We start from the raw sequence: 72089 nt of genomic DNA, 5'->3' as shown, positions 1-72089 counted from the left end.
GACCATTGAGGTGATGAATTGGGTGTGAGAGGATCCACCAAACTAGCAAACCAACTTACAGTGTGATCGCCTCTCATACCTTCACAGTTTGCAAGCCAAACCAAAGACCTCAAAATTACAATGGTTTAGGACTCCTGTTAGCACCTTCAACTTGAAGGCTGCATGGTTGGCATTGGCAGCACCTTGTGCCCATGACCAACCAAGACCAAGGCATGATGGAGGCATGCCAAGACAGCAAGGTGAAGTGTTGTCCAAGTGCTGAGGCAGCAGCACAACCCTTGGCCAAAGTATGTGCAGCCGTTGCACAGATGCAAGGCATTAACATGACCCGAATGTGGGCTGCAGCATACTTAGGGGTTAAAAACAATCAGTAGGAAAAACTTGGTCTGAAGGCTAAGACAACCAAATTCGTGGCTGACTTGATGAGGCAAACAACATGGCAGTTCCTAGCAGTTATGCATGTCAGTTAGCAGCAGTTATCCATGATGGGCAAAGACAAGGCAAGTCAGGACATCTGGAACCGAGGCTGAAATATAGCAGCAGTTAAGAGCAGTTATGCTCCAGAAATGTTCCTAAGTCCCTAGGCAGTTGGGGGTGTCAACTGCCATGCCACTTGGCATGCTTTCCTTGTAATGCTGGTTGTAAGTTGAAACTGATTGTAAGCCTATTTAGGCATCAGCCATGGAACTCGAAAATTAACTAAGTGTTTTGTAAGAGTTCCATAGGCTTCCTTTGTATTGTTGGTGCAATAAATAAAGGTTGGGATTTTTCCTGTAATTACTTGCTGCCTATTCTTACTTGTTATAACACTGTGTGTGTGTGTGTATTCATACTTGGCTGAGACTAAGTGTCCAACTTAGTGCCATTACAGGCTGGTATTTTGAAACGAAAATTGACCCTGTAACAATTGGTATCAGAGCACGGTTTTGCTCTAATGGTTTCTGGCATGGATGCCTTAAAAGACAGGGTGACTCGGTTGGAAAATCTTGTTGGTGACCCTGCTGATGAGAATATCTCGCTGTCGGATCGATTGGATGCTGTGGCCTCAAGGCTTCTTGCCCTTGAGACCTCGACAGCAGATCGGTTCAAAGACGTGCTGTCTGATGTCCTGGCCATTTCGAATTCTTGGAAAGACAAAATTCAAGAAATTGTGGATGAACAGTCCCTTCTGAAGAAGGCCATCTGTGGGCATACGAATTCTGAAAAGGCTCCTTCGAAAATCAAAGTTCCAGACCCTAAAGCTTTTGGCGGAAATCGGAGTGCGAAGGAACTTGAGAATTTTCTATGGGACATGGAGCAGTACTTCAAGGCTGCTCATGTGCCAGAAGGAGAGAAGGTTACAATCACAAGCATGTACCTTACCGGTGATGCAAAACTTTGGTGGCGTACTCGTGTCGGGGATGATGCTCGGGCAGAGATCTCAACTTGGGATACTCTTAAGAAGGAAATGAAGGAACAATTCCTTCCGTGCAACACATCTTGGGTTGCAAGGGACGCCTTGAAACGGTTGAAGCATGCTGGATCGGTGAGGGACTATGTGAAGGAATTCAGTTCTTTGATGCTGGACATCAAGAACATGTCGGAGGAAGATAAACTCTTCAATTTCATGTCTGGGTTGCAGAATTGGGCCCAGTTAGAACTTCGAAGACTCGGTGTCAAAGATTTGCCCTCTGCCATGGCTGCTGCAGACGGGTTGCTTGACTACAAGTTAAGCAAGGAACCCACTACTGAAACCAGCAAATCCAAGAAGAAAGGAAAAGAGAAGACGGGAGAGAAGAAGTCTGGTTTCAGGAAGGGGAAAGAGGGTTCCAAGTACAAACATAAAGGGGATTCTTCTCAGACCAATGGTGGGAAATCTAACAAAGGGTGTTTCATCTGTGATGGACCCCATAGAGCGAAAGACTGTCCCAAGCGTGAGAAATTGAATGCTATGGTCGCAGAAGATGGCAAAGGGGAGTCGGATTCTGAGGGGCCGACTAGGGTAAATCCCTTACAATTGCTCAATGCAATTCATGTGGACAAAGCCCCTACTACTGGTCTAATGTACGTCCAGGTGACATTGGCGGGTACCGACATTGCTGCGATGGTAGACACCGGTGCCACGCATAACTTTATGTCAGAAAAAGTTATGCAGACCCTCGGATTACAAGTGACCCAAAGCGCCAGTCGAATCAAGGCCGTGAACTCAGTGGCTCAATCGGTGCAAGGAATGGCTTCCAAAGTATCAATCACAGTTGGAGATTGGACTGGACGGGTCAACTTGATGGTGGTTCCTTTGGATGATTTCGATGTCATCTTAGGAAATGATTTCTTTGTGACTGCAAAAGTGGCTTTAATGCCATATTTGGGTGGGATACTTATTTCAGATGAAGACAAGCCTTGCTTTGTCACTGGTTACAGTAAATCAGACAAAGGCAAGGGCACAAAGAGGAAGACGGAGACCCTCTCAGCCATTCAAGTGCACAACGGTTTGAAAAAGGGCGCAGAGACTTACCTTGCTGCCTTGGTGGAAATCAAACCCGATCTATTAGTAGAAGTGCCGGATGAAGTGGTAGAAGTATTGAGGGAATTTGAGGATGTGATGCCTCCGGAGTTGCCAAAGTCCCTTCCTCCTCGGCGTGCCACTGATCACAAGATAGAGTTGATTCCGGGTGCTAAGCCTCCAGCAAAGGCACCCTACAGAATGTCCCCAATGGAACTTACGGAGTTGCGAACGCAATTGATGGACTTGTTGGATGCTGGACTGGTTCAGCCATCCAAAGCCCCTTACGGTGCCCCGGTGCTTTTTCAAAAGAAGCAAGATGGAAGTTTGCGCATGTGTGTGGACTATCGGGCTCTCAACAAAGTGACTATAAAGAACAAGTATCCAGTCCCTTTGGTGGCAGACCTGTTCGATCGACTGTGCAAAGCCACTTACTTCACAAAATTGGATTTACGTGCTGGTTATTGGCAAGTTCGAGTGGCTGAAGGAGACGAGTCAAAGACCACCTGTGTTACAAGGTATGGGTCTTTTGAGTTCCTAGTAATGCCGTTTGGGTTAACTAATGCCCCGGCTACATTCTGTAATCTTATGAATGATGTATTCAATGATTATGTCGATCAGTTCGTTGTTGTTTATTTGGATGATATTGTAATATATAGTGAGTCCCTAGAGGATCACTTGTCCCATCTTCGGAAGGTGTTCTCTCGGTTACGAGAACACCAATTGTATGTCAAGAAGGAAAAATGTGAGTTTGCCCAACGGGAGATTAAGTTCTTAGGGCATGTAATTTGCAAAGGCCACGTAAAGATGGATAACAGAAAGGTGCATGCAATCATGGATTGGCAAGCACCAAGCAAAGTGACTGAGTTGCGTTCCTTTTTGGGTTTAGCCAACTATTATAGAAAATTCATTGAGGGATACTCAAAGAAGGCAGCACCTCTAACAGATTTGCTCAAGAAAGACAGACCCTGGAAGTGGGATGAAAATTGTCAAGCGGCCTTTGACAAATTGAAAGTGGCTGTTGCAAGTGAACCGGTTTTACGGTTACCAGATTTTGAACTTCCATTCGAATTACATACTGATGCCTCTGATAAGGCTATTGGTGGTGTGTTGGTGCAAGAGGGGCACCCGGTTGCGTTCGAAAGTCGGAAGCTGAATGATGCGGAGAAGAAGTATTCTGCCCATGAAAAGGAAATGACAGCGGTGGTGCATTGTCTGCAGATTTGGAGAGTGTACCTGCTGGGAACCAAATTCATGGTATTGACGGACAATGTGGCAAATACCTTCTTCAAAACACAAAAGAAGTTGTCTCCAAGGCAGGCCAGATAGCAAGAATTCCTTGAAGAGTATGACTTCGAATGGCGACACAAACCTGGACGCCACAACCAGGTTGCTGATGCTTTGAGTCGGAAGGAAATTGTGGACTACGTTGCTGCGATATCAAACATTGAAACTCAACTGTTGGAAAGAATTCGGGCAAGTGCTACAATTGATTCTGAATATCAAAGGCTGGTTCAGCAAGTGAAAGATGGCACTGTGCGTCGCTATTGGTTGGAAAATGATCTACTCCACGGCAAAGGAGATAGACTATATGTCCCTAGTGTTGGTGGACTAAGATTGGAATTGCTCAGAGAAACTCATGATCCGCAATGGGCGGGTCATCCCGGACAACAACGCATGATGGCTTTACTGTCTCGTTCCTACTGCTGGCCAAAAATGGAGGAAGATGTAGAAGCCTACGTCAAAACTTGCTTGGTGTGCCAATTGGACAAGACAGAAAGAAAGAAGGTTGCTGGACTGCTACAACCGTTGCCTATTCCAACGAAGCCATGGGTGTCTGTTTCCATGGACTTCATATCCGGGTTGCCAAAGGTGAACGGTATGCGTTCTGTTATGGTTGTTGTTGATCGTTTCTCTAAATATGCTGTATTTATCCCTGCTCCTCATGCTTGTCCCGCGGATGTTGCGGCAGACCTTTTTTATAAGTATGTGGTGAAATACTTTGGTTTGCCCGAGGATATTGTTAGCGACAGGGATACCCGTTTTACGGGACGGTTTTGGACTGTGCTATTTAACTTGATGGGATCCGAATTAAAGTTTTCTACAGCAAATCATCCTCAGACGGATAGACAGACCGAGAGAATGAATGCATTGCTGGAAGAATACCTCCGACATTATGTGACTGCAAGTCAGAGGAATTGGGTTGACCTGTTGGATAGCGCACAGTTTTGTTATAATCTGCATCGGTCATCTGCTACAGGAATGAGTCCATTTGAATTAGCCACGGGGCACAGCCCCTCACTCCGCATGAAGTGGCAAGGACTGGCTCAGGAGGTAAATGTCCTGCAGCATACCGGTTTGCAAGAGCTAAACAGGACATGCTAGATGAAGCACAAGACAGTTTGGCTAAGGCAAGCAAGCGGATGAAAAAGTATGTTGACAAAGGGCGAAGACCCTTGGAATTCAAAGTGGGAGACAAGGTGCTGCTGAAGCTTACTCCACAGATTTGGAAAAAGATAAGTAGCAAGACAGCGCACCGCGGCTTAGTTCCAAAATATGATGGACCCTTTGAGATTCTAAAACGTGTGGGAAATGTTGCTTACAGGCTGAAATTGCCTGATCGGTTGAAGATACACCCAACAATCCATGTTAGCTACCTGAAACCTTATAATGAGGATCAGGCTAACCTAACACGGACGCAAGCTCGACGCGTCCCTCCGGTAATCAGAAAACAGTTCGACAAAGAGGTGGAACAGATTTTGGATCACAAGACAGAGGGGCAAAGTAAGAAAAATCGAAGAACTCATTACTTGGTTAAGTGGAAGGGTTCTCCTGAAGCGGATGCAAGTTGGGAAAAAGATGTGACTCTATGGCAGTTTGAAAAGCAAATTTCGGACTACTTAGAAGCTCTACCGACGAGGACGCCGGCTTCTTCTGGTGGGGGTGGTTTGTTAGCACCTTCAACTTGAAGGCTACATGGTTGGCATTGGCAGCACCTTGTGCCCATGACCAACCAAGACCAAGGCATGATGGAGGCATGCCAAGACAGCAAGGTGAAGTGTTGTCCAAGTGCTGAGGCAGCAGCACAACCCTTGGCCAAAGTATGTGCAGCCGTTGCACAGATGCAAGGCATTAACATGACCCGAATGTGGGCTACAGCATACTTGGGGGTTAAAAACAATCAGTAGGCAAAACTTGGTCTGGAGGCTAAGACAACCAAATTCGTGGCTGACTTGATGAGGCAAACAACATGGCAGTTCCTAGCAGTTATGCATGTCAGTTAGCAGCAGTTATCCATGATGGGCAAAGACAAGGCAAGTCAGGACATCTGGAACCGAGGCTGAAATATAGCAGCAGTTAAGAGCAGTTATGCTCCAGAAATGTTCCTAAGTCCCTAGGCAGTTGGGGGTGTCAACTGCCATGCCACTTGGCATGCTTTCCTTGTAATGCTGGTTGTAAGTTGAAACTGATTGTAAGCCTATTTAGGCATCAGCCATGGAACTCGAAAATTAACTAAGTGTTTTGTAAGAGTTCCATAGGCTTCCTTTGTATTGTTGGTGCAATAAATAAAGGTTGGGATTTTTCCTGTAATTACTTGCTGTCTATTCTTACTTGTTATAACACTGTGTGTGTGTGTGTATTCATACTTGGCTGAGACTAAGTGTCCAACTTAGTGCCATTACAGGCTGGTATTTTGAAACAAAAATTGACCCTGTAACAACTCCCATGGTCTTGGTTCATGGGCTTGGAAATTAATTAACAGCAATAGATCCTTAAAAGTAATTCTTTGTGGCCTCTAAAGTATGAATTTATTTCGAAATTTAAAATTTGTGTGTGTGTAAACATGTGCGTGTATATTTAAGGGAATTAAAAACTCACTATTAGAAGGAGTTGCAGGAGTGTGAGCTGCTGGTGAAACACTTGGTGCGGAAGATTCTGTGATTACAAAGATAAAAGAAAATGAAGTAAGAACAATAGTAAGAAGCATGCATGTTAATTTAATTACAATAAAACAGAAAAGAAACAAAAGGTGAAAGGTGAAAGATAATTTTATCCAAAATAAACATCATAATAGGGCCTAGTATGTATGAACTGGATTTCAATCATAGTATCTGCATATTATACTAAACCATACAAAATTGTCATGTTTGGTTGCCAATAAAGTGGAGAAATGCATTCCATCTGGTGGCTCTTGAATTTTTTGTCAGTGACACCATTGATTCATATTAATATCTATAATTTATTTCAATTAATTTGACAAAGATAATTTAAATTTCTCAAATGAAAAATAAATGAAAATGTTTACCAAAAAAACAGTAAATACATAACTTTGTACAGAACGCTCTACAAGTTTTCATATTTTGAAATTATTGAATAGTTATCTCACAATTATACTGTAAAATACATTGTTTTCAAATAACATGACTAACAATCATTACTCAGCTAATCTTCCATTCGATTGTGCAATTGATTTTTATCATTGTTGAATAGTTCTTGTTGCAATTACTAAAAAAACTTAAATTAATCAATAAGGCACATAAATATAAATTCATACATGTTCAACTATTGAAAGAAATTAATAAAAATATAAAAGTAGCAAACAAAATTCTTACTTACAATCTTAGATCATTTAACAAAATTACTCAACTGTTAATTATAGTGGAGGTTGTAGGAATAACAATTAAGGGTAAATTACTAGCAGATACTATTCAGTCTTGTCAAATTCGTCGCTAAAAGTTGGCCCTATCAGAATTGTGGCTAAAAAATACTTTTGGTGACGATTTTCTAAATCCGTTGCTAAAAATTAACAATTAGCGACATTTTTTGTGACGATTTTATAAATCTATCACGAAAAATTAACAATTAGCGATATTTTTCTGTAACGATATTTTTAAACTGTTGCTAACTAACAATTAGTGATTCTTTTTAATAAAAAACGTCACAAATTATTACAGGATTTATTGGACAATAAATCCAGCTATTGCGACCTGCACGTAAGTCCCCTTAAAATTATTTTTTTGTTTAAACGGTCCAATTACTCTAAACTAATTGTAGTGAGGTCAAATTTTATAAACTAACATTACAACAAATAGCACTTTTGGACTTAATTCCAATTATAGTTGCCAAATGTGTACCAACTAAATTATTTAGTCACCCGGTAAGTCGTTGACCAATTGTTGGGCAAAGTATTTGGCGACTAAGTTTTATTTCATTTATTTATTTATTTATTTTTTTTAGGGTAATGCATAACAATTAGTGACTAAAAGTTTAGACACCAATTTTTTTTAATATGCTTGATTTCACCAATAGTATTACATTTCACGATCAAATATTTTATTCACCGTTGTATTTTACGACTAAACATTTAGTAGCTAGAAATCTAACTGATGCCTTTAGGGATCAAATTTCTTTGGTAGTGCAAAGATACCTTCTATTTTTATTTTATTTTATTATTTTCTTTCATTACTAAATTTGTAGTCACCACAGGCATCCAATTTTCAACTTATTTTTTTGGCTACTAATTGGTTAATCGCCTACAATTTCAATTTTATATATTTATAAAAAAATTCAATGATATTTTTAATATCTAGTGAGGTCAATTAAACCTAATTGTGTACCGCCCAAGCATGTATACCACCAGTGGGCATTTAAAAGGGGAAATTAGGGAGGTATATCACTCTATAAGTTTGCGTAAGAGTTTAAGAACAATAATAACTTGTTTGCTAATTATAGTCGCTAATGTTTCAAATTGTGGAAGAATAATGAAAAAGTTTATGATAAATAGACCAAACTACCCCTACAAACATAAAAAATATTAAACTCTCTCTATCGTGTCTCTTTGTACCTCTCTCTCTGTCTCTCCCCCCTTATGCATATAGTTCTCTTCTCTCTATATCTTTATCTCTAGCAACTTCACCGGATCCACCTAAAAGAACCAATGAGACTGCTTATCATTCGATCTAATTATGTCCTTGCACTATTCATTACCATTGAACAATGAAGTGGAAGATACCAACATTCCGACTGCGAACAATCAGTGTTGGACAATAGCAGGTAGTGACATAGGTGATCTAGAATTGTTTTTTGGTGAGAAAACGTATAAAAAGATCTATTTTATTGCTTTTCTTAGGTAAAATATGTAAAATTACCTAAGTTAGTGGTCAAAGAAATTTCATTGACCTAGACTAAAAGTTAGTGTAATTTCTCTAACCTCGTGCAACTTTATTGGATTCAAAGTAAAAGACTCGATGATTTTTCACTAAGTAAGAGATTCAAAATTTAATTAACTTTCAATTTTATAACTTTTAATCATTAATTAAAAATATTCTTGTTGAATTGTGAATTTTTTTTATATATAACTATGTTAACTAAAAAAAAAGAAAACAAAAACAAAAATACTATACTTTTGTGTTTTGTGGAAAAGCGCTTGTGTTTTGTATAGTAGATGGCATTCAGTTTGACTGAATGGTTGGATACGTGGGTTATGGTATCGGTTTTTGATTCGGTGGCAGCGAACGCACCCCTTAATGAAACAAAGTTGTTGCGGATCTCTCAGGCGAGCTCGAGCGCAGGAGGAGAGATGGAGCCACGATGAGCACTTAAGAAGTATGGGTGCAGGTACTATGCTAGGTGTTGCATAGTTGGTGACTTGTATAGATTTGTTGAAGTTGTTTTGGAAGAAAGAGCTACTGTCAACCATCATCTGGTAGTACAAGTGATAGATACGCATGTAACGCATATCGCTGAACTGGAGATCAGGGATTGCAAAAGGCATGAACAATAAGTGTGTGGAAACGCTGGGAAGTTGTTCAAGAGTGCAAAGGGCAAATGCTAATAGTTCAGGATAGTTCAAAGGAAAAATCCGAGCAAGGAAGACAGAGGACGTTAATGGGATACACAATGAGTTTTCTATTGCTCCAATGACTGGTCCTGCGAGATAGGGCATGACAGTCAAGGGCATCCCAGCAGGGGGTGCAGGACATCCAATCAGGGGGTGTCGGATATCTTGGTTGCGCAAGTTCAAGCATAGCAGGTATAGACATCCGAGACAGAAGCGTGGAAGAGATCTGTGGGAGATAGGAGCAGAGGCTCTCTCCAAATCAGAGAGTGGTGTGAGTTGAGTTGAGGATGTAGGATTCTCTCCTCCTCTTATATCTCTGGTGTATTATCTCTAGCTTCAGGGGGTGCAAGCATCTCAATGAGGAGATGCAGACTATGCTGAAGACATCCAAGACAGGAAGCGTGGAAGAGATCTGTAGGAGATAGGAGCAGCGGTTCTCTCCAAATCAGAGAGTGATGTGAGTTGAGTTGAGGATGTAGGATTCCCTCCTCCTCTTATATCGCTGGTGTATTATCTCTAGCTTTCAAGGGATGCAGCGTCTCAGTGAGGAGATGCAAACTGTGTTGAATTTGGGCGTGACAAGATTAGCAGCAATGTGTGTTGTGGATCACCTCACATGGGTTGAGGAGGTGATTTGTGGGATATCATCACCCCATGTGAGGGGTGATTCTCCATGTGCTGCAAGAGTTGGCAATGTGCAAAGCCAACACACATGAGCTGGCCATGTTAGGAAGCCAACGCAAGAAGAACCTTTAGCCATGTGAAGAAGGAGTTGGCACAAGCTGGCCATGTGCTGGCCAGCCCCTCCATCCACCATTCTGAAGTGTATAAATGAAGATGGGTGAGAGGAAAACAAACAGAGAGCAGAGCAAGCCACAGAGAGTGAGATATGTGAGGCGGAGAGACCGTCTTCTTCGGTGTGAGCGAGGGAGACGGGTGAGTGGGTGAGTGAGGAGAGTGTGAGCTCCTCCTCTATTGTAATCTTTCTGTAATATCTCCATTGTTATAGTGATAACCGGCTACTCTCCCGTGGACGTAGGCATTGAGGCCGAACCACGTTAAATATTGTGTCTCCTTGAGTGTGGGTGTGTTTTTCTGCATGGAATAATTTCTATAAGGTCTTGGGCGGGATCCCAGATCCCAACACAATCATTACTCAGCTAATCTTCCATTCGATTGTGCAATTGATTTTTATCATTGTTGAATAGTTCTTGTTGCAATTACTAAAAAAACTTAAATTAATCAATAAGGCACATAAATATAAATTCATACATGTTCAACTATTGAAAGAAATTAATAAAAATATAAAAGTAGCAAACAAAATTCTTACTTACAATCTTAGATCATTTAACAAAATTACTCAACTGTTAATTATAGTGGAGGTTGTAGGAATAACAATTAAGGGTAAATTACTAGCAGATACTATTCAGTCTTGTCAAATTTGTCGCTAAAAGTTGGCCCTATCAGAATTGTGGCTAAAAAATACTTTTGGTGACGATTTTCTAAATCCGTTGCTAAAAATTAACAATTAGCGACATTTTTTGTGACGATTTTATAAATCTATCACGAAAAATTAACAATTAGCGATATTTTTCTGTAACGATATTTTTAAACTGTTGCTAACTAACAATTAGTGATTCTTTTTAATAAAAAATGTCACAAATTATTACAAGATTTATTGGACAATAAATCCAGCTATTGTGACCTGCACGTAAGTCCCCTTAAAATTATTTTTTTGTTTAAACGGTCCAATTACTCTAAACTAATTGTAGCGAGGTCAAATTTTATAAACTAACATTACAACAAATAGCACTTTTGGACTTAATTCCAATTATAGTTGCCAAATGTGTACCAACTAAATTATTTAGTCACCCCGTAAGTCGTTGACCAATTGTTGGGCAAAGTATTTGGCGACTAAGTTTTATTTCATTTATTTATTATTTTTTTTTTTTTGTAGGTAATGCATAACAATTAGTGACTAAAAGTTTAGACACCAATTTTTTTTAATATGTTTGATTTCACCATTACATTTCACGATCAAATATTTTATTCGCCGTTGTATTTTACGACTAAACATTTAGTAGCTAGAAATCTAACTGATGCCTTTAGGGATCAAATTTCTTTGGTAGTGCAAAGATACCTTCTATTTTTATTTTATTTTATTATTTTCTTTCATTACTAAATTTGTAGTCACCACAGGCATCCAATTTTCAACTTATTTTTTTGGCTACTAATTGGTTAATCGCCTACAATTTCAATTTTATATATTTATAAAAAAATTCAATGATATTTTTAATATCTAGTGAGGTCAATTAAACCTAATTGTGTACCACCCAAGCATGTATACCACCAGTGGGCATTTAAAAGGGAAAATTAGGGAGGTATATCACTCTATAAGTTTGCGTAAGAGTTTAAGAACAATAATAACTTGTTTGCTAATTATAGTCGCTAATGTTTCAAATTGTGGAAGAATAATGAAAAAGTTTGACATAAATAGACCAAACTACCCCTACAAACATAAAAAATATTGAACTCTCTCTATCGTGTCTCTTTGTACCTCTCTCTCTCTCTCTCTCCCCCCTTATGCATATAGTTCTCTTCTCTCTATATCTTTATCTCTAGCAACTCTTTCACCGGATCCACCTAAAAGAACCAATGAGACTGCTTATCATCCGATCTAATTATGTCCTTGCACTATTCATTACCATTGAACAATGATGTGGAAGATACCATCATTCCGACTGGGAACAATCAGTGTTTGACAATAGCAGGTAGTGACATAGGTGATCTAGAATTGTTTTTTGGTGAGAAAACGTATAAAAAGATCTATTTTATTGCTTTTCTTAGGTAAAATATGTAAAATTACCTAAGTTAGTGGTCAAAGAAATTTCATTGACCTAGACTAAAAGTTAGTGTAATTTCTCTAACCTCGTGCAACTTTATTGGATTCAAAGTAAAAGACTCGATGATTTTTCACAAAGTAAGAGATTCAAAATTTAATTAACTTTCAATTTTATAACTTTTAATCATTAATTAAAAATATTCTTGTTGAATTGTGAATTTTTTTTATATATAACTATGTTAACTAAAAAAAAGAAAACAAAAACAAAAATACTATACTTTTAGGTATTAATTGAAAATTTTATGTTTTGAAAATCAATGAAATTTTAATGGCTTAGAGAGTGAAATTTCACTTCGTAGGAAAAGTGTCACTAGCAATTGACCGAGGTCATCGGCGACCGGAGGTGGTGGCCTGCAACCAGAGGCAATGGCCGGAAATGGTAGTAGCGGTGATAGTAAGGGATAATAGAATAATGAAACTAAATTAAGGGTGGTCTGATCCATAAAAAAAAAAAGTGTTAGTGTTCTTAAACTAACAAATGTATTTTAGTTTTCCTTAAATGTTAATTACTCACTAGTCCCATTAAATGGACTTAAATACTTCTTGTTAAATTTTTAAATGCACCAATAACTCCTGAAATGTCTATATTATCCTCATTAAATATCTATTCTTCTCTTCTCTTCTCTCTCTAATATGTTTTTCTAGTGGTGTGAACCTCTCTCTCTCTCTCTCTCTCTCTCTCTCTCATCTAAAGCTTCACACCACTACCACACATCGCCACCATCACCACACCTACCACCACCATCCATCACCGGCTGCTGCTATCATTGCTCACCAACCACCTTCACTATCGTTGATCTACACTTTACTATTTAACACTATTGTCAAAGATCAACCGCCACCATCATCGATCTACACTTTATTTTTTTGGGGGGAAAATAATCTACACTCTATCTTCTTTGACTACGCTCTACTATATCTGATCTACACTCTACCATCGCCAATCTACACTTTATTATCAAAGATCTACTAGAAAAACCTTGACAACCACCCTGGAATCTAAAAAATCTTCTTGATTAGAGATGTTTTTGCTTTTTAATTTGGTTTTGCTTGGGTTTGCTTTTTATCACTTTTTTTTGGAGGGGGGAGGGGGGGAGGGATATTTTTATTTTATTTTATTTTTACACAAACATGGAGGGGTGCAAGTGACTTGCACTCCCACAATCTTTTACTTGCACTCCATCACAAAAACACTTGCACCCCACATATTTTTGTAATTTTTTTTTGTCTGTCCCATTGTTTTGAAATCCCCCCTTTCATTTTTTGGATTTGTAAAATGGTGATGATGATGATACGCTGAAAGAGACAAAGATTCTTCACATCAAACCTCACTTTCTTATTCTCTTTGTCAATTGCTTGTAATGTTTGGAGAAATTTGTGTCAGTGATAAATTTATCATTGAGGACACTATTTTTTTATATGTAAGTGCATGCATGCATGCGTGTGTTTTTTTTTTTTTTTTGAATGAATAAGTGAGGGAGTGTGCATGTATGTAAGTGTGAGTGTGATAGTGAACGAGAGTAAGTGATTAATTGGTTTGATAATATTGATCCAGTAATAAATTTATCAGTGATAACATTTATTAGTGATAAATCTAGATACAATGATAAATTTATTAGTCCTACTCATTTTTTATATGTAAGTGTGGAATGTGCTTATTTGAATAAGGGAGGGTGTATGTATGTCAGTGTGAGTGTGATAGTGAAAGCGAGTAAGTGATTAACTGGTTTGATACATATTGATACAGTGATAAATTTATCATTTTTAAATACTTCTAGTTATTTTCCATTTCTCTTGTTACTACCAAATCCGAGAAGGTATGAGAGAGTGATGTGGTGAAGATGTTGATTTTTCTTGACAAATGGCAAACAAATTGTCAAAAATTACTACCAAGAAAATATCGTCAGAGTTGGTTGACGGTGGTCGGAGACGATAACTAGAGGTAGTGGCGGTGACTGGTTTCACTAACACAATAACCCATAATTAAATACCTTAATGTTTACCAAACAAAAAATATATAAATAAGAAAAATGATTCATCTCCCTAATTGAGACCCTCCAATTTCACCTGTAATGACGTAGTTAACATCCACATGAAGACACACCCGCAATCCTCTCTTTCTCTCTCTCAAACTTTATTTTCATCTATATCATTAGGAGTAAAATTAAAAGTGAAATTAGGAGATGTAGGGGGCATGAATAAAGAAACACCTTAAAGGTTGACAACGCACACCAATTTGGATTATAGCTCGCCTATAAAATAATATATACTATAATTGTCAACTACAAAATAAACAACAAACTAAATACTCAATTCCAAGGGGAAAGTAACTCACAATTAGTTATTTACGATCTCCCAAATAAGTCATTTTAAAATTTTCTTTTCCATGGCTTTTTTTTTTTTTTTTTTGAAAAAAAAATTATGTCAATTTTTTAATTTTTTTTCTGGTCCGTGTGGTATAGACGAATCTAAAAAGTATTTTTTTTTCTGATAATTTCCAAAATAAGAAAAAAAAATCCTACTATTTTTTACTTACGTTTTTTTCTTTTCTAATTTTTTTTTTGAAAATTAAAAAAAAACAATTAATTTTTTAGTTCATTCTGCCAAATAAAAACTAGAAGCCTAACATTTATATTGAAATTTTCTTAAAAAAAATCACCAAAAATAAAAATAAACTAATAAAAAAGAAAAAAAAAAAAAAAAAAGCATACCTCAAACACCCAAAGTAGGGTGGCTCTCCATTGTATCATTCATTACATGTGATGCAAACACATCAATTACAGTTTGGTTAGAAAGTGAAGTTTTTAAGTGATTTTTAATTTTTTTAGCTAAAATATAAGGTTGAAGTATAAAAAATGTTTAGGAATGACTTTTTATGCACATAATAATAATAATAATAATAATAATAATAATAATAATAATAATAAAATGCAAAAAGTAGAGAAAAATGAAGGAATCTTTGAATATTTTTAATATAACTTCTTAACTTTTTAAATAATTTTTTTGACGTTTTAACTAAAATTCGTAAATTCCCAAAGCACCTTAGATAGCATAACTCTAGCAATGTTAATAATTTTGTTTGTAGCAAAAATTACCACCCAACTGAATGATAATACGTGGCAATGGTCATGCAAATAAATGGATGTGCATGGTAGCTTTACTGAATTTTTTATATTTGGAAAGTTTGATAAAGCTACCTCTAAGGTACTTTTTTCAGAAGGTATAGTCAAATTAGAAGGTGACATGTTGCGGGAGTGACTCATGAAAGTGGAGGTGCTTGGTATTTTTATTATGTCCATCATCGGATAATGGGGTAGTAGTTTCCTAATATATAAGAATTAGTTTAAAAGATATTTTTTTATCAATATTCCAGTAGAAGATTTTCCTATATTTTAGGAGATTGTTGTTGACCATTATCCCCATTTGAACCACCATATAACTACAATATTGGGATTTGACATGATAGTTACGACACATGTCAATCATCCATCACACTTGGAGTCCCACTATCTACGATCCAATAGCTAGAAAAATGTGACAGCAATTGAACCTCCTGCAAATTAGCAAATTAGCAAATTCAACATATATAGGAGATTATTCAGCACATGTTTGAGATATTTGGGCATTAAGACTTGGTCATGGGACACCTGACAATCATCTGATGCAGAATGTTTCCATTATCTATATCGTCCAACGGCTAGAATTTGAAGTCCTTAATAGCTCCTAAAATGAAGGCTTTTCTTTAACCAAGCTTGGGACACTTATAATTTATCTAATAACCCCATCGTCTACCCAACGACTGATATTGAAAGGAGGTTACAACAACCCCTAGCCTTGGGGAATAATCAACAACTTGTATGGAAAGAGGAGGCTAGTGGGACAGGTATCAACTCAGAAGGCAATCCAGCACCCTACTATCTAGAGATCATGGAGATTCTTGAAGAGGTTGTTGTAGATTTTCAGGAGGTTAGCCACGATTTTCAAGAGGACTTAGCAACTATAAATACCCATTTGAAAATGGAGGAAGTCCCAATCAATTCAACATTCAACACTACTTAGTACATAACTCAGTGCTATTTATCCTTAGTTTAACCCTAGTTTAACTTAGTAGTAGACTTGAAAGGCATTTTTAACATAGATTTAGCCTTAGTTTCCTAGTTTTCATGACACGGGTGTCAAATTAATTGTTTTTGGCTTTCACAAGTATTGTTTTGAGACTTAGATTGTGTTTACTTTCATTTTGTAACTCAATTTCATGTTTTCAAACTCATTTTAATACTTTTATGTGTTCAATCCAATGAATTTATGAAAGTATATTTTTTGGTGTTCATTTTCCTCTATTTATTACTCTTTTTGACACTAAAACCTTCATAGAGATTTGAAGTCCTCTTAATTGAGGCGAAACAAGAATCATGAGGCCTTTTATCCCTTTGAGCCTCACATAACCTCCTGTTTTCAAAAGTTAGATTTTTTCCAAGTACATTTTCATCAATTTAGGCACTTGTTCCTTGGCATGTCCACAAATTACCCAAAATCTTTTGGCACGCCCAGTGGGACCCATAATTACTAGGGAAAAATATCAGGAAGAGGTAGAGGAAATAATCTCGCCGAGAGGCTAGCAACTTGGTGAGGCATCATTAAACAATTCTGCCTGGACCACACATCCTGTTTCTGTAGCACAACATGTCCTATCCCAGGAGTTGCAAAGTGTCACAGACGAACTCAGATATTGTTTCATTAGAGGGAATCATGAAGTTTCCCAAGAGATTTCATAATCCTTTAATAAGATGAAAGGAGTCCTAACAGGAGCTTACAAGGACCAATAACAAGATGGTGACCATGTTTGGAGACAGAATGCAGTCGTTTACTTAGTTCGCTGTCTCACAGTTTGGAACTATTGGATAGCAACCAGAAGACATCATATCTAAAGGTCTCATGCAAATGGTCAGGGTTCATCATCCACCACCCCTATTTCATGAGGATGAGTTACAGACATTGGGGGGCATCCTGTTCAGAGGACCCTAGAGAGAAGGATTGATTCTCCTATCCAACTATTAAGCTTGACTTCTGACTTGATTTCAAAGTTGACTTAAGGCTCGATATCCTACTTGTTTTTTTTGGTTTTGTTGTTGTTGTTGTTTTTTTTTTTTTTTCTCAACAGAGGATCTCCTGCTTGGTTGTAAGGGAAGGATCTTTGGTGAGGTTGTTTCTACTTCTGATTGCCGGTAAGGAGGATGCTTCTTGCGCTTTGCTCTTTGCTCTCTTAAGATTGGGTTATGAAATGATGAAGCCTAATAGAATCCTAAAGGAGTTATGGAATGAGAAACTATGGTATGTTGATGAAAGTGGTATTGTGCAAACTGGTATTGCCCCCCTACGGTATGTTGATGGGCTTTTGCTCATTTGCCTACCCATTGGCAAAGCCAAATCTTCCTTCTGGTGCTCTTCTAGGAGGATTCCCTCTAGAGTCTGAATGAAGACTTCCTGGAATATCAATGCTAGACATGGATTCTTGATAGACCCCAGAACGTTGTAAATGAGCAATAACTGGTGCATTGGATGAAATTCCTCATATAATAAATTCGACTTTCTGAAGAAAAATTATAAGTTATTTTCTGTTTGAAGAGCCAAATTAGAAGTTTTAGCCTTTCAGAATGTCTGAAAAGGTCCAATATAAATCTCAAGCCTAACAAGTACTTCAGGCCTTCTAGCCCAATGAACAGGCCTTAAGGTGTAGCAAGCCTTTCACATTGGAGTTTTTTTGGCCTTTCAAAATGTCTGAAAAGGCCTAATGGTAGTTTCAAGTTTGACTAACATTTTAGGCCTTCTGGTACATTGAACAAGCTTAATGCCATACATTTCATATGGGAAAACTAGCTATGCACTTCAACCTTCTATTGAAAGAAGCTCACCCAAGTCTAGTAAAAAGAAAGGAGGTCAGAACAGAAGAGTTCAAATGTTGGTTTCTGATTGGCTGAGTTTAAGATCTTGATGTATACTTAAGAGGTGATAAGAATTCAGAGGGTCTTAAAGAAGATTTGTCAGGTTAATAGAAGGTAGTTCAAAAGGTCTTGATGAAGGCCTATCAAGTCTGCAAGAGTTAACTTAGAACCTAAGTTACACGGACGCGGGTACGAGGATCGGGTGCGGGTGCGTATCTAGGGGTCGGATATTTCAAAATTAAAAATTAAGGATACGTGGATATGTATCCAAATTTGGATACGGGTACGGGGATACGTTAAATATATATATATATTTTAAATATAGTTATTAAGATGAGTTACGTTATACAAATAACAAATAATTATTTTACATATATGCGTTTATTTATTTTTATTAATATATATAAGTATATATTATCTTATAAATATATTATATATTATACAATAATTATTATATAATATATAATAATAATTGTTATTATTATAGTTATTATAATAATAGTTATTAACTATTATTATTTTATATAGATATATACCTATTATTATTTAAACTATTATTATTTTATATAGATATATACCTATTATTATTTTATATAGATATATACGAATATAGTACGAATATAGATTAGATATATACGAATATAGATATGAATCAAGAGGCAGGGACGAGAGAGAGAGAGAGAGAGAGGGAGGGAGAGAAGCGCAACAAAGGAAGCGATCGATTGCGATCGATCGCGATTGCGATCGCGAGGGAGAGAGAGAAAGCGAGACAGAGAGAGAGTCGTTTGGGGGTGTTCGGCTGTTCGATCGACTGACGGCTGTTCGATCGATCTTCGCCTGGATCGCTGGATGGAGCTTCGACTGGTGGAGCTTCGACCAGGTAATCTCTTGCTCTCACCTCTTTCATTTCTTTTGCTGTGTGCCGTGTCCGATAGAGAATAGACGAATCCGACACAGATCCCACACCCGCACCCGTGTCGTGTCGTGTCGACACGGGTACTTCGCCCCAAAGTGGCGAGTCCATGTAACACAGCTTAGAACGTCTGGTAAGGATTTAGAAGGTCCTAATGAAAGCTTGTCAAGTCTCCACGAGGTAATCCAAAAGGTTTGTCAAGTCTCCAGAAGATAATCCAGAGGGCCTGACACGTTTGTAAGAGTGAATCTAGAAGGTCAGATAAGAATAAAGGAGTACTTGTTGAATTTCACTTCAAGAGCTCTTAACAAAAGAATATTAGAAGGATTCCAAAAGTGGCAAACAATCAAACGTCTCATCTTAATTGAAAATAACAAAGGAACGTTTGAGGGGGGCAATGTTTGTACCGAAAATGATTGCCCGACAGGATGATGTCACGTGGCAATGATCATGCAAATAAACGGATGTGCATAGCTTTATTGAATTTTTTTTATAATTGAAAAGTTTGATAAAGCTACCTCTAAGGTGCTTTATTCAAAAGGTATAGCCAAATTAGAGTGGCGGGGGTGATCCATGAAAGTGGAGGTGCTTAGTAATTTTATTAAGTATATGTCTATCATCAAATATGGGGTGGTAGTTTCCTAATATACAAGAATTAGTTTAAAAGATATTATTCTATCAAGCAGAGGACTTTCCTATATTTTAGGAGATTGTTGTCGACCACGTTCCCCATTTGAACCACTATATAACTATAATCTTGGGATTTGGCCTGGTGGTTCTAACACGTGTCAATCATCCATCACACTTGGAGTCCCACTACCTATATATGATCCAATGGCCAGAAAAATGTGCATCAACTAAATCTCCTGCAAATTAGAAAATTCAGCACATGCAAGAGATTATTCAACAAATGTTTGAGATATTTAGGCATCAAGACTTGGTCATGGGACACGTGGCAATGATTTGAAGCAGAAGGTTTTCACCATATCTATATCATCCAACAACTAGAATTTGAAGTCCTTAATAGCTCCTAAAATGAAGGCTTCTCTTAAGCACGGGACGCCTGTCATTCATCCAATTAATAGTCCCATCATCTACCCAATGGTTGAGACTGAAATGAGGTTATAACAATGGAAGGAGGAGGTTGGTGGGACAAGTGTCAGCTCATGAGGCAATCCAACACTACTACAAAAATAGTTAAAGATCACGCTTTGACAAAAAAAAAATCTCATTTTTATTGGAAGTGTGATAAAAAAAAATTAGATTAATATTTTAATCACACTTAATTTGATTGAGTGTGATAATATTCATTTTTTATGTGACTTTTCAATTAAGTGTGATTATATATATATATATATTATATATATATATATATATTTTTAATCACAAATTCTAATTAAAGTGTGATTATACATACACTACTACTTTTTAATCACACTTTTAAATAAGTGTGATTAGATATATATTTTTAATCACACATTCTAATTAAAGTGTGATTATTTATATATTTTTTAATCACACCTTCTAATTAAAGTGAGATTATATATACTCTACTACTTTTTAATCACACTTTTTAAATAAGTGTAATTAGATATATATTTTTTAATCACACATTCTAATTAAAGTGTGATTATTTATATATATTTTTAATCGCACCTTCTAATTAAAGTGTGATTATATATACACTACTACTTTTTAATCACACCTTCTAATTAAAGTGTGATTATATATACATTACTACTTTTTAATCACACTTTTTAAATAAGTGTAATTATATATATATATATATATATATATTTAATCACACTCTACTACAAGAAAAAGCATCTTTGACGACTAAAAAAGCACATTTGGTTGCTGAAAGTATAGGTTTTGGCGACTAAAAAAGCATTAGTAGCCAAAAATAAAGATTTTTGGCGACTAAAAAAATTTAGTAGCCAAAAGTATAGGTTTTGGCGACTAAAAATCTATTTGGTTGCCCATATATGGCTTTTACCGACTACAAAAATTTTAGTAGCCAAAAGTAAGGCTTTTTGGCGACTAAAAAAAATTAGTAGCCAAAAGTGAGGTGTTGGGTGACCAAAAAGATGTTTGGTAGCCAAAAGTGAGGCTTTTACCAACTAAAAAATTTTAGTAGCCAAAACTGAGGCATTGGGAGACTAAAAAGATGTTTAGTAGCCAAAAGTGAGGCTTTTTGGCGACTAAAAGAAAGTTTAGTCGCCAAAAGAAGTAATTTTAGCCCGGGAATTAAATTTTTTAACGACTAAAAAATAATTAGTAGCCAAAAGTATAGAATTGGCAACTAAAATTATGTTTAGTCACCAAAAGTGGTCTCTTTTTTTTTCTAGTAAATAATTTATTTTTACATAAATTATGTTCAATAAAAAATAATTATCTTTATATATATACTTTTATATTAATACGGGTCTATGTACTATATAAATAATATATGTTGCATATATAATCATATGGTGTTATAGAGGTGTAGTGGAAAGAGTGTGTTGTATAAGGTTTATGGTGTGAGAGGGTTGATGGTACACTTAAAAGGTGTCATGTAAATATTTTTAATCACACTTAAAAGGTGTAATCTAAATACTATTAATCACACTTAAAAAGTGTAATCTAAATATTTTTAATTAATCACACTTAAAAGGTGTGATCTAAATACTATTAATCACACTTAAAAAATGTGATCTAAATATTTTTAATTACACTTAAAAGGTGTGATCTAAATGTTATTAATCACACTTAAAAGGTGTGATTAAAAATTACCCCTTTTAATCACAGTCCCAAAAATCACACTTTAATAAAACTTAAAAGGTGTGATTAAATAACATATATCACACAAAAAAAGTGTGATCTTTATCTGTTTTTGTAGTAGTATAACATCCGACTATGTAGAGATCATGGAGATTCTTCTGGAAGCTGTTGCAGATTTTTAGGAGGTCAGCCATGATTTTCAGGAGGACTTAGCAAGCTATACATACCCCATTTGAAAATGGAGGAAATCCCAATCAATCAAACATTCAACACAACTTAGTATATATCTTAGTGCTATTTATCGTTAGCTTAGCCTTAGTTCAACTTAGGAGTAGACTTGAAAGGCATCTTGGCCATAAATTTAGCCTTAGTTTCTTAGTTTTCATGACACCCATATCAAATTAATTGTTTTTGGATTTCATAGGCATTGTTTTGAGTCGTAGATTGTGTTTACATCCTTTTTGTAAATCAATTTCATGTTTTCAAGCTTGTTTTTATACTTTTATATGTTCAATCCAATAAATTTATGAATGTATATTTTCTTATGTTCATTTCCATCTATTTATCACTCCTTTTGACATTAAAAACTCCATAGATATTTTAAATCCTCTTAATTGATTCAAAACAAAAACCAGGAGGTATTTTAATCCTTTGAGCCTCACACAACCTCTTGTTCTTAGAAGTCAGATTTTGCGTGTATATTTTCATCAACTTAGGCACTGTTACCTTGACACACCTACAAAAACCTCCTGGTTTTAGGCAAAACTTGTGTTTTAGTCAAAATATATAATTTTTGTATATTTTATATGAACAAATTGGATTTTGAGTTGTATTCAATTTGAAATAGTTTATTCCTCTTGAATGTACCATTTTATCTTAGATTTTTGTTCAATTTCTTAACAGTTGTTATCAATTTGGTTAAATTTTTACAATGTGAAAAATTCATAGGCAAAATTGTTATAATTAAAATTACATGAACTAAATTAACATAAAACGCAAATTGTAGAGACAATGAGTATAATTTGCTTAAAGAAAAAAGGGGGAAAAAAGAAAAAGTTTGAATTAAATATAAGTTGCAATTATTTTTATTTATTTATTTATTTTTCTTTCTTCAAATTGTCTTTCCTTTTTACATCCAGAAAAATTTCTTTCCCAAACCTAAAATTCAAATACTTATGAAATAGATGAAAATTCAAGGAAATATTTTCTATTTTGAATGGAGGGGAAAAAAATTATGTTGGTGTTCGTGCAAAAACTATAAAAATATACTTTTAGACTAAGTTTTTGCTAAAATCAAGTGATTTTGCATGATTTGCGAGTTTGCCAAGCCAACAATACCTAAGTTGATGAAAATGTACTTGGAAAAACCCGACTTCTGAAAACAAGTGGTTGTATGAGGCTCAAAGAAATAAAAGACATCCCGATTCTTGCTTTGCCTTAATTAATAGGACTTAAAAATCTCCATGCAATTTTTAATGTAAAAGAGAGAGAGAGAGATAAGTAAAAGGAAATGAACAACAAAACATATACTTTTATAAAATTCAACGGATTGAAAGTTACAAAGCATAAGAACAAGTTTGAAAATATGAAATTGAGTTACAAAATGGAATTGAAACACAATTTAAGTCTCAAATCAATGCTTATGAAGGCAAAAAACCACTAATTTGACACAGGTGTCATGAAAAACTAGGAAACTAAAGCTAAATTTATGCAAAAACATCTTTCAAGTCTACTCTTAAATTAAACTAGGGCTAAGACTAAGGATAAATAGCATTGGTGCTATATACTACATTGTATTTAATGTTAGATTGATTGGGTTTGCTCCATCTTTATTGGGAAGTGGATATAAAACCTTCTGGATTGCTACACCTGTCCCCTTAATGCATTATCTCCAAATATATATGTATATAATAATATATATTTGCCCATATAATCCCTTTTTCTTAGGGATTTGACCAATTCAAATCATGATTGTTTCCATCCATCCATCCATTCTAACCAATCTGTCACCAAAATAAGTAGGCTAAAGCAACCTACTTTAAGTCACCAACTGGACATATGGCGACCTGTCTCCCTCCCCCTTTCGTTGGCCCTTGCCGCCTGAATGGGGGTATGCTCGTCTCTTGTTACATTGCCCTTTTCTATCTTTTTGATATCCTTCTCAAACTAGTCAAGTTTGTATTATTTATTATTGATTGCAATGAAATATTTCATAATTGGATTTCGAATTAATAACTTCTATTTTATTTTATTTTCTTTCTTCTTCTTCGTTTGGGATAAAAAATAGAAGAGTTGAGCAAATAAAAAAAAATAATTCCAAAGGCTACTTTTAGCTTGGCTTGACTTGACTATCGCCCTAAGTGCAAGTAATAAAAGAAAGGAGTCAGGCAAGTGGTTTTCTCAATGAACTCCTTCCTTTCCTATTTATTTTTGAGCCTGTAGGCTAACTCCAAGGTTACCACCTCCTCTTACTCATGACTCGTATAATTACTTTCTACAACAAGCACATTCTACGAGACCTATAACTAAAGATCATATAGTGCCATGGTATATATACGAACACTTCACTCTTTCTCAATGCTTTCTTTACAGTTGGTTTTGTAACCAAAAGTTTGCCATGGTGTACATATCAAAGCAATCATCAGTGCAAAACGTTCAAGATTATTTAGATCAATGCACCAACATGTCATGTAAATTTTGGGCCTTGTTTGAAACCTAATTTTTTAACACCTATAATTCTCATAAAACAAAGTATTCCATTCAAAACAAATAGTATGGTGGAACAATATCAGTGAGCAGCCATATATACAAAAATCACGGTTCAAATAGTAAGGATATTTAAATACCATTCAAATTCAAATTCAAATTTAAATTAATTAAAAGACTTGTCAAAAAAGGTCAATAGTTTAAAATTTTTGCATTTCTATTATTTCAATTTCAATCTTGGTAAAGTTCTTTTGAATAAAAATATATATAAATTATTTTTTTTTTTTCATGGTGCAACAGCGGACACCGGTGCAACAATATTCAGAATAGTAGTGCATTATTATTGATTATAAATATAAGGTTCACCAATACATACTTTGTATTTGAATGGGCAACTTAGGTATTTTGAAAAGCAGTTTTGCTTTATCAACAAATTCTATCAATTTTGGTGAGAAAAAAGAGATTTCTTATTCTCATAAATTTTCTCTATTTTTCATCATTTATTTTTTAATTAGCATGAAAAAAATTCTGAGAAATAGAGAAAGATTGTGAGAATAAATTTTGTACTTAATTTTTATTTTTATTTGGATCTGAATTTTGTACTTCGTTAATCATCGAAACAGTTATATATTTACCCGTTTTGCAGACAGACACATCTGCATTGGCACCACAAGCCTTGGGAAGTTTCAAGGCAACATCTTGGGTGATATTGAATTTCTTCAAAAGATCAGCATTGTCGAAGATTCCACAGAGGCAAGCGGAATCCCCTGATATCATCTCCTTCAATGGCTCGCAGCACGTATCCGGCGGAGACAACGGTTTCTGCAAATAAGGTTGGCATGGCATGAGTTTTTGTATGCATGGTAATGAAGCACCACCGCCGTCACCGCCACTCACTTGATCTAAAAATGATTCAGAAAATCCCACAGAAACCCATGAAGACATAAACAGATACAATGACACAAACATCTTGAATTCCATTTTTATTTCTTTCTTTCAATGAGAGAGGAATGAATGATTAGTTTGTGAGGGAGAGAAACAACAAACCAATACAAAACAAGGGTTTTTCTTTTTGTGTTATTAGCGTTCTTGTTCTTGTTCTCTGGATGTTGTAATGAAGAGAGAGGAAGTTATATCGTATACGATTTTCTTTATATAGAGATAGATACAGCTGTGTATCATGATGCGATTCTTCATGCAACTACCTTATAAGGAAAAGCCGTTTTCCCCGGTGGTTTTATGCCTTTTCCGTTTTAATAACAATAACAAATACAATAAGACTAGGAGTTTCCCCAATTTACCCCCATACTACTCTTATATATATATATATATATATAATTTTGTTTAGTTGAATTTTTAGAATTTGTGTCCTAATTTTCTTCTCCAAAAATTGGAAACTAGTTTGAGTAAAATAAATACTAAAAAACATATTTTTAAAATTATTATTCACCAAAAAAGGGTAAATCATATTAAAAGAATGAGTTTTTTTTTTTAATTTTTTATTTTTACCAAACTAATTTATGATTATATATATATATATATATTTGTGAAAACTCAAACAAACAAATTAAATAAGAAATCTTCATACAGGTTCATTGATTTCTTAATCAATAGAAAAGAAAAAAAAAATGTTGATATTTAAAGATGAATTTATTCTTTTTGTAAATTATTTATGTGAGGCTTAACTTAGGCCTCGTTTGGCATACAACAGTTTTAGCCTCAAAGTCAAAAAGTTATTAAAAAAATCAAAAAACCTATAAACCTATACTAAAAAGTCAAAGATTTCATTTTTTCTCTATTTTTTGCACATTTTTTTTTATAAAAAATCAAAAAATTATTCCAAACATACTAATTTTTTCCATCTTATATTTTAGTCAAAAAGCCAAAAAATTATTAAAATAATTTATTCCCAAACGAGGTCTTAATTAATTGGTAATCACTAATTTATATGAGTTTTTTTTTTTTGGGTACCCTTTTGGCAAAAATTCCAATTATTTGCGCCATGCGGCGGTAGAAGATAAAAAGTTAAAGATTTTATGGGACCCACCACTAAGGTCAAGGAAGTAATGGCTGGAGTTGATTTATTTTAATTAATTAAATTAGCCAAGCTATTAGGTTAATTAATTAAGAAAAAATTGGTGAAAAATACACTCTACCTATTGTCTAAGGCAATAGGTCTAGTGGATATTTTTTTTTTTTGGTTGATAAGATGTCTACTTTTTGTGAAATAGCTTAGTGAGAAGTCGTAAAGGACTTTTTGTTTCCAATTTTAACTATTGATTTTTTTTATCTGTTTGTCTTTTCGTTGACTATCTGTTCAAATTTATATCTATCTATTCAATTTTTTCTATAAGTTCAAATTATTTTTTATCTGTTCAATTTTTCCCCTTATCTGTTCAAATTACTTCTATCTGTTGAAATTCTTATCTATTCAATTTTTTCCCCTCTTATTTCAACATATCTGTTATAAAACTATTTATTGAAATATCTCAAAGCCACAAGAGGTCCCTTATCTGTTTAAATCTAACTTTCGAAATCTGTTATCTGTTGTAATTTGTTTCATCATCATTATCATCATCAACAACAACAACAACAATAATAATCAACAAGTAAAAAAAAAAAAAAAAAATCCAAGTTTTCCTATATCTCTCCAGATCATCCTGCAGTTTGGATCTATATTGTTTTCATATATACATGCACATCCCATTTAAAATCTAATACCCAAATCCAAGTTTCAATGCCACTAACCCTTCTCCCTCCTCAAGAAATCACTCTTGGCATCAAACCAAGTCCCCTAACATTTTCTCAACAGCGAAACCCTAGATCTAGTCTTCAACAAAAGTGCATTCTCAATACCATTCACCTCAACCACCTTCCTCTTCACATCTTCATCCACAGGCGCATTGTCCAAACCAATCACAACCTCCAATCCTTCGACCCCACATTCGCATCGAAGTCCTCGTAATCCTCTCACTCATTAATTGAAAGCTTATCAAAAGCTTATCGAATAACGCCTTTGACGTAATCAAAGTAGTACCAAAAAACCCTAGATTGATCAGCTTCTTCATCATCATACTTTATCACACCAAGAATCTCTTCCATGTTTAATGTCCTAGACTAATTGAAAAACTCATCCTGGACTTCGTCGGTCTCGTTGCTTCGATCCTCGAAGACCTTGGTGGAGCAAGAGAGATCATGATTGGCGTGGTGGCTGATCCAGTGCTTGATGGCATCATCGACGACCAACCAATCGACTTCCATAACAGTGACCAAGAGGGAGGTGAATCGGTGCCCAAAATCTCATCGCCGCGCCTATCTCCAACCTCCTTACCACCGATCTGAATGACAACATAGATTTGATGACCTCACTACCACACCAATCAACTCACAAACCATCTCTTTCTTTCTTCACTCACACACACACACACACACACACACACACACACACATATATATATATATATATATTGTAATTCCATATTTGAGCTGAAAATAGAGAAAGTCATTTTCTCTCTCCTACCTTACTCTTTTTGTCTCTCTAGAATGGGTTGTAGAAGGATGGTGAGCCGATGCCAGGGTATGGTAGTGTAGCGGAGGAAGAGACTGATCATCATGGATCACCGATAAAGGGAGAGAGAGAGAGAGAAGGATGAGGAGAGAAATAATGGGTTTTGGGAAATGATTTCAACAGATCGTGTATGGAAGAAAGAAAGAGAGAGAGATTAGCAGGTTAGAAAAGAGAGATAGAGAGAATGAGTTTATAATGGGTAATTTGGCCATTTTGTATAAGGTTATCCTTATGGCCTTAATGTTTTTGTGCATGGACCTTTCGACAAAGAAAATTTGATTTTGGACCTTTGGACTGAAAGCCTATTAATTAATTAATTTAGATTTAGTTTGATTTGATAAGGTGAGCCTTAACCATTCCTAATAATTATGAGGTTGTTGAGGCTTATCTTTTAGAGACTTATCTCCTATTATTGAGGCTTATCTCTTATCTTGGTGCCTTATCTAGTCAATAAGCGATAAGGCTTATAAGATTTGAAGATTTTCCATATCAACAACAAAGTTACAAAGGTGAGATCATTTTCCCAAAAATCAAGGCTAATGGATTTTTCTTTGAGACACGTGGCAGCTCGAGAGGATGTGAAGGGTCAACACACTCTACAATCAAGGAGTTAGTTTTCCAAATAAGGCAAGATTGGTTTTTTGAATTTCTTGAGGATAGGCATGCATAACAAAGAAAGGAAGATCCATGTATCAACAAAGGAAATGTTTTACACAAATCAAGAAAATTCAAATATAGAAGGACATGTGGCGGCCTATGGGAGCTTAATGAACCAAGTCAAGATGATGAAGATAGGTTCTAGCCTTTAAAGATCAAAACCATTCCTACTCTTGGGGAAGGAAGATTAGCTTCAAAGACATATGTCACAGAGATAGGCGGCCACGTTTTTGGCAGTTAAGCAGGATTTGAGACTTCCCCAACACTATATAAAGGGCTCAAAGTACAACATTTAAGAGATCCTGACCAAACACTTGACCAAGAGTCTTTCAACGCATGCTTTTCAATACATTTATCCTAGCTTCATAGCTTTATTACCTTAGCTTAGCTTGAGAGCTTACTTATCATAGCGTCATAGCTTAGTTCCTTTAGCTTCGTAGTTTAGTTATCTTAGATTACCAATTGTACTTCATTTCCAATCAATGCAAGTCACAATTTTAGTCTGATTATCTTTGACAACTATAAATTTGTTAAAAGTCCTCTTCATTAGGGCAAAATCCGAACCGGTGGCGGTTCTTCTTAGCCACACACAGTCATTTCTCTATGTTAGATGCCAGAAATGTTCAACAATTTCTACACCTTGAACTAGGTTTACAAGTTCTGGCACGCTCGCATTTAATCAACAAGCTTTTTTGTGTTCACAGCAGAAGGATTTCTTGAGTGGCAACAGGAATTTTTGAGGAGTGCAAACAAATTTTGGCATGCTTGGTAGGACATTAGGTGCCATCTTTATTAAACATTCATCATAGTGGGTAAAGTGAGAGGAAAAAGGTGTCGTAGGTCAATTAGGAGTGGTATCGCCTCCTAACAGTCTGGGATCAAGCAATTCTAGGCCATCAGTAGTGCTACACACTTTTGAAAGATTCCAAGATATGACTGAAAAACTGAGACATGGCCTTATCACGGCTAATAGGGAGCTTTCTATGGAACTCTCTCATTCCTTAGCTGTTCCACTTCACGAGATGAGGCAATCCCAAATAGATTTGATGCAAGCAACTGCTAATATGACAGTGACTTTGGGAGATAAACTTTCTGCAATTCTTTCACCAACTTTGGTTTTGCCCACAGCAGGAATTTTCATGCCGTTGTAGAGTAGAATCTTCAGAGTATGCCAGTTGTTGGCGAACTGCTGCCTCCAAGAGTTTTTCGAGCCTTCTTTTCCAATACCCTAAATTCTGGGAGGTATGGAGGACCAGGCATTGAACAAGGAGGGAAGGCCATTGAGATTGAGGGGCAATTTCTTGGGTTTCAACCATTCAAAATTAATGACGGCTAGACTCCTTAGAACCCCCAGAACCTGCAGAATCTACAACATTAGGGACCTCCAAACCAGAGCTTTCACAACCAGAACCTTCAGAACCACAATGTGTAGAATGTCAAAGGAATTGGTCATAGGCCTATGTAGAGTGGTCAGAAGTTAACCCTTTATACACTGTTTCAAAACAGAGAGAATTGAATTACACTCCAGTTCTTGAATAGAGAGGGCATCCCTATGCTCCCATTCCGAACATGAGAGGGAAAAATTTTGCTTAGATTTTTGAACAAAGAGGGTATAATTTTATTCCAGTTCCGGAATAGAGAAACCAGAATTATGTTCTGATTCCCGAACCAATGGGGGAAAAACATTGCTACCATTCCTGAACAAATGGTGCATAATTTTGGTCCAGATCCAAGAGGCTAGAACTTTGCTCCAGTTCTTGAACAGAGACGGTATCCTTATGTTCCATTTCATAAATCAAGAGGGCATAATTTTGCGCCAATTCCTGAAGAGAGGGGTCAAAATTTCCACAACCAACCACCGCGTGGAGCTTATCAGGGGCATATCAACCAAATCCAATTATGAATAGGGATTAGGTTGTGGATCTCATCCAGGAACAATTCAGTCCTGTACGTAGATGAGTTGGCAAGCCCATCTATAGAAAGCCTTATCTAGAAGCAATAGATAGAAACTATGATTTTCCTAGAGTGTATAAAGTTCCTGATTTTGTTTTATTTTTTGGTGAAAATAATCATTCTACTATTGAGCATGTTGCCGGGTTTACTGTACAATGTGGTGCAGCAGGAAAGAATGACTTCTTGAAGTTGTGGTTGTTCGCCAATTCCTTAACTGGAACAACCTTCACTTGGTACATCAACCTGCAGTCGAACTCAATCCATTTCTGGCAGTAGATTGAACAGATGTTCCACTAGCAGTTTTGTATATATTGCTCTAGTTTCGGGGGGGTTTTTTTTGTGTGTGTGTTTGTTAGTTTATATCTCAGTTTCTATATCCTCTTGGTTTACATTGTTGGTTACTAATGGTGGTTGTTGATTTTGGGGGTACTTGGGTTGGTTTTGGTGTTGGTGGTTATTGGGTTGTGTTTGGTTTGGTGGGGTTTGCCTTCTCCTGATGGTTTCTGATTGGATGTCTTGGTTTGTCGGGGTGGTGTTGCTGTTGTTTGGTTGTCCTATGGTGGGGCTTGTCTTTTCCATTTGTGGGATTGTTGTGTTCCTCCAGCTCTCACCATTTCACAATCCTTAAAGCATCAAAAGTCTATGGCTAATCGCCCTTTGTTTAACTGTGAGAAGTTGCCATCCAAGGATAAAGCCAAGTTGTTTAGGGAATTCTATGAGTCTCAGACTGTCCACCTTGAGCATAATGTCCTATAGGACAAATCTGAGTCTATTCCCATTCGCCATGTGTTCAATCTCTTGGGCGGTGACTGGGTTCTTCAGTTTTTGGTTCTTCAAAATCTAGATTGGGTTCGGGAGTTTTATTACAACATTACCTCCATCAATGAGTACGACCCTTCTTTCAAAACTTGGGTCTGGTCTAAAGAAATTTTTGCCACTGAGGAGTTGATTAGAACCTCCCTTGGTATTTCTTCCATTATTGATAGCCATTATTCTTTTCTTGCCTCTCCTAATGCGGATTTCAACTTGGCTGCTACTGTAATTTATGGTTCACCCCAGAATTGGGTCTCTGGGGCTCTTATTAAGCAACATGAACTTCTCCTTTGTTTTTGACTTTTGAATCTCACTGTTTGTGCTAATCTTCATGTCACCACTCATAGCTCAAACATTAATCAAGAGCAAGGGTACGTTCTGTATTGCATTGATCCTCTTCTTCCCATTGATCTTCCCTTTATGATAGTGCACAAGATGATTTCGGTTTTCGAGGGCAATAAAAGCTTAGGTCTTCCTTATGGGTGCTTCATTAATCGCATTCTATTCTCTCTTGATGTTGCCTCTTCTCCTGATAATGAGGTTGCTAGACCTGTCAACCCATTTACCAAAAAGATTGTCGCCCAAAGTTGGGCACATGTTTAGGAGGAGTCTTTCAGGGCGGGTCCATCTCATGCAGATGAAGAGCAAATTGAAGCTGAGTTTGATGTTGCGGCTGCCGGTGAGGGGGAATAGCCAGTTCGTCCTCACACCATTAGAGGTCAACTTCAGCAGTTCGAGTATGCCATGACTTGAAGGTTTGATCAGCTGGATGCTCGGATGGATGCCTTTGATGGATGTCTCTCTTCATTGGAGACTACTACTGGCCGCATTGCTACCTCGGTAGATTAGTCCTCATACCAGCTTGTCCAGATCCTTAATATCTTTAGATGTAGTAGCCTCCACCTACTCCATCTCAATATCAGTGATGTTTTCTCATTCTCTTTTGGTCATGCTTTTCTCTATTATGGTTGTGTAATATTTTACTATCCTGAACATGTTTCATATCTTGGTTTGTTAGTCTTGTACATAGTTGGTCATGTTTTGTTATTGTTTGGCTGCTTCTGGATAATTTTTGGCATATTGTTATTAGGCATTTTCAGCCATGGTATATTTGGTATATTTGTTTGTCCCTTTGTCTCTTCTGGTCATAAAAGGAAAAGTATTGATGATGATGTTAGCATGCTTGAGTTTGTTGGTTATAGGTTATCCTCGTTGCTAATCATCTATTCATTTCCATTGTCTCTCTCTCTCTCTCTCTCTCTCTCTCTCTCTCTCTCTCTCTCTCTCTCTCTCTCTCTCTTGTGTTTATGTTATTCTTATTGTGATCGTTGCAGGTGGTACACTTCACAAGTTGTTTAGAGTGGTTAGGCCTTGTGTCTAGAGCGTGTGTTTGATAGGCTTCATTGTTAGAAGTGTTTTGTCTGAGAATTACCAAAGGGGGAGATTGTTAGGTCTCTTTTTTTGTCAATTCTGCGAACAAACACGTTTGTGTTGTATTGTATTGTATTGCTGAGCCTTGCTTTGTTCATGGACCGCTCGAGTAGTAAATTGTTGACTCGAGTGTAGAAATGGTCCATTCAATATTTTATATCTGTTTTGAGATATTGGGAGGATTCATTCTATGCTAGAGTGAACCTTTTATCACACGAGTGAAGCTATTTATTGTTCCACCACCTCCCAGACACACTGCTTGAGCGATCTTTCCTGTGCTCGAGCAGCCTTTGTGACCTTATTTGTTTAAAATAGTCTCAGATGTATTCTTTTAGGGTTACAACTTCCAAATCTGAGATTTGAGGCTTGAGAACTTGTCTTCTTTTAGAGAGCTTCGCTATTGTCTCCCTTGATGATTTTATGAGTTTGTCTCCTTACATGGATTGAATTGCACGTATCAAGGGGCTTGTTCATATTCAACTTTTATAGAGCGTTCATCGTTGGATTCCGAAGGGTTTGAGCTTGGAGGCTTTGAAGGTGTTTAAAGTGGGTCATCATTGTAGATTTGACTTGGGTGTTGTAGATTTAACACTAGGAAAAAACAATTTTAAGACGAAGATGTTGATGTAAAAGGCACAAGGAGTGGAAGTCAATTCTTGAGTGAGCGTTGAATAATTGCTTGTACTCTTGTGTATTAAAGCTTGTGGGTTTTTTTTTTTTTAAATTTTTTTTTATCACAATTGGAGGTGCTCTAATTGTGATTTTTTCCACGTTAAATCTCTTGTGTCAATTTATCAATTGTGAAACAATAAGCTAAATCACTTCCGTACGTGCTAGATGATTTAGCTTATTTGTTTTGTGTGTTTTGGGATTTGTAGTAATTGAATCTATTTCGAATCATGAATCACATAACTTAGTATTTCAATGATCATAAGTAAAAACAAACCTCATCTAGTTTATATATCCATTCCATTTCGATAATTCATTGAGATTACGAAAAGTGTAATTACATGTGTGGGATCCCTTTTCTTGACAAGTAGAAGGCTCCCGGCCACACGTCCAAGTCTCAAATATGCTCATGGAATAATCAAGGTGCAATGTGAGATATGAGCAAATGGCCTAGAATTAGCATATTTGATGAAGATCCATTAATCATACAGAAGTTCTAAATATAGATCAAATGTAAGACATGGATTTGCCACCTAATCTTTTAGGAAAATTAGGAAATCCTGACTCGTGTCAATGGCCACTGCCCATCACAACCAAAGAATCTGATTTGAGAGTTTAGGTATAAGGGGGGGTGGTCATGAATTGAGCACTCACGCTTACTCGATCAAAGATCGACCTCTAGTAGTTTTTGATATGAGAATTATTAACATAACATGATCATATAACCCAATTATTAATGTTAGCTTTACTATGAGGAGGAAACAAGTATAGAGCAAATCACCTATTTTAGAATACTCTAATCTGTCGCTATTTGAAAATGATTTGAAAGAAAGAATCTCATAGAAAAGTGACACGACTAAGGTGTGGAGAGATCGAAATCATTCTTAGGCAATGAAGCTTCCACACAATGCAAAATAATAGAGGTATAACACATAAGCATATAGCCTAGTGGTAGCATGCTAGACATAATAAGAATCAAACACACATGAGATGCAAGAGAGGGGAAAAAGGCTTATTGAGTACTCCTCTACACCATGCCATGAGCATAAGGGGCCAGAAATCAATGTATGATCTTAGATGCAAGTCTAAATGATATGCAAAGAAAAATGAGAATAATACTGTAGCTGGTTTTTCGCGCTCCTCGAAAGGGTTTAGTCTCCACGGATACGATAGCCCTATAGTTCGAACTCCCGTAGTTCTGAATCTAGTTTCACAAGTGCAATGTGAAACAGAAAAACACAAATGAGGGTCCAAATCTAGCAAATCTTAGTAAATCCATTAATCATCACAAATCCTAAAAATGAACTGTATTACCAGATTTCAGAGTCACCACCTAAATATTTTTAGAAAATTTAGGAAACCCATGACTCGTGCCAAAGGCCACTTGTCCATCATAACCAAAGTGTCTTGGCTTGGGAACTTAGGTATGAGATGTGAAGGTCATGAATTGAGCACCCCCCTCACCTGATCAAATATCGGCCTCTACTAATCATGATGTGATTTTTCTGTACATTATATGCTTTTGTTCTAACTATTATGCTAACTTACTATGTGAGACACACAAGTATAGATTACGTCACCCACTTTAGAATGTTTTGATTTGTTTGAAAAGAATTTAGAATATGTGCTACTTGAAAAAGCAAGCTCATATGTACATTTATCAAAATCATCCCATTTTAAGCGAAATAACCTTTATCCACAGGCATTCAAAGAGTTATTTCAAATAAGCACATGGCCTCATGATAGTATGCTTGATATGGCAACACAAACACATATGCAATATGCTAAAGCAAAAATGCTCACCTAGTACTCAACCGAGACTAGCCAAAGAAAAGGAAATAGTTAGGAAAATGCATGCTCTAATATGCAAAGTCATTAATGCAACACATACAAAATGCAACTATCGAATTCGGCTTCTTAACATGACATATGGATCAATTCAAGGCATATGGTAGCGCATGTATTCAAGCAAGAAATAATCGATGTTTATCAAGTATGATGAGCCAAATCCTAATGTATGCAAAAATGGGTGCAAGCCATGGTAATGATATGAAATCAAAAATATGATACTACATGCAACCATAGTAAGCAAGTAAATAAAAGAGAGAAAGAATGGGGGTTGGAAGACATACAAAATATTACAAGTGTTACAAATTTGCCCTCGCACAAGACAGTTTGATTGAATGTCCTAATTAACTAATTATTACAACACCAAATGAATTAACTATTAATTAGATATTACAAGTTCAAATGAAGCCAACTAATTAATTACAATGCTAATTTTAAAGTGCTAATTTAATGGAACGGGAGGCGAGAAGCCACATGCGCATAACGGGGAACATTTTTTCGAAAACCTCTCTGTTTGTTGCTAGAATCTGCTCTGTTTGTAGTCAGAAAATTATTCTGTTTGGCCTCAGGTTCTGCTCTATTCTGTTGTAAAAATGCCATTGCATGTACAAAATATGTGGCCGACCGGCCTTGAAAAGTGGTCGACCGTACAGACTAGTGGCCGGCCAGCCACTGTTTTCTGGGAATTACCTTGCTGCAACAGAGTTGAAACAAAGCAAAAACAAATTGTTTTCAGTAGATGTTTATCCTCTCAGCTCTTCCCTATCATGAAGATGATCAAGGGAGTAGATTCGTTTCTCAAATCATCAATTGTTGCAAATTTATTGCGTGATGATCTTAGAAACGATAGGACAAGAGTTCAATAAATTAAACAAAAGATAGACAATACCTCCTCCCTATCATGGAGTTACCTTAAGAAAAGGGGTAGACATTGCTTCATGAACCATTAAACATCACTAAAACGTATGCAATGATTCAAGACGCAATAGGTTCAATATAACGTCTAATTGAACCTAACCAAATTTTATTACCTTTTTTTTACCTCTTTTATTAGCCCTTTTTACATTACCTTTTTGTTTCTTATCTTTTCTTCATTTTTGTCCAAAAGTGTAGATTACGTCCACTAAGTCCAAAAGCAATAAAGATAGCAAGTACGACTTAACCCAAGAAATGAATTTTTCAAGCCCTTTTCTATGGAAAAAATTACAAAGGAAGAATCAAACTCATTTACAAGCGATAATGAATTCTAAGTCAAACCCAAAATGAGCGATAATGATTAGTTAAACTCAAAGAGAGCGATAATGACTACTCAAACCCAAAATAAGCGATAATGACTCTAAATCCAAACTTGATAATAAGCTATAATGACACTTTCCTTTGTAATTTCCAAGGGTCTAACTAAAAAGTTAGTCCCTTAGAAGTAATGCACCTGCAATAAAGAGAAGTCTCAAGTGAGAGATCACGCTTAGCATAAGAGAGATGTAATGCCCTGGTAATGAACCTCCGAAGAGATTAAGCCATTTAGCATGAAGGGTCTCTTTCTTATGCTTTGAACAATACTCTTTTATTTGATTCAACTCTTTAATCAAAAGCAACAAAGAATGGATTAAAGGACTATTAACTCAAATGGATTGAAAGCTATATCCATGAGGACTTACAACAACACTTCTATAGTATTTAAAGCATAATTAAACACATTGAAAAGCTCTGAAACAACACCAAAACAGTGCTAAAAATCAGGTTTTTGAGGTGGAAAAAGTGAGCAAAAATGGGCTAAAGCCAAGGGGTTTCAACCAACCAATAAGCCAAAGGAAGGGTGGCCAACCCCTCCACTTTTTTGTGACTTAGAATGACATATTTTAGGCCTCAAAATACTCTGAAAATAGTATGTAAACACCAAGAAAATAGAGACAAAAGATGGTACAAAAGCTCAAAGTATACCTCTTAAAGAGAGGATGCTCTTCTAGTTCACAAACCATAAGTTGAACACTCTCAAGAGCTGAAATTGTGTTCAAGAATCTCAGCAAAAGACCTCAAGTTTTGGTTAAGGAGGTGTATGTATGGTGTATGTATATTGCAAGAGAGGAGGGAATAGTGTTTGACAAGTTTTGGCTCTTGGGAAAATTTTCTAACCCCAAACCATGAGAGGAGGTCATGTATTTATAGAAAAATGCCATCTCATGTCAAAAATATCTGTAATGAGACAGCTGGTGCAAGGTATGGGCATGGGGACAACGAGAAGCTATCACAATATCTGTTGCACTAAACATGGCTGGCGAGCCATAGAGAAAGATGGCCGGCCAACCAAAAATGGCCTGCCGGCCACTTGTTGGCCAACAGGTCTCTGAGTAGTTAGGCTAGAAAAAAATACGTTTTGGTTCAAAAAGGGCGGAAGGTTTGGGTTTTAAAGCTTGAAACCGAAGCCTTTTGCTGAAGAAATTGAACAATTTGTACAGCGTAACATTTCATCATCAGGTGTTCAGCGTGAGGCACCCAAGTCTTAAGGGCGGTCGAAATGGGGTGTCTACAAATACACATTGGGTACTCCATCCAAGTGAACAAAAGATAACTAGTTAGAAATATGCATGAACTTGGATATAATAATCTACAAAATGCAAGTACACACACACAATAAATCCTACGAGCCCGATTGCTACAAAAGATGGTATATGGATTATCAAAGGAAGCATACCATATAATGATAGCAATATCTATTAAGACATAGTAATTCGGGCTCGAATTGTGACGCCCCAAAATTCTATTCTAAACAACAAGGTCTATGAGTGCCACTAATATGTTCCTTGGTCAATAACCAAGTATGATCCTAGGAAAGATTGAAGGAGTCAAAGTAGTCTCTCTTCAAAATCCAATCTCCTTATATAGCAGAGCTATCTTTTTGATAGATCTTTCCTAGGAAAGATCGAAGGAGTCAAAGTAGCCTCTCTTCAAAATTTAATCTCCTTATATAGCAGTGCTATCTTTTTGATAGATCTTCCCAAGGCATTAACACAATGACAACAAAAGTTGACAAGGGATATATGCAGTAGATAGGTTTAAACATAATATATAATGCATAATAACAAAAATATAATAATTAGAAACATCAAGTCTTAGTTACAAAATAGGAAATTGTAGCAATATTACAACCAAAAATGAGATTATATGTAGGCATGAACAAAACAAGCCTTGAAATTCTTTTACGGAAGCTATACTTCTTTAAAAGTCTCAGTTGCACCGTCTTTCGGGCAGTAATCTTCTACACCTGGCATGAAATGCCATGAGCTTGGAATATCCAGTAAACTCACACATAGCCCGTCCCTTTTTCCCAATCCAATACACAATTACATTTAAGATAAACAATAAAGTATGATAACAAGATCAATAAACAAAAGGGTTCCAATGCTAAGTGTTAGTAAGTTAGAAATCCCCAAAGAGATTTTATCCTCCCAACATTAAGAATTAGATTCGGATTATTCGATACCTCTCTTTCGCTACTTTTGACTACTCAACTAAAATGTTGTAGCATTGATTGAGCGAAGCCGCTCTGCAATAGTGAAGGAGCGACTTGTCTGTCTTATAGTAGGCAATTTACTTTTTGCTATCTACTTTACAAGGAGCTCCTTTTTGCATGCGCTCTACTGTATCTTCGAAGAAAAGAGTACTATCAGGAAAGAAATATGGACTTTGCACTAACCGAAGCTATTGCATTGCTTGTCCCAATGATGGCCTTTGTGATCTCATCCGTATTCTAATCGAAGAAAGAAAGCAGACCTTACCCCGAATGCCTATAACAATTATATACAACGTAGAACCAACTGAGCACCTCAAAAGAGATAGTTAAATACGTGCAATAACCGCACCATACACATCATTTACATTTATTTAATTATGAGATTTTGGATGTGATGAAATTTATCGGCATATTTTATGTCTGATTTGATTATGTTTAATAAATGTCTGATTTGTAAATGATTTTGTTAAAAATTTGTTTTTGAATAAGAAATTGAAAGCCTAAATGGCTTAAGAAAATATAATGGATAAGTTGAATCAGTTTAATTTCATGTATAAAGCCTTAAGGGAAATTTAATTAATATTTGATTCAGTTTAGTAAAATTAAATTTTGATTAAATTAAGCCTTAATTCAAAATTAATTAAGATGAATCAAGTTATATGCCAATTATGATTAATTAAGATTACGTTGTGTTTAATTAAGATAATACATAATTAGAGTTTAATCTAATCCTAATCAATTTATGTAGAATGTGTTACAATTATTTATGTGTGTGTATGTATGTTATTTGTTAAGCTAGAGCCTTGCATGTGTGTGTGCATTTGATGAGTCAAAGAAGTGTAAGTTCATTGTCTATTTGGGTGTACTGGAGAAGTTTTAGAGAGAGAGAGAGTGAGAAAGAGCTCAACTTTAGAGAGGGAAGCTTAAGAGAAGTGAAGGAGAAGAAGAAAACTAAGGGGATTTCATCAACAACTTTTGAAATTAAAGCTTAAGGTAAGAAATTGAAACTTAATTTATGTAGAATCTTCATATTACACTAGAAATTAAGAAGAGTTTGGAATCATGTTCATGAAATTAGAAGGAAATTAGCAAGATAATGAAGAAATTGAGCTATAATTACAAGATATGGAAGATTATGTTATGTTCGTCATTTTGGGTTTGATTTTGAAAACTATAGTTGATTTGTGCTTCATAAATTCCATGCATTCTGAATTTTGAGGATTAGAGCCATGCAATTTCATTATACATTTGATTTTGCAGAAAAGTTTTGGAAACCATGAGTTCATGAAGATTTGAGTTTTGATTTTGAAATTAAGCAAGGTTTTGATTCAAATAAGTTAATTATTAATCATGTTTCATGATTTTTGGTTTGGGTTTTGAATTGCATGCATACGAGTTTTTATTTGCCATATTTTCAAAAATTCATGAGTTTATATGTTCAATTTCATGTTTTGCTCTTAAAACAAAAAGTAGTTTGAAAATCTTTGCATGCATGAAGTTTGGTTCAATCCTTGTCAAATTGAAGAAGTTATGAGCAAATGGTTTACAATTGGTAATGTATTTATGTTTTCCAAAGTGTATCCATGTTTTTGATCAAGCCATGCAAGACCCCAAGTTTTGAAAATGAGTTTGGAAGCCATTTTTACGAAATTCAAAGTTTTGAAAATCGCAAACTGCTCGATCGGTCAAGTTACAGCTCGACCGCACTTTGAAGGCAACCAAAAAATATTTTTGCAGATCTGAAAATACTATGAACCCATGGTCACCGTTCGAGAGATGAAGTGACCACTTGAGCGGTCACCCTGTTTTGCCAAGTTTTGGAAAATTGCTCTTTGTTGTATATTTTCATTGTCATATTTTTTTGAGTATTCTTTGGCATGATTTATGCCTCATAAAAGGTTTATAAGTACGAATTCAATTTATTTGAGAAGAAGGGATAAGAGAAGTAAGATTCGATCAAGTGAATGATGTTATGTTTCTATGTGTATGTTTGTGTGCAATGTGTAGGTTGAACTGCCAAGGATAGCATCCAACGAAGTCACTGTGAGTAATGTCTTTATAAAGATATTTTCGTATAAATAATTTTTTAATGGCTATGCTATAAGATATTTTATTAAATCTATGTTTTGTTTACGAAATGTCCAATATGATAATTATTTTTTTAAATGTCAAGTTGTGATATAGAATTCCGAAATGTTATGATATGACAAGTTTTCAGAAAATTATGTTTTGATAAGAATGAATGAATTTTCTTTTGAGTATCTAATGTGATATATAAAATATGATTGGATCTTTGTAAACCGTTCTATCTTCAACTCGTCATAGACATTCTGCATATGTTATTGATTCGTTTCAAACATTCTGTATGATGTCGATCCTTGATGATCATTCTACATGGCTCTGATCATATATTATCATTCTGTATGGCTTCGTACCTATATGGATGTTCTGTATATTATCGACCCGTTATAGACTTTTTGTAAGATTTTGGCCCAATGTGGTTGTTCTGTATGAATTCAGCCAATGTGGATGTTCTGTATGATTTTGTTTTGTTGTGAACATTCGGTATGGTCTCGATCCGTGGAGATCGTTTTGTCAAATTTTAATAATACTATTGAGATGTATCACGTAACGTACTTAACTCTAAAAAGTTTGATGAACTTTATGTATCGTATATATCCGAAATATGCTTTGACCATGTGAAGAATGTTGTATTTCATAAAGTTCTAGAACTCATTCATTTAACCCTTTATATTGATGTTACTCGTTGGACTTTCTAGCTCACCTTCTTCCCCTATATATGTAGGTGAGCATCAGGAGTATCCGCAATAGAGTTTGCTCTTGAGTCTACCCTTTTGTGAAGACCATCCGAGATGTGCTTTCGTGTTGAGGCTTTAGCTTTTGTTTTTCCCAAGTTTTATTAAGTCTTAGTTTTGTCAAGTTTTGATAAGTCATATGTTTGATCTTGGGGTTTGTATGAAATGAATGTTTATGTATATATATAAGTGTGTATATGAAGTATTTTAAGTATTTGGTTCATATCTTGTATGCGCAGCTCAATGGACAATATTATTTTTGCATCTATTTCTGATTCAAGTCCCGATATAATTAAATTCTTTGAAATTTTGTCCAAAGGCCATAGGTAATCTATGATTACTGCTCGGTCATGATCTAAACCTCTAGGGGCGGGTTCAGGTCGTGACAAAATGGTATCAGAGTACGAGTTACTATACTCATACACTTGTCCATTTGAGCAATAAGGTGTCTAGAAACGACTTAAGATTTGCATTCATGACACATACATGCACAAGTATGACATAAGTTAAGCATTCATAATTGTGTACATGTATGCATTCTTTTCTATGAATCATAATATATATTCATATAGATCACGGTGAGAACAAGAGCAGATGTATTGGAAGAGTCTTCCTCCGCCTAGCTTGATAGGCTAGAGAGAATGATGGAAGTGATGGTTCAAACTTTAAGGCAATAACAACTACAATCGCCACCACCACCATTGGTGCCTATACCACCACCAACAAGATAATCAAGTAGATGACCGAACTATTGCTCTGACAAAAGAATTTAAGAAAATGAATCCACTGCAATTTTAGGGCGGAGTTAATCCTTTGAAAGCCGAGGCATGGGTTCTCAGAATTGAAAAATTATTTGAAGTCTTCCCATGCATCGATGCACACAAGGTTTTGCTTGCTCCATTTACCTTAGAAGATGAGGCTAGACGATGGTAGATGTTAGTGAGGGATGAAAACAAAAATATTAATTGGGCTCAATTTTTAGAGATCTTTTATGGAAAGTACTTTCCGTAATGTGTCTGAGGTCGAAAAGTTTTAAGTTTGAAAGATTAAAGTAAGGCAATCAAATGGTGGATGAATATGAATCTCAATTCACTGAACTAGCAAGATTTGCGCTACATATGGTTGACACTGACTATATGAAAGTGAGAAAATTTGAAGAAGGACTCCGAGACACAATCCAAGAGAGGGTTAATGTGTTGAAACTACTGAAATATGTTGATGTGTTAGATAGAGCATTAATGTCTGAATCTAATATGAATTGATCTACCGAGTGGAAGGGAAAGAGGAAAAGTTTTGATGTGAATAAAGAATCACCACTTTTGATGAACAAGAAGCCAAACTTGGGAATGTCTAGTAATTCTAATCAAAGTGATTCTGCTCAAAGAAATGGTTCAGCGCCAACATGTTCAGAGTATGGGAAAAAGCATTAAGGAATTTGTTACTAAACTTCTGGGGCTTGTTTTAGATGTAGTAAGATGGGCCATATAGTAAAAGACTATCCTCAAAGTGAACAAAATCTAAGTAGACCTGCCACTAGCTCAGGTACATTTGCTATTTGTGAACATAATGCCTATGTGTTATTGATTTAGGACCCATATATATACCTTCGTCCGAAATTATTTTTTTATAATTGATTAGATCATTAGGACCATTAATACATGATAAATATTTCTTCGCCATCTGGGGAATTTATGTTATGTGCTTCTATAGACTACATGTGAAGTTTTACGTGGGGGATGCTACATTGTATATGACTTAATACCTTTGACATGAATCATTATGATGTAATTTTTATAGACTATTTATGTATTGTGTAAACATTGATTATGTGCCTAAACAAGTAGATTTTAACTCCGGGACTAAGTGATTTTTCCTTTGTGAATACTGGAATGGTACCTCCATCCTATTTGATTTCATCAATGAAGGCTTGTGAATTGCTTGAGAACGAATGTCAAGATTATTATTACTAGAGGAATTGATAGACCGAGAACTTGAACTTGAATTTGTTATTCATGTTGTATTGAATACTTAATTTATTTCAAAGACTTCATATGAAATGTTAACAACGGAATATTTTGATTTGTTTGAAAGGTAACGACAATTATGACCATCATTTGAGATTGAATTTTTGACTATTTGAAGATATGTGACTTGTGGTTGAACGATGTTGAATAGATCATGTGATTAATAACAATAGTGTTTCAATTGATCCGATATACAAGGCCATTTTCGACATGTGATACAATGCTTAATGTATTTTATGTTTGGATGACACGGGGTTAACTTTGGGATCCACTTTATATTATTGTTTCTTATTGAATAGCTTTTGATGGCGATTTAGACTATGATGAATTACCAATTCGGATTGTTAACCATCAAATGATTGAGAAATGAATGGAACTTCCATGATGAGAGTCGAGTGGAAAAGAAGCTACATAGAAAAGGACAATTAAATGAGACAACAATATATGATTTGTTTCCGATGCAAGTGCTATAAGTTTGGAAGACCAAACTTTCTAAGAGGGAGAGACTGTGATAACTGCACCATATGCATCATTTACATTTGTTTAATTATGAGATTTTGGATGTTAATTTGCATATTCCGATTTGATTATGGAATTTATTGGCATATTTTGTGCATGATTTGATTATGTGTAATAAATGTCTGATTTGTAAATGATTTTGTTAAAGATATGTTTTTGAATCAGAAATTGAACGCCTAAATGACTTTAGAAAATATAATGGATAAGTTGAATCAGTTTAATTTCATGTATAGAGCCTTTAGGGAAATTTAATTAAATATTTGATTCAATTTAGTAAAAATAAATTTTGATTAAACTAAGCCTTAATTAGAAATTAATTAAGATGAATCAGGTTATGTGCCAATTATGATTAATTAAGATTAAGTTGTGTTTAATTAAGATAATACATAATTAGTGTTTAATCTAATCCTAATCAATTTATGTAGAATGTGCTAAAATTATTTATGTGTGTGTATGTATGTTATTTGTTAAGCTGTATCCTTGCATGTGTGTGTATATTTGATGAGTCAAGAAGTGTAAGTTCATTGTGTATTTGGGTGTGCTGGAGAAGTTTTAGAGAGAGAGTGAGAAAGAACTCAACTTCAGAGAGAGAAGCTTAAGAGAAGTGAATGAGAAGAAAACTAAGGGAATTTCGTCAACAACATTTGAAATTAAGGGCTAAGGTAAGAATTTGAAACTTAATTTATGTAGAATCTTCATATTACACTTGAAATTAAGAAGAGTTTGGAATCATGTTCATGAAATTAGAAGGAAATTAGCAAGATAATGAAGCAATTGGGTTTTTATGATGAAATGGAGCTATAATTATAAGATATGTTCGTCATTTTGGGTTTGATTTTGAAAGTTATAGTTGATTTGAGCTTCATAAATTCCATGCATTATGAATTTTGAGGATTAGAGTCAAGCAATTTCATTATGCATTCGATTTTGAAGAAAAGTTTTGGAAACCACAAATTCATGAAGATTTGGGTTTTGATTTTGAAATTAAGCAAGGTTTTGATTCAAGTAAGTTAATTATTAATCGTGTTTCATAATTTTTGGTTTGGGTTTTAAAGTTCTTGCATGCATAAGAGTTTTTATTTTCCATATTTTTAGAAATTCATGCGTTTATATGTTTAATTTCATGTTTTGTTCTTTTTTTTTTTAAAAAAAAAAGAAATTTGAAAATCTTTGCATGCATGAAGTTTTAGTTCAATCCTTGTCAAATTGAAGAAGTTATGAGCAAACAGTTTAGGATTGATCATGTATTTATGTTTTCTAAAGTGTATCCATGTTTTTTATCACGCCATGCAAGATCCCAGGTTTTGAAAATGAGTTTGGAAGCCATTTTTACAAAATTTGAAGTTCTAAAAATCGCAGACCGCTCGAGCAGTCAAGTAACCGCTCAAGCGCACTTTGAAGGCAACCAATTTTCATCTTTAGTAGACATTTTGAAAATGAGTTTGGAAGCCATTTTTACAAAATTTGAAGTTCTAAAAATCGCAGACCGCTCGAGCAGTCAAGTAACCGCTCAAGCGCACTTTGAAGGCAACCAATTTTCATCTTTAGTAGACATTTTAAAATTTTATTTTTACTTTTTTTTTTCATTTTTCTAGTCAAGTGGAATGTAGAAGTATAATTTTTGTATGAATTTAAATGATTTTTTTTATACTAAAAATCAAAAAAATACTAAAAAAATAAATCCGAAATACTCCTTTAGGTCTTGTTTGCTGCAGTTTATTATATTATAGGTTAAAACTGATAATAAAAATGTAGAATTCAGCTTTTAGATAATCAACTTATCGGTAAGGGAAATATCACCCCTAAAAACATTATAAACCAAAAAAAAAAAAAAACTTTACTCCACTATATATCAAAACCAATCAAAAGTCTTTCTGTCACCTCTCTCTCTCTCTCTCTCTCTCTCTCTCTCTCTTATATATATATATATATATTAGCAAAAAGAATCAAAGAAGAAGGACATACTGAATTTAACATACCTTGGCAAAATTGAGTTGCATTACATTCGAATTGAAACCAAGACCAAAGCTCAATTGCTAGCGTTCACCTCTTTGTGGAGTCAAAGAGATAGATGCAGACAAGCATGCGACCTTTGCAAATATGGAGGTGGAATCAATAACATTCTGAAACTCTTCCTAGAGAAACAATTACAAAATATTAGTTTCAGACATATATTTTAATATGTATGAGTCAAAATACCAAAGAAAACCAATAAGCATTATACATGTATATTGAAGTGGGTAAAAATTAAGTCAGTCTTGGTGTTAGGCCCAATGCTATGCTCGCTCCGAGATCGAGCTAAGTTGGACCTCGGTCCTATGGCCAACACTTGCTCTGAAGCAAGACAATCATAGGAGTTCGGCCCAATGTACGAGCGTCACTCCAAAGTGGGTTGAGCAGCATGGTGGACGTCCTGGATGGACAGACAACCACTTCGAAGTGGGTTGAGCAACATGTTGAACCTCCTGGATGGATAGACAACCACTCCGAAGTTGGTTGAGCAACATGTTGGACCCCCTGGTTGGACAACCATTCTAGAGTAGACCAACTTAAAGAAGGCCAATTCACTGAAGATCTTTCTTGGGCCCAAGAGAGACAAACAACTCTGCTCCTCTCCCTCTGTGTGAACAGAACGTGGAGACATGGAGGTGCAGAGGGACAAGGTGCACATATGACAGACCTGCATCTAAATGACAGGCGGAGTGGTCGTCCTCCTCCAATGAGAGATGTCCGCTAATGAGACAAATAAAACAGACCTGCACCCGAGTGTCAGGCGGAGTGGTCGTCCTCCTCCAATGGGAGACGACCACGAATAAGACACATTGGACAGATGGTGGAGAGAGAAGGACTTGAACGACAAGCAACCTTCTCCTATAAAAGGTGAGCACTATTCACCCTCAAGGGATTCGAAAATCCACACACTCAACACATACACACTCTTAGTATTCTCTCTTCTCTCTTCTTTCTCTTCCTGAGTCCCTAACTTTACCATCAGAGGGGTTTCCAACCAAACCCCGGTCGGGCAGCCTCGCCGTTTGTTATTCTATGTAGATCTTTAATTCCCAAAGCACGCTGTTTATCCACGAAGTTCAACCCTTCTTCATAGTGCGGAAATCACCCCCGCACATATATTATGTACGTGCATTCATCACATATATTACATATTGTAGCATAAACAGAGCAGCTTGGTGGCAATGCTTGGTAAACACTGTTCATCAACTTAATACTTGAATTTAGTTGCCTGAGATGGTTAACAAATACAAAAGAATATCTCACACCCTTGTCCAAGTGTTGGGTGTCCAACATGTCACACGAGTATTTGATTTATTTTTAAGAGTTCATGTAATATAGGTTGTGACATTATAGAATTGCAAAGAGCACCTGAAGTTACCAATTCTTCAGTTCCAATGGATCTAGGAGGTCATACACTTTCACGTGGCCGTTTGAATATGCAGCAACCTGTAAAGGAAGTCAAACAAAACACCATAGCAAAATATGTCATCATCAAAATGAAAATTTACAATTTCTTATCATACTGTGTTGCCATAGAACACTACAACTAAAAGAAGGATAGTGAAATAAAAACTTTGATAAAATTAGTGCCTTCTAAAATGCAACTTAAATTACAGAAACATATCTATAACATCTATAAAAGAATGAAAGGTGCTTGAATCTAACACAAAACGCCAAAATAATGTCTAATTGCCAAAATTGCCTTCCCTTCTTTTAGTTTAATTGTCTACGGTTTAAAAAAATTGTAATAAAATTAAATCATTAAAATTATTGAATCAATCTGACCCAAATCATTTAAACACAACTCGGCTTGATTTGGAACTACGTTTTTACACAATTTATTTCTAAAAAAAATCATATAAAATTATCAAAAAAATTTAACTTATCATCAATTTGAATAATAATAATAATAATATGCCCATCACACAAACTACTCTTATAATATTCAACAATTAAGCAAAAACTTAACATTCAGCAAACATTGTTTAACATGAAAAAAAACTTAATATTTACCAAATAAACATACTATGATTTAAGTTAATAGTAATACTACGAATCCAAAAATTACCTAGAATTGTTATCTTGTTATTCATATTTATTTTACATATGAACCCCACACTACACAAATTTAATCTCCACTACACAACCACCTATCCAGAAAAATCTAGGTTCCGAGACTTATTGTCAAATCTAATAGTTATTGGAATTGATCCTTTAGGTTTAGATAGATCATTAGCTTGTAAATTTTTTCTTTTTTGTCAATCGACCCTTCCTTTTTATCCTTTTCCTTTGTGCTCAATAATGACCAAATAATTGAATCTCTTATAGCGGTGGCTATCCAATTTCAGTTTTCTATCTAGTTTGGCCATTCTTTTTTTATCATTAATTTTATAAAAGTTGATTTTCCTAACTTTTGCCTTTATGAGTACTTCACCATGTATAAGATGATTTCTAATTATAATAATCCCCCAATTTTGCTCATGCAATTTCACTCTCAATGATGTGGAATTAGGGATGCTAAATACAAGAGAGAGAAGGGTGTCGAATCGCTTCACATGGAGGGTGGGCCATGTCATTGAGGGTGGAATTAGGAGGGCAAAATTAGGGAGATGTAACACCACTCATCCAATTTTTTTTCATTTTTTAGTCAATACCATCAAATTTATCGAGTATTTTATTAATACAAGAGGTACATGTCATTTTTTTTAATTTGAAAATTAAATATCATGTATATTTTTTGAAAAATTCAAAAATATTTAGTAGATTAATTGATTATTCCTGTAAAATAATTTTTTCACCATCTTTATAAAAGAAATTATATTCAATCTCCATTGCACCGTTTCTTGCACACTATTTGAAGAAAAGTTTAGATAAATACATACATGTGCTAAAAAAAGAGGTTGTAGCTCACAATCCATGATGTGGTGGAAGTTGTTGTTTTTTATTGTGATTGTCAAAAAGCTTGTAGAATCCATCAATAAAATCATTACAAAAAATCAATTAATTGGATATTGATAATTATATAATTGAGTATTAATTATGTGAAAAAAAAAGTCTATTATCAAATTTATACCGATTAGTTAATTTTAAAAAAATAATATCATCTGATCATGTGACTATGAATGCTCAATTAATTTAATTTTTTTTATTAATGATATACTCAACAAGTCTTACAAGATTAACTATCATCTGATCATCTGATCATAATTATGTGAAAAAAAAAGTCTATTATCAAATTTATACCGATTAGTTAATTTTAAAAAAATAATATCATCTGATCATGTGACTATGAATGCTCAATTAATTTAATTTTTTTTATTAATGATATACTCAACAAGTCTTACAAGATTACCTATTTACATCACAATTAAACTTCCCAAAGAGAGCTCTTATTGACCTTTTACTGTAATAGTTACGTGGCTGTTTCTCGCTTGCTCTATCTGGGAGTGCCTAATGTGTCTTCCCATAGTCCCTCCAAGTGGTTGACATGAGACGCTACTATTAGCTCAACCAACCAAAAGCCAACATGTGTTTGTACCAGATGCTACCATTATTCGGACCACCGTTTCATAGAAGAATAATGGAGGCAACATTTTTTGGAAGCTACAAATCCACTTCTCACTCAACGAAAAGAATTTCGGGTAAGCCTTTGCCTTGCTAAATGTTGGAAAATGGCTTTTGCTTACCTTATTTTTTGCTAACTTTGAGAATTAATTAAGGTGGGACCCAAGCGTTATTTTTAATGTTTCTAAGTGGGTTCATGTTTAATGTCGTGTAGTGAATAAATTCATGTATTTGGTTGCTCAAAACCATTTCCGGATGAATGAGAATTCAATGTGTGTTTTCGGGCTCGTGGAACTAGTTTTTTGGTGGGTTTCATACACATTTGTGTAATGTGTTTGCCTCACATTGGAAAGGCTTGAGGAATTGTTTGGGTTTATAAACCTTAGCATTGGATACTTGGGATGGACCCTAAGGGGTACCCAAGTTTGTAGAAGGGTGAGGTTATGGGTGTAGTGGGCCAGACCCATTGGATCCAAAATTAAAACCGCGCGCCGCCGCCGCCATCTTTTCGGGCAGGCTAGGTTGGGCCTAGATGCAGGTGCGTGTTGTGAGGTTGGATTGGGCTTGTCCGGCCCAATACTTATCTTTTTGGGCCAAAATCATTTGCATTTTATTTATTTAATTTCAATTTCTCCAGATTTTTTCCACTCGAACAGGTTTATACCTGTTCATTCCAAAATCGGACAGATCTGTATCTGTTCAAACCAGTTTGAACAGATCTGTATGAGTTCAAACAAATTCAAATCTGTTGGTGCCTTTCCAATATGTCCGAACAGGTTTTATACCTGTTCGGAAAAGCCACCAAACTGCCTATAAAAAGCCAGCCTTTTAGCAATTCAGTACATACTTTTCCCTCAGATTTTTGTCTCTCTTCTCTCCTTTCCGTCTTTCTATTTTCTGCATTATTCAACATTTAATTTTAGGAAAAGAAAGAAAGAGTTTCAGCATAGTTTTGGTTCACAAGACTTGAATTTGTAGTGCTGCAAATTGAAGTGTTAGCCGTTGCATCTTGGAAAGTAGACGCCGGTAAAACTCAAAGCACCAGAGCGAGGGAGAAATCTACTTTAAGGAGATTGTGTCCAACAAAAGCCTCGACATTATTTTCTGTGAGCATTTAATTCATAAAATAATTTATATGATTATTTTCTGAATTATTTTATTTTATTGTTTATTTAATTTATACATTTTGCACACATACACCTTTATGGGTTCCAACACTAAAAATTTTAAATTGCTTTCTATTTGATTTTATGTATTCTGATTTGAATGGAAAGCTAATGTATTTTGTTTTCTTTCATTTTTGCAGTGTTTAACTCTTCTTGATTTTGATAAATCATGGATAGAGTATGCTAGCTATGTGATAAAATTATCCGAAGAACACATTTACTATTTCGGAACAAGGCAAAGTAAGTTATTGTAGAAAACCTCTAATGCTATGTGTGCTTTAATAAATATTTGTTCCTTAGCTTTTGTACGAAATAACATTCATTTATAATAATAAATGATAATTTTATTTATAATATATGTAGATTTATTTAGGAAGTAGTAATAGTAAATTAAACTTGAGAATAGAATGATCATTTTATTTCAATTGTATTTTATTGAACCAAAAACTACTTAGGAGTTGGATCCCACTAAATTTTTATCACTTGAGATATTTTTTTCACTTTTTCCTTATGATAATATTTTCTTATTAGTTTTGTTCACTTCATTTTTTCAAACATGTGTTCATCCAATATTTGATTGCCTATTTCATGTTGAAAATAAAAATGGTCCATATACTATGATCTTCCAAAGTACAAATGATTATTATTATTACTGTTGAACATATTAGGATATTCTCTAATTGAATTTTGAAGGGTTAAATTATTAGATGATATTTTTTAAAAAATTGTCCCAATATGACATTTTTAGTCATATGACATCGTTTACGTATATTTTTAGAAACTAAATTTTTAAAAGAAGATATATAAATAGATGAAATAAGAATACTAATAGTTGATGTATATATAAACTTGATTAATTGACAGATTCAATACTTTGAGCACCTTGATATGCAGAATAATATCAACAACTATATAACTAGGAATGCAACTATGTGTTTTCACATATGAAACTAACTTAAAAAAAAAAAAAACAGCAATGCGACCTCCACGCGCATAGCTCGTGGGGGTCCAACTAGTAGAAGCTTGAAAACCCCAAAGCCATTTAAAGCCAAAAAGGGGCTTGGAAACTCTTTTTTTTTTTTTTTTTTTTTATCAATAGGCTTGGAAACTCTTTTTACTACAAATTAATGCAAAATTTACCATACTTTCATTGATAGTGGCTAGCAAGCTTGATTCCCCATATGCAGTTCTAAGAAATTAAATGAAGAAAAATTGAGGTGATACGCATTGCCAATACCTACCAACTTCAAACTTGTGAATAAGACTCCAAATTGCATATCTAGCACTTGATTTGAACTTGTCTCAAATCCTTTGCAAAGCTTCCATTGAAGGGGTTTTGTATCTATAGAATGACAAAACAATGTTCAAAATAACAGTGAGACTTTGTTCACAGGTCACAAAATGGGAGGCTCTCCAGCATACTAAGCTTGAGTAATATTTTTCCTGATTATTAGACAGGAAAATGGTACACAAACAGAATTTTTAAATAGAAAACTCATCCACAATGATGAGGTAGTGGTATTTTTAATCATGAGCCACAAAGATGGGTTTTGGCTTAAAATGAAAAGATTACAAAAAAAGCATATAAAAATCTATCAGAGAAAAGAGTAAAGAGAACAAACAATGAACAAACCAAAATGAAACCCAGAGCAAAGAGTTACCTGCAAAGTTGTTCCTAAGATGAACATATTAAATGCAAATAAAAAAGAATTGGCTAATGTATAACACTGCCTAATTTTAGACTATGATACTGGGTGTAAATAACATAGAAAATGCATTAGAAAATTCATTGGATACCTTCAGCAACCTCCTCCCACAATGACAAAGTTCCATCTGCACAAATGCATGCAACTCCACCACCATATTCTGGAGGAACCCAAACAACTTTCACAATGCTCACTTCATGAACCTATGAGAAGCCCAATGTCAAAAATGCATATAAATAAATAAAAAATCAAGAAAATGATGACCAAAAAAAAAAAAAGAAAGAAAAGAGGAACAAGAAGAAGAAAGGAAACATATATGAAACTTTGAGAAGTTTGAATCTCAATGAAAATTTTGCTACCACATCATCATGTTTAAAAAATCCAATTACCAAAATGTAGTTATAATCTATAACCATGAATGACAAAAAGATGATAATTGTGTGAGAATACAGGAAAAACATGAGATAATCAGGGCAAGAACTGCAATCAATACATGCAAATTTAACTTCATACTCAATGAGCAATGATGCACCACTGACAAGACTTGTCTTCCCTTAAGCCACTTTCCTTGTCACATACTCATAATTTTAGAAGCAGCTTTCAGTAACATTTCAAACTTTTGAAATATCACATTTCTATCATGCAATTTGGAATATTTATAAAAGAGTTTTACGTTTTGGCCCCTTCAAAATTTAATATAATTTTACTCCAGCCCCTCCAAAATCTAAATAATTTTATCTTTGTTGCCCAAAATTTTGAAAATTTTCATTATTTTTATGCACTTTTCAATAATTATAAAAATGAATTAATGTTTTGGCCAGCCCAAGCCTTTGAAAAATCTCATCACTTTCATTTAATTTTGAGTATATATAAAATAAATTGGTATCTTGGTCCCCGAAATCTATAAAATTTACTTCAATTTCTCTAAAATATAAATAATTTTGTTTTAACCCCACCCTTTGCACAATTTCTGGGTCCGCCATACAGTTCATGTAAAATGATTTAACAGTGTATAATGCAATAAATGACAACATGCTCTTCCCTATCTGATCTTTATCGCCTTTGTTTATAAACAATCCTCAACATTATCACCATTATTACCCATTCTCAAATTAGAAATGACATATAAAAACCCTATGGAATCCAATTGTCCAAACTTCAAATTCAATTCAGACTAAAAGGACTGCAGATAATTATCGACGACTAAATTTAGTCGGCAAAAGTCCATTTTTAGTTGGTAAAAGTTATCTGCGACTAGTTTTTTTGGTCACCACTTTGGTCGCCAATTGAGGGTCGCGAAAAGTAATTAGCGACTAAAAAGTCCTTTAGTCGGGAAAAAATTCTATTGTCGACTAAATTTTTGGTCGCTAAATATATAATTACTACGACTAATCCATTTAGTAGCTAAAACACTTTAGTTGCGAAAAGTCATATTTTCCTGACTAAACATATTAGTCACCAATTATCACATTCGATGACCAAACATGTTAGTCACCAATTGTCACATTCAACGACCAAAAAGTTTGATCGGCAATTGCTACATTCAACGACCAAACAGTTTGGTCGGCAATTGTTACATTCCACGACTAAAAAGTTTGGTTGCCAATTGTCACATTCTACGATCAAAAAATTTGGTTTCCAAGAGTTACATTCCACGACCAAACATGTTAGTCGCTAAAAAAAATGTTTGCGCAACTAAAACATTAGTCGGCAATTGAACTATTAGCGACGAAATCCTTTGGTTGCCAAAAATATAACTACTATTCTACCCAAATATGTTCCACCAAAACATCTATCCAAAAATATTTAATTTTTCAAAAAATGTAACAAGTGCCAACTAGTCCTATACAATTCAGCTTTGTGCACGAGTTCATCCATCTATACCAAATAAAAAGATAAAAAATGTCAGGTACTTTTTTTATGAAAAATTTGAACTTCAAATTATTGCAAAATTGGACAAAAAATGAAAAATTTCCAAATTCAATAAAGGAAACAGGAACAAATTATTAAACTTTCAACATCAGTTTGTAAATAAAACAACATTCATATATATATATATATATATATATATCCAGCCAACATTACAATTCTATCAATATGATCATTTCCAATGTTGTTTGTTGTCTACTTTTAATACCAACCACATTAGCCTCATCACCGGAGTTTTTCATCTGTGGTTTTTACTCAAATAAGGCTTCTTTTTATTGTTCTTTAAAGAAATGTCTGTTTTTGTTACTATTTCAAGAACTATGTGGAAAAGGTGGTGTTTTGTTGCTAGCTCAAGCCATTTTGAACTTAGAAGTCACACCAATGTTTAAAGAGTCGTTGTAAGTTGTGGCACCCATTTCTAGGATGAAGTGTAAAATCCTATCAATTGTAAGTCCATGTGATTGAAAGGATTTTTTGAAAACATTTTGTTGGAGTCTCAAGGTTATTGAAAATATATGTAGCCTTTTGCTATATGATAATTTTGTGAATGCACTTTATTCAATACTGGCAATAACTCCTATTTCTCCAGCTGTTGCATCTCTATGAAGCCGAAAGCATACCTTTCGTATATGAGGTTGGCAAGAAAAGTCTGTTACATTAGAGGTTTACTCATTATATGTCCTTTTTTGCTTCCAACTACGCATATTTTCGCATTTCAATGGACAATTTCTCGCGTAAATCTCTAACCGTGCATCTTATCGACGCAACCCAGGGTCTTACAAGTTTGTTTAACTTAGGCCAAGGTGACAGTTATGACATCGGGGCTGTTTCCAATTGTTGCCCCCAAATGGCCCCGTTTTCGCCTTTTTTCATCACATTTGTTTGTCTAAATATGTAACCGTGCATCCTATTGGATCCTCTTAAGCTTTTTGATTCAAAGCTGCCTGGCCTCTAAGAAGCTATGATAACATTCAAACAACTTATGTTGTGCCAATGGTAACAAATGAAAAAGAAGAAAAAAAAAAATGCAGCAACTTCTTATTATTAGAATCACATGTTCAACAAGCATGCAAATAAAGGTGAGGAACCAATATACCTTCTGCACCGTAGCAGTAAGTTGATCCTATGCCCAAATTTTATGGGTCTCGCACCATGCCGATGCTAACCATAATGAAGAACTGCATGTCTCGGAACATGGGAATAGTCTAAGATTTCCTATGAATGGAAAATAATAAACTCTGATAACTGATGCAAACAATAAGGTTGAGAACAATGAAATTAAAGAAGTGACAAAGTTTGGAAATTGTAATTAATTGAAATTCAAATCCACTCGGGACCAATTGGAATCATGTGTACTAAAGTTTTTAGCCTTTTTAGAGTCTAGATTTATAGTTATTTAGGCTGGGTATTGAACTAGTTATTTTCTTACAAGTTTTATAGAATTTCATAAGGGTATTTTGGTAATTTGCAGGCATGGGTTGTACAACCCATCTATAGTCTTGGAGTCAAGATAAATAATTTTTTGTTTTTTTCGAGTCTTACTTTTATAAGATTTTGGAAATAAAATCTAATTCCCTATGTAGTAGCAGTATAGAAGTCCTAATCCTAGTTAGTGTAGGAAATTCCTTGAAGTCTATAAAGCAATATAATTTAGTTTAATTCAATAGAGAACATGTTTTGATTGTGAAACTTTTGAAGCTCTTTATGAAATGTGATACAATCAAACCCCAGGTGTGATGCTTAAGGCTCCTAGGAGTGAATCCTAGAATTTTCTTCTTCTTGTTATTTTTCTGCATCTTAGCTTCTAATAACACCAAAACCAGATTTAAACCGTCTTTTTCCATCATTAAACACGGGTGTTATTATTACTTTCCTCAACCTTCCAATCCTAGAACCATAAGATATTGTACAACATATTTTGTGGTTCAACCTACCTGTTATTCTTACTAATTATAATTACATTACAAGAGTTTGTGGTTCAAATAAATGTATATGAGAAAGTAAGGAGATACACACCTTTTGTTTATAAACAATAAAGGGCAACCTATGGCCTTATGAATATCCTACTACAAAATGAAACAAAGAATAAGAAAGCAAAAGGCATAACATTAATATTGTCCTGGTCAAGCTAAATGAGTCAAGCACTTGCTTTGTCATAGTACTATCAGCCAAGCTTAGTTATCCATTAGTTTATAAGAATTGACCTCTTATGGATAAACATACTGGCTTGAAAAATTTAGAAAAAACATCTTTGTGGAGTTTTCTTATTTTTGTTATTAAATGATGAAAATCTTGCAGAGTATAATGTCTCACAGTGAGCCTTCCTGACAAATGTAAGTCAATGAGACTATTATTGACAAACAAAAAGACCACTAAATGAGTAAATGGGAGGTTGGCTTGCAGGCTGTGCCTGTTTCAAAAGCCAGAAAGGTGGAGACCTTTCTATGATTGCAAACCAAATAAAAGCTTTTGATAAAGATGATTACTTAACTTAATTTCAGTCAAATATCACTGCTTTTAATGATAACATACCTCTGATTGAGTTTCTGTATTGACATGATCTTCACATCTGACACCCCAAAGGAACAATTCTCCACCAGAAAATTGCTTGCCCAAGCAAACATTCAAAGTAACTTTTGAGTCATCCACATGGAAACCTATAAAGGTAAAGTATTTTCAGATTCTCAAGTCCAAACAACAATGCAATAACTTTCATGTTAAGAATATGGAGCACAAAACACAAATAAAGAAGCATACAATATTTTTATATTTATGTACATATAGATGATAAAATTATAAAGATTGAAGAAACATAGTGATAAAATATACACATCAAACAAAAACGCTAGCCATTTTGAACAAAAATGTACAGGACAAACCATGTGGCATGATGCTAGAACCCAGTGTAGGTAGGATTATGGAGGTTTGTTGAGAATTGGAAAAACTCATCCAGAGGCACCGGAGACTCAAGGGAGCCTGGGAGAGAGATGTACCAGTCCAGCCAAAAGAGAGAGTGAAAGAATCTAAAACTTACATGCAGTTCTCTATGAAAGTACAGAGATCCAGAACTCAAAATAGAAGCCTCAATCTCAGTGTTGTAGTCATGACGTAAGAGAAGTATGTCCATCTATTCATAGAAGGTGAGCACAAGACTATAACTATATGTATGAGAAGGCTAGCAACAGTATGGAAATCTGTTAGGTTGCTAGAACTGTCTCTTGGCCAGGGATTGCAATGGTGAAGTCTCTCTCTTAGTTGGACTAGCCTAAGGTTGCTTGACCCATGAGAAGGGGGGGGGGGGAGAGCACCGTAGCAAAGCCTTCATCTCTAGCCCCTGTTCCACAATACCCCAGAGTCTCACATTACATGTTAGGCAACTACCTCATCGCCTGGGTGAGTAAATAGGTGGTGTAACTCTTGCAGAAAGTAGTCATGAGGTGTGACCTACACTTCCAAGTCCTTGACTCTTGTGAGACGTAAATATTTTACTCTCACAGGTGTCAAGAATGAAACTAAAGCACACAATAAGTGTTGTTGGTCCTCTTAAGCTTCTTTGGTGTGATCAAATAAGTGTCGCTCGTTACCAGACATGAGTAGGTGTACATGATGACATGTAAAGCACACATCATTTCACAATTTCCAATTTCCCCACATCAGGAGAATATTAGAGTTCTATAAAAGTTTGGTGCACTAGATGAACTAATAAACTATACCAAGCATTGTCCAAAACATGAAGAAAGCTGAGAGGGCCATCCATCGGTAACACAGGCAAATTCTAGGTTGCATCATTGTCCCATGCAGAGAAAGAACTTGTCCTTAAGGTTAGTGACAATTTCAATTTCACCATGGCACAAAGGCCATCCAGAGACACAACCAATACAGCCTAAGGTGTCATGTTTTACAATGCTTAAGACCTTATAACCCTGCTGCCCCTGTTTCAGAGTTGAGCTAAAAGCACCAAACAATAATTAAACCAATAACATCAAAGCTGCCATAGAAGCACCACAAATCAGTAGACAAATAAAATAACCAAACCAGCCCCAAGACAGTAGCAATCATGCCACAACTAGCATCAACACAATGTTAGCACTGGGCTAAACCTCAAGACAAAATGGTGATCAACACTACAACAAAGCAGTCACACCCCCCCCCCCCCCCCCAAAAAAAAAAAACAACAGAATCCACAAATTACTTGAATCCTAAACACAATGGCAACTATTTTTTTACAGATGTTATCAACTCATTTTCAATGATTTGGATTGATATATTATCTGTTGCTTCTTTCAATTCCCACTTAATTACCTTGTGTAACTAAATTAAGGATTGGTGATGGAATAATTTCTTTATGACTAATATCTCTGGTCCATGATAGTTCTGTGAGTTTCAACAAGTTACTTTTATGCTTACTAAGCTATTCATACTGATTTTCAAGTATGTACAGCTTGTTATTTTATGATTTTTCCCTCTAAGTGCTTATTTCCAAGCTCAAGGGTGCAATAAATGCAAGTTGGAGCTTAACTTTACAATGATGAGTACCGTGATTATTCTATAAGTTTCTACAAGTTATTTATAGTCCCACCCAAAATTCATGAAGGACAATCAACTATAGAAGCATGATGCATTTCAGATCCATGGTTATCATATATCTAAACACATTTGAATATTCAAAATGATCAATAAGCATATTAGAAGTTTGAGATTTCCGAAAGAAATGACTAAAGGCTAAGAGAAATATAAAAACAATTGAAAATTTGGGAAAAGGGTAGGAATTCAAACCACTTAAAATTTTCTACATTTAAAAGGCAACAATACCTTAATATGCTATCTATTATACAATTGTTGATGTCACCAACGGCAACAGTCATCAAATAATTGCATTATTAGTACTAATGATGCTGCTGTTAGCTTTAACATTGTTTTTGTTTTTGCCTCTAGCCATCTCTACAACTACTCAATGACACTTTGGGGTACTAGATTAAGGGGTGCAAACATGCCTTTCTAGCTCGGAAAAAGGGCATATAATAAAACTTATCCTTTAATATGTAGATGTAAAAGCTGAAAATCAATTCCCTCAGTAAAAGGATTTTTCATTGGTCACACACTGAAGTGCACATTATTCAAAACAAATGTAGTTAAGAAGTTTACAATTCCATACGTAACTAATGTATGTGTGTGTTCTGTGTATATAGCATTATTGTGTTTTTGTTCATGTCAATTTGGTAAAGGAAGAAAAAATTATGATGCTACTGTTTATTATGTTGTTAAATCACAAACAGAATGACAAGACCATGTATCTTATAATTGTTTTACACATTGAAACAAGACAATATTATGGAGCATCTTCATACTAAGACAAAAACAAATCAATTGGCTGCACCATAACAGGGCCCATCCTTAGATATCAATGTCACATATTTAAAAAATCAATGATGGATTGCAACAAGTACACCTATTTAGTCTCATTCAGGTAATAACCTACGGGTTTGGTATGTGGAGCAATTTTAATTTAGTTTTTTGCAAAGTGCCTGCGACTTGATAGCATATAAGTTGTTGTGCATATGTTTAGAAACTTGGATTTGCTAAGTAAAAAGAAAAGGAAAGTGAAAGTGATGATGAAAGAAAGAAAAGAGAAATGAAATGAAATATCTAAATTTCTTGGTTTTGTTTTGTTGAGGGGTAGGAATTCAAACCACTTAAAATTTTTCTACATTTAAAAGGCAACAACATGTCTGAAATCTCAATCTGTTGTTAGGGCTTGGCCAATGACGCCACACGTCCGACAAATTTGTAATTGAACCAGTATACACTATTAGGTAAATTGCCACCACACATGAAATGCCTTTTCAAGGAAACCATCATTCTAACTCACAAGTCATCCGATTCATAGCCAATAAATAATAATTAACCTCGATAGTGTATAACCAATCAGATCCCTAAAGCAGTAGGTCCTAATCAAATCACCAAACAAATCAACTATATAAACATACTACGTTTAATCAGATATGCTCAAAATTCACTTGGTGAAAACATATACATAATAAAAAGCTTACTCAAGAAACATTATGAAATAAACTAGAAGCACAAAGATACATAAACTTTACAAAAACAAAACAAACAATTGAAATCATTGCAAAGTTCAACGAAAATAAGTTCTTTTGATTGAAGCAGAGAAAATAAAGACCTCTAACTCAACTCAACTCAAATTAGCACATCTTTTATTATTATTATTATTATTTTGAAGTTCCATTTTTTGCTGCTACTCCTTGATTTCCTCAAAAAAAATTTGAGAACCCAACAATAGACAGGTGAAAACTAAAATAACTAAATCCAAATAAACAACGCCTAATCTATATGTTGATAAATGAGCCACTCAACAAGAACGTAGAGCGAATATATTTTGTAGTCTTAAGGGTGGATAACAAGGTTAGAATACAAAGGAAAGATGCTTTCACATGCCAATAACAAGCAAAGAAGCCATTCACAAGATAACTGCAAAAATAGTTGTCTTCCTAAATAACACATGAACTAATAAAATCTAATGGAGGTTCATAAGTTTAAATATATTTTGTAGTCTTGAGGGTGGATAATAAGCGTATAATGCAAGGGAAAGATGCTAAAGCAAAAATAATTTACATGCCAATAACTTACATGCCAATAACAAGCAAAGAAGCCATTCACAAGATAACTGCAAAAACAATTTTGTTTCTAAATGACATATGAAGTAATAAAATTTAATGGAGGTTCATAGGTCTATATTTCAATTTTGGCATTACAGTCTAAGCCACAACTTTTATTAACTCCATAGGTTAGAAAGAACCAATTGGGGCATGCACAGTTGGCTAGAACCATTTCACCTTGCGAGGAGGTCGAGGGTAAAAATCTTGGCACATGCAAAACTCCAATCAACGTAGAAATAAGAAAAACAAAAACTCTATAGGCAAGAAAGACCAATATCTTTCTTGTTTGCAAACATGAAAGAAAAGCATAATCCAAATTTGAAAATATGATGACTCCTTAATAAAAAGAGGATAATAAGTGAGATTTCACTTCTTTCATGCAGTATTTGACCACAATTACATGCAACAGAAAGCTCTGTAATCCTACTCCTATAAGCTACTTGGTTTGACTTCTATTCCTCATTGCTTTCATTGTTCCAGTCATAATGTTTACTAAAAATTGCACTATCCTTCACTATAAGAACAGGAATTTTTTCTAAAAGGAAAAAAATAAAAAATAAAAATAGAAGGACACAACATTACTTTTCTAAGGACACAACAAAGCCTAATCTACAAACAAAGAATATGCCTTTTGGGAGGAGAAAAAACAAAACAAAATAAAATAAAATAATGAAAAAGAGTCATTTTCACAAAGAAAAAGATCAAACCTCTTTATATATATATATATATATATGTACATACGAGGCAATCGATGAGAAAAAATTATTGATCATGCTATCCAAGGATAACCCAGATCATATAAACAGTGATATGCAAAATTCTCAACTAATAAGCAAATTATATAAAGGAAATATGGTATACTTGCATGTGTTCTGTCATCCCAACCAGAACATATGCATATATTTACATATATATATCAGTTTTCATTTCTTGCATTGTCTGGAGAGTATGATTTTAGTCCATCCATTCAAACATTCACCCATTAGGGTTTTCAAAATTAGTGAAAACGAAAAAAAATGGTTTTGAAAATTAGAGAAAATAGAGAAATTGAGCAAGAGAGAGAGAGAGGACCCATACCTAATCTCGAGGTTGTTTGAAGATAGGCGAATTGGTAGTAGCAGAAAAATGGTGATGGTGGTGCTGTTAGGTCCGAAAAGAGAGAGCAACCATGTGAGTAAGAGGAGTGATGGAAGACAAATACAAAGATTCAGAGAGAGAGAGAGAGAGAGAGAGATAAAATACATACCTAACAATGGAGGCCCAAGTACTTCTCGAAGTGACGCTAATGCTTGATCGAAGAAGCGACACAAGCGACTGCGATGATGGAAGAAGAGCGACTTCGGTGATTGCAATCAAGTAGGAGAATTGATGAAGTGGTGCGTATGACGAGTGGTGCGCGGTATATACTGTACAAAGAGTTTGAAAAATTCACTCCGCTAGTATAGGCCAATTTTTTCCTACAAAACTATATGGGTGGCATTGTCCTTCAATTTACTTAAATTATATTCAAAACGGTGTCGTTTTATTATTTACCACCAAATTTTTGTAGTAGCTAATTTTTTTTTTCATTTTCCTGCTTTTTTTTTTTTTTTTTTTTTTTTTTTTTTGGTCTTCCATATTCGCGCTTTGCCGACCAAATGTTGGTCACAGAAAATTCTAATTTGGCAGCACTATGCGGTAATTTTAACATTTTCTTAACATATACAAAATGTATTCATTTCTGTGGTCATATATAAAATATATTTATTTTCTTCTTAACATTTTCTTTGACTAAGGATTTATTGTATTGTTAATAATAAGTAGTTATTTTATACTTTGGGAGCACTATGTGGTATTATTTATGTATTAGTTTAAATCAATAATGTAGTGGGAAATCTTATGGATTGAATAAAATTAACTTATTATTTTCAGGTAGTTGACAAACTATTTAATGTGATTTGTGATTTCTCATGCTTTTAGCATCACATAGGCAACGCCATATAGTACTCTAAGACTATGTAATAATTTCCATTCAAAACAAATAATTTATACGCAATATCATCTCTTTAATATTTTCTATCAAATAAAAATTAAATAGATTTTATAATAATTTGTGCTATAAATGATATGTTTTTATTTTCTAAAATTAGAAATTTTGATCTATAATTTTTTGTGCTAAAATTACAAACTTACGTTACCATCCCGCACTGAGCTATTAAATACTATTATAGAATTTTGATTTGTTCCTAATAATAATAATTTTTAATTTCTTATGCTTAAATTTAGTCTATAAAATTAAAATTATCTTAAAGTTGATCATGTTTTTTTTTTTAAATAAAAAATTGTAATTAATAAGTGCCCCCTCTAACTTAATTTCCTTGCTTCGCCACTGGCCATTCCAACATCAATCCCACCTCCAATAGAAGTGAACAAAGTCGAGAAGCCAGCAGTGGAGGCTCCACCAGCTCCAATCCCCAACCCAAGAAAATCAAGCGTGGTTGGCTTGTTCCCATAGATAGACAGTGGACCCACCATCAAATTAGTCAAACCGGTGGCAGCTCGATCGGTGTGAAGCTCTAGCACAGCTGCTACTGATGAGTTGCTCTTTAGTATCACAATGCTTATAGTCAGATGTACCAGCAAAGACTGCCGGTGGTGTCGGCGATGGTGGCAAGGACGTACAGAGCAGTTTGAGGGATTGATCTCGATGACCTATAGATAGGGAAGAGAGAGTTCCTTCAGAGAAACAAATTCAATTTAGGGCAACAAAATGAGGAAAAAAGAATATATATATATATATATGGTTATTGGCAACTAAAATTTTTTTAGTCGCTAAAAATATTTTATAAATCCCTCCAAAATTTGAAATGTCTTCGTTCAAATATTTTTGTTCTTTTGCAACTAAAAATTGTTTTATTCGCTGAAAATATATATTTGGTGACCAAACTTTTGGTCGCCAAAGTTAAAAAAACAATTTCTGTTTTTCATTCAGCGATTAAATAATTTTAGTAGTCAAAACTAACTATACAGCGACTAAGTCACAGAAAATAAATATTTGGCGACCAAAGTTTGGTCGCCATAGATGGAAAGTTAATTTTTGTTTTTCATTTGGCGACTAAATAATTTTAGTAGCCAAAACTAACTATATAGTGACTAAAACTTGTTTTAGTCATTGAAAATAAATATTTGGTGACCAAACTTTTGGTTGCCAAAGATAAAAAGTTAATTTTTATTTTTTATTCGACGACTAAATAATTTTAGTAACCAAAACTAACTATACGATGACTAAAAATTGTTTTAGTTGCTGAAAATAAATATTTGGCGACCAAACTTTTGGTCGCTATAGATGGAAAGCTAATTTTTGTTTTTCATTCCGCGACTAAATAATTTTAGTAGCCAAAACTAACTATACAGCGACTAAAAATTTTTTTAGTCGCTAAAAATAAATATTTGCCGACCAAACTTTTGGTCGCCAAAGATAAAAAGTTAATTTTTGTTTTCCATTCGGCGACTAAATAATTTTAATAGCCAAAACTAACTATACATCGACAAAAATATTTGTTTAGTCGCCAATTGTGGCAAATTTAGCGACTAAATTTTTTTTAGTTGCCAATTGTGGCATTTTTAGCAACTATTTTTTTTTTGTCGCCAATAATCAATATACCCTGACTAAAAAAATTTAGTAGCTAAATATTGTACTTTTGCCGACTAACATAATTTTTGGTCGCCAATTCCATAACTTTTGGAGACCAAAATATTTTTAGTCAGCAAAAGTGGTCGCCAAAAGTGTATTTTCTTGTAGTGGATGTTAGATTTATTTTACTTTATTATTATTATTTTTTTTTTTGGAATTCAATATTTGTAGGATGACATTAGTGAATCATGGGAGAAGAAACAAAAAAATGATGACCATTGTGTGGTCCTTTTGGTTATTGTCACGTTCCATTGCATTCACATGTCATTTATTTACTACATTATTATTATTTTTTTAAACAACATTTAGTACCTAAATTCACATTGCCTCCACTGATATTAAAAAATATAGATTGTGTTTGGTTTAATTTTTTAATTGAGTTTTTATTTGTCTTTAATAATTTTTTTTATATTTAATTAATTTTTGTTAAATACAGCAAAATTAGATACATCTTCTTATGCTGTGACATTTATTTATTTGTCTTGCAAAAATCAATAAAAGTACTATATATTTTGAGTTTTCAAAAATATTTTTTTAAATTTTTAATTCATTTTTTTAGTAAATTTTTTTAATATTGTAATTAATTTTTTAATTTTTTTGATCTGGCTCAAGTAGATATAAAAATTTTAAAAATAAACAAATAAATAAAAATTGATTGAAAAAATAAAAACGTTCACTATAAAAAAATATATGAATTGAAAATTCAAAAAGCTACACTTGAAAACTCCAATCAATAAAAATTGAGGGTTGCTAAATGCCCTTACCTTTCTATTGTAGATCTCCTGCTTCTTTGGCCTTCCATCACCAAAATTGCTTCCCTCTTTAATTTTCTTTTGACCCCTACCATAATCTCAAATATACCCTTTGAACCTCACCCGTACACTTTCTTCTTGTAACTCCTCCTTCTTTTCTCCGGTAGTCCCCCTTCCACTCCGGCGACGCTCACTCTCCAGCCAACTAGTTTGGAATAGTATTCTCAAAGATAAATTTATTCCTTGTGGTCTAGATTTGATCATTGAACAATGGCCAACAATGATCATTCAACAAAACTTCAACGTCAATAATTATTAGATTTGATTTAAATCTCTGGCATATATGGCTATACTCTAATATTCTACGACCAATGGGTCTCACCTAACTACAGAAGCTGTCGCTCTTTGGCCGGACCCTGTCGGGTATAGCAGCCATTTGGTATGCCAAATTTGAAGACTCTGCGAAGAGAAACTAGAAGGAAATGACCGAGACCTTCATAGCACAATACTCCTACAATACCCAGATCGAGGTCACTACTCGTGATCTCGAAAAGACCCGTCAAGAGTCGAAGGAAGGCTTCTCGGATTTTGTGACTCGGTGGAGGGTCAAAGCCTCTATGATGACTGTTTGGCCTTCTGAAAAGAACCAGATCGGAATAGTGGCCCATAACTTGCAAGGAAGACTATTACAAAAGATGATAGTCTTACCTTTGTTCATGTTTGCTGAGCTCCACGAAATAGGAGTGCAAATAGAGGATGCGATGAAACAAGGTCTGATAGACAATGAGAAGGAATAGCCCAAAAGGCCCTTTACGTGCAGCTCCAATACAGCCACGACTGGTGGTACCTCTGCACGGCCTTCGGATGTGAGTATGGTCACCACCACTCCCAAAACTGCCAACCCCTTTGTCGGTACATCCAATACAACCTCACAAACCTCAAGCCATCAGGCCTGAGGCCAGAGGGTCTTCACGCCGCTCTATATGTCCTTATCCGCAGCCCTGAGGGCCCTGATCAGAAAAGAGCATCTTAAGCCGTTAGAACAACGCCTACCGCCCGATCCTCTCCTACCTAAACACAACCCGGCCAAATACTGTGCTTTTCACCAATAACATGGTCATGATACTGATCAGTGCTTCAGATTGCATCATGAGATTCAAAATCTCATTGACAATAAGGTGATAGCACCTCCCGAAAAACCAAACGTCACTACAAATCCTCTCCCATCACATAACCAAGCCCCTCTACCCTGGCAAATAAACCTCATCCATACACTGGCCGTCCTTTATGACCCTAGTACAGACTTGTGCATGATGAGCACGTCCTCATTCCAACCCAAACCCATGGTGGTAACAGTGGAAGTTGAAGGGAGATCAGCCTTGGTAGAGAATACCAATCCGTTGCCCGAGGGCTTTGAGGACTTATCTGATGGGGTGTACAACCCGAGCTGCTATGTTGTGCCAATCAATCAAGCTAAGCCAGAAGTAGTGTTACCAACTGGGATAAAGGTCAGCGTAGTCCGAGAAGATGGACCTAGTCAGTGATTAGATGATCTAGCCAATCTGGAGGAGGATATAGACAATTTGCAGTTCTTCGATGAGCAAGATCAAGGGGACGTTCATATTAACTGGTTTGATCTGAATGGGTCAATAGAAAATTCTGGGTGGTTAAGTGATGTACCCGATATTGATGATGGAACTGAATCGAAGCTTGGAGAGCAGAAAGCGGGAACCGCTGCAATGGCCGGAGCGGTCAAGAAGAACGGTAAGCTATCGGAAAGCACTGGTAAAGAACAATTGGCTCAGGAATTGAGCATTGTTAGCACTATACATACAGAACAAGAAGCCACCCTAGAGTGGTTTGGACAGGAAATGAGTGAAAGTGATCAAAAAGCTGGAATAGTTTAACGCCCCGTGGGGAATGTTTCTGCTGAGGGAACACTTAGACTGAAACTGCACAATTGCTTATCGGTTGCCAGAGGTATGTGGTGGGAAGATAATGATCTACATCTTGCCCACACTGATGAAGTTTGGGGGGAAGGTATTCCTGACAACACTTGGTATATGGAGGAAGTTGACCACATGACAAGAAGTGGTCGATATTTCAAACCCCCGCACCTGGACCAACCCGAAGCATTCGGGAAGGATAAAGAAGTTGAGAAGCAAAAGGAAAAGCAGTTAGAGGAGGAGGCTGTGCTGAAACAGTTGAAGAAGATTCAAGCAGACATATCTATCTAGGGGTTGTTTGTGGCTTCGCGAGTGCATAGACAGGTTGTGATGTCGGCGATGGATAAAGCCAAGTTGTTTATTGAGACTACCCCAGAACAACTGGGGGGATTAGTCTTCCCAGGAGGCACTGCGCCAACTTTGACCTTTTTCGACAATAAATTGCCACCCGAAGGCTCTGCACACAACAAGCCTCTATACATATCCGTAGAGTGCCAGGAGAAGTGAGTGCCAGTCATATTAGTTGACACCAGGTCAGCAATCAATGTTTGTTCGTGCCGTACAACTTATGCTATTGGCCTGAAACCGGCCGATTTTGTGCCTACAGCCCAGGTGATCTGGGCATACGACAAAACTAGTAGAGAGGTGATGGGAACAGTTCAGATCATAACACAAGTTGGCCTAGCTTAACAGGATATTGAGTTCTACGTCCTAGATGTTCCGGCCACTTTCAATTTACTACTTGGGTGACCCTGGCTGCATCAAGTGAAAGCTGTTTCTTCTACCTTGCACCAAATGCTGAAGTATCCCCATGAGAAGGGGGTGGCCATATTGTTCGGGAATTCATCTATACATCTTCTGCCAGAGGTTACTACACCTATGCTGGAGATTGTGCACGGCAAAGAGGATGTTTTCCTTTCCGGGTTTACCTTGGCTGAGGCTCTAGTAGTGCAGAACATCTTGGTTGTTGATGAGGGCTTATATGTCAGTGCCCAATTTGTATATCTCATGAACAAATTACAGCACATGCCTAGGATAGGATTAGGCCGAAGTGGCCAAAAAGGCGTCACTGCATTGGCCAATGTGCCACATAACGCTCACCTTTTGTTCTTGGCTATACTAAAGAGGACTGGGTGAGAAAAGGGAAGGAAATGGCAGGAAGGGCAAGAGCAAAGCAAACTGGGAAGCACTATGAGCTTGTGCACCGACCAATCCGGGGAACCCTGAATGGATATTTTGTTCGGAAGGGGGAAGACTTCCCATTCTGTGGTTTCCCCGAACCATGGTTCAACTATGAGAAGCAGCGGGTTCCCTGCTTTGAGATTTTCTTCAACTTGCAGCTGCAAGAGAGTGACACTGAGGAACAGACTGAACAAACTGCTGAGGCTGCAAAGAGCACAGAAAGTGATTCCAACAGCAGTGAACTTGAGGTAGGAGCAGCACTGGCATGTCTCCTTTCGGATCCTCAGATCAACTCAGAGAGCTTGGGGGATGACCTAACCGTTTCCATGATCAGAGACCAATCAGGTTCGAACCCTTCCAGTGGTATCTTGAATGCATCTGACGCACCATCCCTCACTTGGCAGCTGGAGGAGGGTTTTCTGTCCAGTAGCTCTGAGTCAAGTAGTGAACCATGTGGGGAAGTGATTCTGGAAATACTCTTTGGATCCAATGGGGCACTCGAGATCCTCAGCTAGTAACCTGAAAAGGAATGAACACTCCGGTCGGGGGTGCCGGAATTAACACTCCGACGGATAAGTCAGTATATACTCTCTCAATTGCTTGTATCTTAAGTTAAGCGTATGAGTTCTCACGTACCTCTCTTTGGTTGTTGTTCTTCTATTTATATACACCCCTATTCCTTAGGATAGGGCCCACTATTAATCTGTTGTGTGACTGCTCACCTGGCCCTTCTTTCGTCGTATTACAACTTCTAATCGGCCCCTCTCAGGGACTAGATGATCTGGCCGAGTTAGAGTGAGACATAGACAATTTGCAGTTCTTTGATAAGCAAGATTAGAGGGATGTGCATATTGATTGGTTTGATCTAAATAGGTCGATGGACAATTCTGGATGGTTAAGTGATGAACCCGACAGAGAGGAAGGAATTGAACTAAAGCTGGAGGAACAGAAAGCGAGAACCGCTGCAATGGCCGGAATGGTCAGAGAAAAGGGAAAACTGCCGTAGAACACTGATGTAAACGATTCAGCTTAGGAATTGGGCATCGTAAGTACTGTAGATACAAAGCAAGAAGCTGCACTAAAGCGATTTGAACAAGAAAGGAATGAAAACAACCGGAAAGCTAGAAAAGCCCAACACCCTACGGGGGATGCTTGTGATAAGAGAATCATCAGAATGGAGTCAGACAATTGCTTGTTGGCTACCGAAGAAGTCTGGTGGGAGGATAACGACCTCCATCTTGCCCGCACCGATAAGGACTGGGGTGAAGACCTTCCTGAGGATGACTCTACAGGAACGTACATATCAGTTGCAAGTTTGGGTATCAGTTTTCGGGGGCAGAATTCAGTGTTGAGCACAATCCAACAGCTTTGATTACATTTGTGTATTGATTAAAATCTGAGCTTAGGTATTGTGCGGTTTCTGGTTACTTTTTTTTTTTTTTTTTTTTTTTTTACTTTCCATCTTTTTCTAGGTAGTATAACATCATAGCTTCGAATAATTCAGATATCCCCCAAGCACTCTGGACTTGTGTCAAGAGGCTTTATAGATTTGGAGATCTTGTTAGGGGATAACCAGTGTTTGCTTCCCTCCCACCAGTTACTAGGCGTAGGAGAGTTAGACACAATCAATCATCGGCATCTAGTCAGGGACAATCTTCTACACCTAGGCTATTAAGAGATCACCCACCTACTCAAATGACCCAGTACCTTGCAGTCAGTATGGAGGATTTGATTCGTCATCTCCAACAAACAGTGGAAACCATGCTACAAGATGCTGCTCGCAAAGCTAAAGTTACAGCCCACCAAGCTGAAGTAATAAACAGGCTGCAGCAGCAGCAACCACAGCCCGTAGTGACTTCTGTTTCCCATGCACCCCCTGCAGCCATACCAATACCTAGAGTTACTGCCTACACTGCTAATGTCCAAGAGAATATGGCAATCCGATAGATCTAATCCTGCCACAAGCATCCAAGGCACTAGTATACCAAGCTGAGCCTCCCTTTGAATTCAAAGTTGACCCGACTGTACAGGAGGTTAACAAGCTGGAGAAGTTTCTCAAAAGGGCACAGGGTGTGAACCCAATCCCTGACATCGAGGATGGCTGTACTGAATTAGTAATGACATTGCCGAACCGGTTCAAAATGTTGCATATTGACCGGTTCGATGGTTCTAGAGATCCCATGGTCTATTTGCGATTATTTTCAGACATCCTGCGACCAATAGGCCTTACTAGATTACAAAAATTGTTGTTTTTTGGCCGGACCTTGTCGGGTATAGCAACTATCTGGTATGTAAAGTCGGAAGACTCAGTGAAGCACAGCTAGGAGGAAATGTCTGAGGCCTTCATTGCACAATATTCATACAATACGCAGATTAAGGTCACAACCCGTGATCTTGAAGCAACCCACCAGGAGCAAAAGGAAAGTTTCTCGGATTTTGTGACAAGGTGGAGGGCCAAGGCTTCTACGATGATTACCCGACCTTCAGAGAAAGATCAAATACGGATGGTAGTCTGTAATCTGCAAGGGAAATTGCGGCGGAAAATGATAGTCCTACCCTTGTTTACATTCAGTAAGCTCCATAAAATAGGGGTTCAGATTGAAGATACAATGAAACAGGGCTGATCACTAATGAAAAAGAGCAGGCCAAGAGGCCTTTTGTGCACAGCTCTATTACAACCATTAGTAGTGATGCAGCTGCACGGCCTTCGGATGTGAGCATGGTCACTACCACACCCAAGACCGCCAACCCTTTTGCCAGCACAACTCCACAAACCTCAAACAACCAGGCCTAATCCCAAAGGACCTTTACTCCACTCTACATGCCTTTATCCCAGGCCATGAAGGTGCTGATCAAGAGGGGGCACCTTAGACCGCTAGAGCCTTGCCCACTACCCAATCCTCTCCCACCTAAGCATAACCCAGCCAAATACTGTGCTTTTCACTAGCAACATGGTCATGACACCAATCAATGCTATAGGCTGCGTCATGAGATTCAAAATCTCATTGATAACAAGGTGATAGCACCACCTCAAAAGCCAAATGTCACCACCAAGCCTCTCCCACCTCACAATCAAGTACCTCCACCCCGGCATATAAACCTCATCCATACACCGGCCATCCCCTA

At 35.7% G+C, this 72089-nt stretch overlaps 1 protein-coding gene and 1 long non-coding RNA gene across 6 annotated transcripts; both read right to left on the bottom strand.

Moving 5' to 3' along the window:
- Nucleotides 1-25113: 25113 nt before the first annotated feature.
- On the bottom strand, nt 25114-25527 carry LOC114293316 (non-specific lipid transfer protein GPI-anchored 3). The gene has a single exon (XM_028237349.2). It carries the CDS (start codon nt 25525-25527, stop codon nt 25114-25116), a length of 414 nt encoding a protein of 137 aa, XP_028093150.2.
- A 13006-nt stretch (nt 25528-38533) lies between these two features.
- Nucleotides 38534-62881, bottom strand: LOC145822703 (uncharacterized). Of its 5 annotated transcripts, XR_014364365.1 has the most exons (9): nt 62657-62879; nt 62488-62550; nt 57266-57390; nt 55830-55948; nt 52896-53007; nt 52340-52440; nt 47737-47814; nt 46335-46490; nt 38534-39270 (listed from the first exon to the last, which is right to left on the bottom strand). It is a non-coding gene; the product is annotated as an uncharacterized LOC145822703 (long non-coding RNA). The 5 variants fall into 5 exon arrangements; XR_014364367.1 differs by lacking the exon at nt 38534-39270 and having other exon boundaries at nt 46353-46490; nt 52336-52440; XR_014364368.1 differs by lacking the exons at nt 46335-46490; nt 47737-47814 and having other exon boundaries at nt 39148-39270.
- Nucleotides 62882-72089: the final 9208 nt, after the last annotated feature.

This window comes from Camellia sinensis, chromosome 3 (assembly GCF_055761805.1).
Source record: "Camellia sinensis isolate YWXY chromosome 3, ASM5576180v1, whole genome shotgun sequence".
Lineage (NCBI taxonomy): Eukaryota > Viridiplantae > Streptophyta > Magnoliopsida > Ericales > Theaceae > Camellia > Camellia sinensis.
Note: the sequence above shows the minus strand (reverse complement) of the source record. Positions and strands in the feature narration are given on the sequence as shown.

Bases quoted from the DNA above. Each gene is read 5' to 3' on its own strand.
- LOC114293316 (XM_028237349.2), bottom strand. From the start codon at position 25,527: ATGGAATTCAAGATGTTTGTGTCATTGTATCTGTTTATGTCTTCATGG.